This window comes from Malaclemys terrapin, chromosome 22 (genome assembly GCF_027887155.1).
Source record: "Malaclemys terrapin pileata isolate rMalTer1 chromosome 22, rMalTer1.hap1, whole genome shotgun sequence".
Lineage (NCBI taxonomy): Eukaryota > Metazoa > Chordata > Testudines > Emydidae > Malaclemys > Malaclemys terrapin.
Genome location: NC_071526.1, coordinates 18,765,241 through 18,835,417, shown reverse-complemented (window position 1 = coordinate 18,835,417; position 70,177 = coordinate 18,765,241). Strand labels below are relative to the sequence as shown.

Genomic DNA, 70,177 nt, shown 5'->3' with positions numbered 1-70,177 from the left:
GCAGGTCCCGATACATGTCAGTCCCTGGCCTGCTGGTACAGAGAGGGTCACCAATCCACATGGCTTAAGAGGGGATGAAAGCCTTTCGGCAAAGCATTTAAACACATGGTTATGTCTGTCTCTATTCAGCAAAGCTTTCAAGCACATACACGCTTTGCTGAATAGGGATCGATTGCTGAGTCAGGATCTTTATCTTACAAAAGTGCAGCGCGAGAGGGCAGAGGCAAAGCCCGGGCCCAGCGTGCTCCTAGTAGGATTGCTACATGGCTGCTTGCTGGCACGGCATTTGCCACATTGGGAAGACGGTATTTTTGTGTCGTTGCCCCTATAGGATTAGGATTTCCTGGTAATTTTTTTCATCAGCTCAGCACATACTCGATCTGATGAATAGGGCAACATAAAGAAAAGACTTCGTCTTCCCAGGGAGTGACAGAGCAGGCAAGAGTGCTGATACAGCGAGCTGCGTGATGTAAGTCACTGGCAATGGGGTATTTGGCTGCTCTCCTCTTGCACCAGAGGAAAATGTTCAATTTTTTTCACCGGGGGCTATAGCTGGGATAGAAAATAAAAGAGTTTTGGTGCAGGTGACCAGGTGGCAGGTGGGAGGGAGGCTCACTTCTAAAAGAGGGTTTCCTGAGACCCTAAAGTCCAGAAGGACAAACATGAAGGAGCCAGTAGGAACAATCGCTGTTAGTTTATCGACACGTAAGGCTCATCTCACTGCAACAGAGCCCGGGCATTCCAATCCAAACCCCCTGATGAAATTAAGGAGATGGGGCAATTCACCCAAAGCCCAAGCGCCATTCGGCCCAAAGAAATGTGAGCTTTGTCTGGCATCCAAAGGCACAAAATGTTTAATTAAATCTGTTCTCTGGCAATTTTGAGTGCCTCTGTTTTTAGGAGCCCGTCTTGAGACACCCGAGCAGGGGGGCTCAGCATTTCCTGAAATTTTGGCCCTTTTTAAAGTGTCTCAAAATTGCCAGTTGCTTTTGGAAATGTAAGTGATGGTGGCACTATTCCCTTCCAGATGCAGGAGGTAGGGACACCAGGTGTCTTTGCTAATTGCTGCAAGGAGCAACAGTTTAGCCTGGAAACCTTCTAGGCCAGAAATATACATTCTGCAGTCTCAACAAGACTTTAATGGGGATTGTGTAGCGGGTAGGCTGTAGATGCACAGGGGCGTTCGACAAAATGGTCCAGTGTGTTTCTCTGGCCCCACTTTCCACAACAGCAGTTCAGACTAAATAATAGAGACTGCATCCAGTGGCTGGGTGTGTTGGCTGAGTATCATGCACGGTACAGCCACCAATCCCATCAGGATTTATTTGAAACAACGTCAGCAGGAGCGAAGCAGATCTGGAAATCACCCTGCACATGAGACACACTGGCTAGGTGTTGTGTTTCTTTCCAAGAAAAAGATCTCAAAGCCTCAGGAACTGTCTAGTGTCTGCTAACAATAAGTGGACCGGATTAATTCAACAGCTATTTATGCCAATCAAAAAATGCCAGTAATATGAACGGTGCCATCCCATGACTCATTTTTCCCTCGTAAAAATGACTGGACACTTTTATTTGTTTCACAAATTACAAGACCTCTTGTTTCCAAGTACACTTCCCACACGCCTTGCATAAGCCTGGCTCTAGTACAGACCTATCTGTGGTGACAGAATGGCAAGAAGGGGAGCAATAAAAGGGATTGAAAGAGGTGAGGACAGCCCCCAGGCAGAACTGGAACTCGGGGACAAGTGGACACAGCTCTTCAGACACAAGGTACAGTGATTTTGGAGAAGCCCGGGGCAGGCAGGGGAATGGGCACTAGGCACCATGCCCAGAGATTCTGGGCCCCTCTCTCAGCACGGAGCCGTGGCTTGGGTCAGGTTCTGAGCATGAATCCAGCCAGCAGGAAATGTGCCCTAAAGAGACATTGGGCTTGTCTACCACGCGACAGCCTTGTCGCTAAACGCTCTTTGTCAGCACTTTTGCCGACAAAATACTTCCAGCCCCGTGAGCGGCGTTAGTTTTGTCGGCAGGACAAAGCCGCGTTCACACTGCCACTTGTGTTGGCAAAACTTTTGTCGTTTGCTGGGGGTGGGGTGTTTAAGTACCCGTGAAAGACAAAAGTTTTGCTGACAACTTCGCAGTATAGACATAAGAGATCCTAAGAGAGTCAATAGGAGAAATCAAGGATTGATGAAGTGGGCTTTTAAGTTAAGAATGAGAAGCATGCGCCCCACCTTTCAGCAGCCCAGAATGCAACTATCTCCCCTCCCCCCATCACTCCCTAGGCGAGTGGGATCCTGATGGGGGAAATGGAGACCACACATTTTCTTCTCTCACTCTATATTTTAAGCTGCCGTTCTCTCCAGTTAACCCCGGGAACTGCCTTATCCATCTTGGTTTTATCTCAACTTGCAGACAGCAAATATTTAGGGGCTTTCTGCAAGGTTCTGACCTCCAAGAATGTTCTTTCATTTTGCCTTTCATAAACAAGATAACAAGCTGGAGCGCAGGCCAGCCAGCTGGGGAGGGATATCTGAACCTCGCTGGGTAAAGCTGGCAGCGTTGCCGGGCAAGCTCCCAGAGCGGGCAGGCCCCTCTGTCCGAGGAGGGATCCAGGAGCTGTAGGTCTCCAGAGGTGTCAGGCTGCAGAAAAGGCATATTTCTGAATGTACAGAGCAGTTCGCAGATTCTAAATCAGGGTTATTTTTCAGCAGCAAGATTGTGAATGTTTCTTTTTACTGCTGCATTATTAATAGGTGAATAGAATAAACGGAATGGAAGCGTTTTCCAGGGTAGCCTCGTGTGTCCAGTGCATGGGCTGCAAGCCCGAATACGTTACAATGCTTGTGAGAGACAGACTGAAAGTGCAATGTTACCGCCTCAGAGGGGCAGTGGTGAAAGCAGCTCAGAAACACGCAAACGGGGAAGGAGTTGGGAAAGCCCAGAGGAGATAGCGAGGCTTGAGAGGCGGGCTAGGGAGATGGTCAGCTTTAGGCCACAAGTCTGGACGCGGCTCCGCTCAGTAGCGACCTGTATCTGCCAGCTGAGCAGGGACTGCGTGAAATAAGTTGGTGGTTTCCACTGATCTCCTAGTGGACACAGGTTCACCTCCAGTACCAGGTTTACAATGGTTCCATGGCGCTCGGCCCACACTCAGAAGGGACCCCGGCTCCCCTGCCCCTCCCGCTTCACCTGTGCTCCCCCCTGAGGCCTCGCTCACCACTCGCTCCTCTCTGCCCCCTTCCCTCCATGTGAGCGGCAGGCAGGCAGGACCTCAGGGTGGAGCAGGATGCAAGGCCACAGTCCAGGCACCAGGCCCCACAAAAGGTTAATCCAGCCCTGCCACATCACAAGACCCTCCATCACACTGCTGGCAATGCCAGCAGAAGCCCAGGCACCTGCGTTACACACGTACTGGTCTCTGAGGGCTGGTTGTCTCTAAAGAGATGTGCTGGAGGGCACCCATAAGCCTGCCTAGTGCTGATCTAAGGCCACCACCCCTGGCAGAAGGATGTGCTGTGCATCAGTAAAAGGGAGCCCATCTTGGGCAAAGAACATGGAGGGTCAGAACATCTTTGGACTATCTGATGCTGAGGCCTGGGGCTAGAACTATCCCACAAGCATCTGTGGGAAGATGCTAACCCTATTGCATGGGCAACAAGGGATGGATCACTTGACAATTACCTGTTCTGTTCATTGCCTCTGGGGCACCTGGCACTGGCCACTGTCGGAAGACAGGACACTGGGCTAGATGGACCTCTGGTCGGACCCAGTATGGTCATTCTTATGTTCTTATATGTCCAAAGAGTTCCGGAGGCTTTTTTAAACCTCATTTGGGAGCTGCCTGGGGCCTGTCCTGGAGAATTTGCTGCAGTTTCAGATTGACACTTGTCTCTGTTTTAATCCTGGGAAAGCAACGGGGCTCACAATGTTTATCCTTTGAGGTAAAACATCAACCTCCTGGAAATTTTGATTAAAAAACAATATGGGACTAGAGCATCTTGTGTTTTCTCCCTGATTCGTTTCACAATATGCCAGACAGCATGGCTTGAGTTAGGGCTTTGGCAGCGGCTTTTATCATGATGGATATAGTGGAGGATGGAAAAGAAATTTGGTTATCAAAGGATGCCAGGACTCAACTTCCTACACATACACTTAATAATGGAAAATTTCTCCTTTAAAGGGCTCCTTAGAGAAAGCCCTGGTCATCACAGAATACACAAGCTAAATTAGATTACCTTTTAATAGTGGAGCACTCAGTCCCCACCCTAGTGCAACAGTGAAAGCATGTTTTCTGTTAGACAAAAGCAGCCCCATTTCCAACCAGAGTTCTCAGTGCTGCAATGCAGAAGGTAAATTAAAACTAAACAATTCTGCAGCTCGGCAGACAGAGGCACTGAAAAATGCTTTCATGCTTGTGGTAGCTTTCTAGCTGCTATTATAGTCACTGGAATATTCTCCCTCCACATCATAAACCAAAAGGCAACCCCGAGGAATCAAATATCTGTGTATTCCCTGGGAATAAAATTTGGACGTAGCTTGCAATGCAATAAATGAAGTTTGTTCAGCATAATCAGGCCCTTCCACAGGGAGAAAAGCTACAAAGCAACAATCGGCTACACTGAGAACACAATCTGCCCTGTCCACGCACTCCTCACACGTTTCCGAACTCCAACGGCACATGCATGGAAACAACAGGCAACGAGTTTTTTAAATTACCGGCGGTGGGTGTGGGTTCAGTGGCACAAAGGGGAGTTAGAGACACAGCTCCTAACTGTGTTTTGTTCCTTCAAATTCCACTCCCCTCCTCGGGAATATTATCCCTGTTTGTCACACGTGTTGTGTAGCAACATGCAGTATAGACAATGCTTGGCACACAGTGCTCACACTCAAGCTCTGCCTTCCGGGTTGGAAGTTTTTACCAGTTTACCCATTACGGCCCAGATCCTTAGCTGACATAAGCTGGGGCTGCTCTGTGCCGAATTACACCAACCGAGGAACGGGACCCAGATGGGTCGGTCATTTCTCTCAAGGTGGTAAAAGCCTTCAAGATGGCTGAGATATTATAAAAGCCATATAAGCAAGCCTGTGGTGTGTGGACACCATTTTAAGTCTGAGCACTGTGCACTGTATTTTATATAAAAGATATTATGTAGGGTTACCATACGTCCGGATTTTCCCGGACATGTCCGGCTTTTGGGGGTTCAAATCCCCGTCCGGGGGGAAATCCCCAAAAGCCGGGCATGTCCGGGAAAATCGGGAGGGAGGGATGGAGGGCTCGGCCGGGGCCGGTGCGGGGCCGGGGGCATGGTGCCGGGCGCGGTGCCGGGCCGGGGTAGCGGGGGGTGCGCCGGACTGCGGGGCCGGGCGGGGAGCCGGTCCGGGGTAGCGGGGGGGGGGGGTGCGCCGGGCTGCGGGGCCGGGCGGGGAGCCGGTCCGGGGTAGCGGGGGGTGCGCCGGGGAGCCGGTCCGGGGTAGCAGGGGGGGGTGCGCGGGGCCGCGGGGCCGGGCGGGGAGCCGGGGGTGCGCGGGGCCGCGGGCCGGTCCGGGGTAGCGGGGGGGGGGGTGCGCGGGGCCGGGCGGGGAGCCGGTCCGGGGTAGCGGGGGGGGGGGTGCGCGGGGCCGCGGGGCCGGGCGGGGAGCCGGGGGTGCGCGGGGCCGCGGGCCGGTCCGGGGTAGCGGGGGGGGTGCGCGGGGCCGTGGGGCCGGGCGGGGAGCCGGTCCGGGGTAGCGGGGGGGGGGGTGCGCCGGGGAGCCGGTCCGGGGTAGCGGGGGGGGGGTGCGCGGGGCCGGGCGGGGCCGGGCGGGGAGCCGGGGGTGCGCGGGGCTGCGGGCCGGTCCGGGGTAGCGGGGGGGTGCACGGGGCCGCGGGGCCGGGCGGGGAGCCGGTCCGGGGTAGCGGGGGGGTGCGCCGGGCCGCGGGGCCGGGCGGGGAGCCGGGGGTGCGCGGGGCCGCGGGCCGGTCCGGGGTAGCGGGGGGGTGCGCGGGGTCGCGGAGCCGGGAGCCGGTCCGGGGTTGTGGGTCCGGGCTGCCGGGGGGGTGCGCTGGGCCGCGGGGCCGGGAGCCAGTCCGGGATAGCTGAGGGGGTGCGCTGGGCCGCAGGGCCCGAGCCGACCCAGGCTGGAGCCGCCGGGGGGGCCAGCCTGGGCCGCGCCTCCTCCCCCCACACACACACCCCCCTTACCTGCTTCAGGCTTCCCGCGAATCAAATGTTCGCGGGAAGCAGGGGAGGGGGCGGAGACTTTGGGGAGTGGGCGGGGCTGGGGGCGGGGCCGGGGCCCGTGGAGTGTCCTCCATTTGGAGGCACAAAATATGGTAACCCTATATTATGTCCCCCCCACCCCATCCTGCCAGTCCTAATGTCGGGCATTCCCCGTGGGATTTTCCAGAGCATCTAATGGCACTAGAAACACAGACCCCATTGAAAGTCAGCAAGATTTGGGCTCCTTATTCCCTTCCATTGCTTGGAAATCCCGCCCTGGAATTCATGTAGGGGGTGCCCCGACATCTTGTGATGTAGCCAATTCATAACAGCACGAATGAGCGCACGGCATGCTGGGAAGAGGAGCTGCGCGGGGCTGGCATCACGGGTAGACCCTGGTGAGGCGGGAGGGGGGAAGGGGATCTGGTTCTGTGATGTATTTCTCAGAGAGCAGGATGCAGAACGAATGCCTTCATTCTTCCAGCCACAACCCCTGTGCTCCACAGGCCTCAACAGTGCCTCTTCCCCGCTGGGGCCTGGCCTGACCTAGCACTGACTCGCTGCAGAGACTGTGTCTCAGCCGGCTCCTTCTGGCCCCGGTGCCACTGCCCAGTTGTTCTTACTGGCTGAGATTTAGTCAAAGCAGTTCCTTTCGTAGCTTCTGGTCATTGCGCCTAAGGCCGGGAATAACCCCATTCCCCTGCTCACACTGTTCTCCTGCAGGCATTTTACCCGGGTATAAATACTTCACACAGTGACACATCTATTTTAAGTAGACCGCGGGTGATAAATGTCACCTCGTGAGACGTGAGGTAGAGGTCCCCCCGCAGTGGTGCTGCCTGGGTTAGCGCCGCCTCTGCCCAGACAGCAGAGCCCAGCATGCCCCGAGCTAACCGGCTGCAGGGCAGGGGCTGCGGACCCCCGTCCACACCAGAGTGCAGCCCCCTCTCTCTTTACCGCCCGAGTCAGGCCTCCTGAGACTGAGGTCACAGACAGGGTCGTTCGCACTAAAGGATGGGATCCCACAGCTGTTTACACTTCCGGCGGAACCGTCATTTGGGGTCTTCGTTATCCATGGTTCCCCACATCTGGGACGTGTTGGGTTGGGAGCACTAATTCCATTCCACTACCCCCAGCCGCTTCAGGGGCTAGAGCTAGTGTGTTTTTTTAATGTTGAAAGAAGTTTCTTTCTTTAATTATTATTACTGTGGTGGCTATTCTCACTGCCCTGGGAAATGACAGCCAGAAATAGTAACGTTGCCGAGAGTGACTGAGAAGAGAATGGGTAAGAATGGAGGCCGTCATGCTACTCGAGTAATGGTTACCAATCCTGCTATGGGACAATACCAGTGCACTCACCAGGGTCTCTCTGGGATCGCAGCCGAATGGGCTGCGTTACTTCGCTTTCCATGGGACAAACTGCTCAGTCTGCTGCATGCCCCCGAGCTTCAGTGGGGTTGCGGAGGAATAAGCAGGAGCAGGATAAGCCTTTGAGGGACCATGAGAGCAGCTCTGATGTTGGCTTCTCTTTCCCCTTCTGATGTTTCATGTGTCTGGAGCAGGGCAGGCTGGGAGGGAGAAAGGAGTTTGTGCCCCCTTTACCGCAATGCCATTGGCACCTTCTGCTTCTGGCTCCGGACAAAGCCAAGAGCACGCTGGCGGTGCAAGCTAACTTTCACAGCAATTCAGACTCATCCGTGTTCTCCACACTCTGCAATGGATGAGCACAGAGCCAGGTTTATATTAACATGGTGTCAGAGTTTCCTTGGTCCTTGGATTGAGCTCTCTGCCCTCCCTTCATGCCACACCCTCACCCTGCAGACAAACCCGTTTGTTTCTGTCAGGAGGATCAGGCCTTGACTCTGGTCCAACCTCCGAGAGGTTTTGGAAATGGTTCAATACTCTACAAGGGATTTGGGGGCATTTTTTCCTGACAGTAATTTATTCTGTGCCTTCCGAGAAGCCAACACGTCTCAGAGAATCGGTGAGGAACCAATGAAAAGAAACGCTTTGAAGGTACCAGCTGGGACATTACAGAGAGGAGAAAGAAGGCAAAACACTTCTGTTAAAAGGCAGAAAAGAGGAGACTAAACGAGGAGGAAGGTGCTCCAGAGGGTTAATTTGCAGAGTCCTTGTCTCTGGGGTTAAATGTGGTCTAAAGTACAGGCTTCATGGTCTCCCCAGCCTAAAATCTGCAGGCCATTTGGCATGCTTGGTAGAACTCCACATAGGCCAGCAGTGGACGAGCCGGGGGGCAGCAGGCTGAAGGTCAGGAGGGAGGCGTGTGAGCAGAGTTGTGTGCGTGGCAGCCGGTGAGGCTGCTGTGGATGGTGCAGGTCAGCACCGAGACGCTGCAGTGAGAGCACTCTTCCAGCGGCACTGTCTGCAGGAAGCTTTATTGGAGGATCACGTTCATGAGTCAAAACCCCGCCCCGAACAGCGATGAAAATAAACTACAAAGGGGGAAAACCCCCACTCGAATGTGCTGAGACGTCAAGAAACCGGAGCCCCGTCGAGGGACGTTTCAGCTCTCCCTTCCAACCAGTTCTTTCATGGTGGGGACCCGCCAAGGACAATGGACTCGTTACGTTTGTTGATCACGGTCCTAACAACGGAAGGGGGTGAAAGAAAAACGCTTCTCTCAGAGGCAGAACGAACAGGAACCGCAAGCCATTTTTAAAAACACTGTAAGTAAGTGCTGGGACCTGAGTGCAGGGGTACAGGAGAAGCAGAGAGATGGAGGGAGACACCTCATGGTCCCCCCCTCCAGACCCTCCCCTTCGGGTTGCTATTTATAAATAGGCCGTTTCAGGGATATCCTAGGAATGGAATTAGCTGCAAGAGGGGCTGCATCAAAACTCATGGCACTAGCAATGCTGCTCCTTCTGCTTCCCCTGTGCATGGAGCTGGTGCCTGGCTCCTCACTGGCAAATGCTTTGTCACTCCATTGGCCTGATTACGAGGACTGCTAACACCCTGATTCTTGCGCCAGCTTCCCTTGCCTGGCCCTTAGCCGGGATGGAAACATGGCATCAGTCCAGCGTTATGTGCCAATAACCCCCATTAACTCGCTGCCTCTCCTGCAAATGGAGCGGCAATGGTAACAAGACTTAACCCTCCAATAGCACTTTATAAACAACCCACTTCCCACTCCTCTGCGGCCAGGGGAATCTATGACCCCACCCTTCACAGATGGCAAAGGAATGTTAAGTGTCTTGCCCAGGGTCACTCTGTGTCAGTGGCACGTGTGTCTGTGACTGAACGGTGCATTGCACAGTAATTAATAACAACGACAACACCACACACACCCCTTCGTACCTAAGAGGATATTGGGTTTCCTTTGCCCAGGAATAACCACAGGCAATTAACAGACTTAAAATCTCCAGCCCCAGTAGCTGGTGCATCAGAGGAAGGAAGAGTTAACAGGTAGCATCACTGTCAGATGTATTGTTCCTCCTCTCTGGTGTCAGGACAGAGAAGGGTTTTGGTCCCAAATCAACTGGCTTGGCGGTCCCCCAAGCTGTCACCATCTGGCCCTCCCTGAGAGAGCATGCTCTCTGGGGAGTGGAGCTGGGGAGGTCCCCAGAGCCAAAGTACTGGTTTGCTTCAAGGAATCTGCAATATCCATCCTGCCGCAATTGGTAACAATATTGGGATTAAATTAGCTTTCCTGAGCTGCAGAGAGGTCAGTGCGCAAGGCCGCAGTTAATCCAGCAGGCCAAAGAGAACAGAAGCCTCTTTGCATTGGGAAAGGAAAACAAAGGGTCTGTTTGCAATACGCAGGGCTAATTCAAACAGTATTCCTCAAACACTGGGAGACAGGCCTTCCGAGCAAATGAAAAACCAGAGTTTCCAAATGCAACCTCAGCCATACAAGAGTCAGCAAGGCCCCGGGCCACATGCAGCACTGAGCCAAGTAGCCAAATGCCTCACAGAGCTGGATGTACCCCAGTGTATGTGCCCCCACAAAAGACACTGCATGTCCTACCCACTACATTGCATCTGAGGTGTAAAGAGCAACATCAGCTTTCCCAGTGCCCACAGACTTGAGCTGCTCCCCTCAGCACTGATTTGCAGCTCTACATCAATACATGGGCATAGAACCTTTCTCAGTGGAAACAAGCCATGCTGTTCTACACAAGGAAAGAGGTATCGCCTCCCCAAATCCAGGTCAGAGCGTCCTCAGGGAGCAGGGGACACACAGACACCAACGGCTTTCTGAAGAGTGGGGGCATTTTAAAATCAATGTGTAACGTCGATGGAGCTACACCAATTTGCACCCGCTGAGGATCTGGCCCTTTGTTTTGCAAAAAAGTCTTTTGTCTGGGGGCAGTTTTTACTAGTCCAAAATCCCACTGTTACTAACAGCTTAGCCCAATAGTCTCAGCAAAAAAAACAGCATATTCCCCATTGACATAGTAGTGCAATGCTCCAAGGCAAAATCCACTTTGAAATTGCAGGCAAGATACATTTCACAGCAAAACCCAATGGGCAACATTCTGCTGCAAAAAAACATATTTGTAGTAACCTGTTTCAGATGCTTAAGGAGCTGGAAAAATAGAAAACTGCCTCTGTGGTTCTGTGGCAGAGATACGAATCTCCTGTCTTCTTTTTCACAGATATTCATGTCTAAAACATCAGCCTGTTTGCCCCCCGTGCATGAGCCTCCACCGCAGCTTGCGCAGGTTGTGTTAAGAATGTGATAGTTATTTCTGCAACTGGAGCCGTTGTTTATGTAATAAGTCAGGCATTCAGGATAACTATATTACTGGGGACCGTGGACCGCAGGTGTTCAGATATATTAAAAACAAATGCCCAGCCTGTCAATCATTCGACATGAGATAATCATTTTGAAAAGGAAACCTTTGTGTTATAAGGCGTGCAAGAAATGCCAGATCCAAGAGTCTAGGTTTCCAACTGAGTCAGCCGTTTTCAAGCGCATCCTTTCAGACCATATTCTTCCTTCCCTTCTGGTCTCCTTTTCTACGGTTATTTTGGCTTATATTTTGAGAGATATTATCAAAGGCGGATGTGGAGCCGGGGATGGGTAATACACCTTTTCTGCCAGTAACGGAGTGCCAGTCAGAGACCTGCAAGCACTACTGCATGCCTGTATGCAACGGGTTGAAATCAAACTACGATATGCTTTATTGGGTGTAGTGTGCAGATGCTGGTGGACCTGTGATAGACCAGATGATCTGGTGGGCCTTTGCCAGCCCTAGCTCTATGACTCTAGTGCAATCAGAAGTTTATTAGGTTCAAGGCAGGAAACTGTGGGTGGAATTCTACAGCCTGTGCTGTGCAGGAGGTCAGACGAGACAGTCCCTTCTGGCCTTGAATTACAGTGAAAGACTTAGGAAGCTCAGTCGAAGAGAAGATGAGGCGCTGATTTGATGACAGTCTATAAGCACCTTCATGGGAGAAGCTTTCTGATAGCACAGGGCTATTCAGAACGATAACCAGTGGCTGGGGGCTGAAGCTAGATAAGGTGCAATTTTTTAACAGGGTGGGGAATTAATCCCTGGGGCAGCTGACTTGGTGACGTGGCGTATTCGCTGTTTGGAGCCTTTAAATCATGATCGGGCACCTCTTTCTAAACAACATGCCCCAGGCTCAACCAGAAGCTACAAGTTTGATGCAGAAATCAGGAGGTGAGATTCTCTGGCCTGTGACGATCATAATGGCCTTAGAATCTATAAATATACGACCAAACAGATAAACTACCTGAGCGACTCATTAACAGCAAGGCCAGGTTTGTGACCGAGGCGATACTTAGCTCCGGCATTCCTAGGGTAAGTCTTCTTTTGGTGTCACTGGAGTGTATCATCGGGAGGAACTCTGCTGAAGCCAACAGAATTACTCCAGGACAGAGCTGATGTAAGGGAGATCAGGATGGGCCCTAAACCCTTCAGTTCAGCACAAAAAAGGGGCGAGCTGATGGGAAACACAGAAAAAACATCTGGACATTTTTATGCTATTTTCTGTTGTCAAAATTTTGTCAAAATTTCAAAATTCAAAGAATTGGGAGCAGCTCCATCAATGGTCAGAACCCAAAAGCCTTTTAATGAGCATTTAGCCCGCAGGGGCAGCTGTTGTTAGTCTGGTGGGTTTTGCTGGCAGGAGTGCCTATTAGTCTGGGGCTTTTTGTCAGTTTTTTGTTTGTCTTGTCAAAATTAAAAACTTTGTCACAATATCGAATTTTGTAATCTGGTGCCCAGCTCCAAAACTGGCTCTGTGTCTTCTCCACTCACACAGTTGAAGGAAAACAAAGCAGCAAATTAGCCGCCTATCAGAGAGAGGAGAAATGTGGGATTTAATTCTAGATTTATAGCGGCCAGAGCTAAGACAGCATTTAGTGCGATGTACTGTCGTGTGCAAGGATATGTCCCATAGCAAGGGGTCTAGGGAGCACCTCTCTGACCTGGCTGGATCTGTTCCACTGCTAATTCCTGGTGTGTCCAGTAGCCCTGTTCCTAGGGCTGGATTGTCAGAGTTTCCATTATCAAGCTCTATCTTCAGGGGTTTATTGCTCAGCCGTAAACATTTGCTCCAGGCTGAAACTTGATCTATAGTTGTCGGCTGGGAACGGCAGTGTTTTCAGAAAAAAAGAAAAGAAAAGAAAGATTTGGCTCTTCTGTGCAAGTGTAAAAAGATTAAACCTTTAAAACAAACAACACCCAAGACATTTTCATGCAACGTAGTGAGTAAGACTTTTAAACATTTCCCATCCCATGGACTAAGTCCTTTGGTCCCAGAGGGGGATTTATGGACATTTAAGAATTTCATATAATAAAATGTTAAATAGGTGAAGAAATAGACAAACGGTCTAACACAGAAAACGATAACAATGAGCATGTGGCATCTTTGCAGTTGTCTTCACGTTACCAAACCCGCCTGTGGGGTAGCTGTTATTACCCTCTTTTACAGCTAAGGAAAGTGAGGCCTAGAGAGGGTAGGTGATGGACTCAAACTCAGGATGAATTTCACCCCTCTGCAGAGGGCCAGCAAAAGGACTTGGATCGGTACCTTTGCGCAGGGGTGATTTTCACCTACAGCCTGTCTACTGCTCAGCCACTCCATTGGATGAGGCTGCCTCTGGAAAAGTGGTTTTGATGTATATCCAAGTGACTATAATGCAAAGGAAAAGCCACACAGAAGTTGACCCTTCTCCCCAAATTCCTCTTGATCAGTCTCCTTGTCTTCATGTCTAAACCCACATGAGCACGGTGGAGAGAGATATTTCAAGACTTTTGTGGGTTTGGATTGACACTTTGATAGGCAGGGTCTGCAAAGGGGCTTTGGAGGTTTCTTCTCCAGCCCTTCCAGGAGCCGGTATTTTAAAGAAAAGATTTTTAGACAGTAGAAAACAACTTTGGAATCAGTAAGCACCCCGCTCTGGTTATTTCTAGTGGCTTGGCTTCAGCCAGCCAGTGGCACACAGTTCAACAACTAGGGGAAGAACTGGGCAGGCAGAAACTCCTCTAATGAAACCCGAAGGCTCCGGGCTTGGGTCCTTGGGCCAGCTTTGCCGCAGCTCACACATTTTTGGCAAACGAAGGCCGTGTTTTGTTGGCTGGGCTTTGGGCGACCTTGGAACCAAGTCCCTCAGCACAAAACTGAGTTTGGGGTGAGTTTTGGCAGCATTTGAGGTGAGCCTGAGGCCAGTTCAGGGTGTCAGTTGTACATAAAAGTTGGCCACCTTGAGCGGAGGTTTGCTCTGGATTGGGGCAGCAGAGGGGTGGGGGGGATTCACGGGAGTCCACAGGTTCCTAAGTTACTGAGCTTCATGAAGGTCTGGCTAGACATCTAGCCCTAGCCCATCCCATGGAGCCTCGCTCTTATAAACCATGTCCTGCAAATCCCTGGTGCTCGCCGGGGAGCAATGCAATGAGCAGAGCGGCTAGGGGACCTTGCACCCCTGGTTCAGAATTTCCCAGCTTGTCCGAGTTTTATCAGGATGGTCGTGTTGGAAAGACATTCCCATTTCACTCCCAGACACTTAGCCCGTCGGTGCCTGTGCATGGGTCAGTTCTCCTCTGGGCCACACCAGAGAGCCATCCCCACTTCTCCCCCACCTCCAGCAGATGATGCACCCACAGGCTCTCACCCTGGAAGCTGTGAGCAGGCCTGAGGGCTGCCCTGCCCATAGACACACATGGGGGTAATGTTGTTTCTTATTTTCCAGCCTCTTTCTCTGAGCGCTCTGTGGTGAGTCACCCTGTTTGGCTCTGATAATATGTCACCGACGCCTGCACCATCCCTAGGAGATGGAGCATTGCTCATTAAAGAAGAATTATGGCCTCTGCTTAAGTGGATCTTATACCTAAAATAAATACTCAAATGTGTCCAAACAGCTTAAAATGTCAACTCGCTTCCCTGGGAAGAGCAGAGCCATCTGGAGTCAACCGTTATTACAGCTAATGGAATGGAGAAGGGGGTCTAATCACCGCCCAGCACCAAAAGGGAAGGGATGCTAACAGTGCATGTGAAAACGCCTCCAACCCACGTGAGTAGCACAGGAGAAAACCCTGGCCAGGCTGGAGGGGATGGGCTGGGAAGTCTACCACGCACTGTCTGACTGACCTCTCGACAAGGGCGACTCTTCTGCTTCAAATTAACCTTGTCCCACAAAAGCAATCTCATCTCCCTACCGCTGTCACTGGGGACCATTTTCCTGAGAACAAGCTGTGCCAGTCCTGAGAGATTCCTTGCCCCCGGTACATGCTTTGGGACCATGACATTTCACCCTGTCCCTGCTGCATCCTGCAAAGGGTCAAAGCCTGGAGCCAGGGTGCTGCACTGCTGCTGCTCTGTGCTTCTCCAACATCTACTGGGTAGCGAAGGGGACTGCATGGAGCAGGGAAGCCCTTTTCCTGCTGCTGAGGCGTGAACACCCATGGCAGGGGGCCAGGGACGGCCCACAACATTTTGGCACCTGAGGCAGGGAGCTCAAATGACACCCTCATGACCCCTCGCTTGGGCTAAAACTTTGAAAGGTCTCAATTCTGCCTTCTTCCTGTTCTACTCCTCTCATGGTACTGCTCTGCTACCTACCCCTAATGGAGAACTAACAACTTAAAATGCCTTGTTCAAAAATTTTAAGTAACACTTAACTTTCAAACGCCTGAACAGCAAATGTAACTTTTCTTGTCTGCATAGTAAACACTGGCATTTTTATCTCTTTGAATAATCAAAGTGGTGCTTTTCGTGCCTTCTTGGTTGCAAAGATTTGAACTGCTTCCTGAAGGTCCACAGTCTGGGCCAGCTCATGCTCTACTGAGATGGTTGCAAGGCCGACTAGCCTCTCCTGTGTCATTGTGGAGCGTAAATGTGTTTTTATTAACTTCAGCTTGGAGAAGCTGCATTCTCCAGTGGCAACCGTTACAGGAGGTGTTAAAAGTATGCGCAGAGCAACAAAAGCATTTGGAAAGAGGGTGGTCATCTTATTTGTGCACATATATTCCAGGACAGCCTTTGGAGTTGATCCTGCTGAAATGTATCTTGAAAGGGCTTTCAGTTCATCACCTAAATCACTTGCATCAATATCGCGCATGTCATCATGTGTCAACACTGCCTCTAGTGCCCTGCATTGCTGGTGTAGGTCTTCTTCAGGTAGAGTGAGGAGTTTTGGAATATCATATAATATCCCACATATACTGCTGTGTCCCTTGAGCTGCATGAAACGTTCTTCAACTGACTGTATTGGACAATCTAGCACCTGGTTAAATAATTCAACTTTGAATTGTTGTTTGGGGTCTTTTATGGGATTATCCCGTGCCTCGTAATCAAAATGTCTTCTTCTTCGGTGACTCTTGTATTCTTGAATGGGTGGGAAAATAGCGTCAGTGTGAAGTTCCTCTGCCAACTTTTGTGCACTCTTCAGAATGTTTTGAAATCCCTCATCTGACCGGTAAGACTGTAGGTATGACTTTGCTTTGTCCAGTTGTTCCATTGCTCCAGATATATCAAGGTCAACACCTTGAAGTCTCTTGCTTACAACATTTATTTCAAATAGTATGTCATGCCACAACACTAAGCCACACAGGAATCTGAAGTTATGTATGTTCCTGGTGATTCCATTTCCCTCTGCCACTGTTCTCCCATGAACAGTTCCTGTCATAGCATTATCCTCCATAATGGCATCATCTATCTTCCCAATTTGGTGTTTGATAGGTTTAATCGCCTCCACTCAACTTTCCCATCATGTGGCACTCAGTGGTTTCAGTGTCAGAGAGGATGTTCCCAGATGTTGCTTCAAAATTTGCCATCGATGAGTTGATGCAGAAAAAAATAATAGATGCTTTGAATTACATTAAAAAATTCAGCAGCCTCACTAGAAGCTGATGCTGCATCACTGACCAAGTTCAATGAATGAGAACTGCATGGGACAAGAAAAGCTCGAAGGTTTAACTGTGTGTCTGCACTCCTCTGTTCTTTCTTCACATGTTGGCACCATTATCGTAGCCCTGACCTCTCGTGTCAGCTATCGCAAGTCCCGTATCTTCCAGCTTTTTAAGAAGCACATTTGTCATACCAGCTCCTGTAGTATCATCAGTGTCAATAAATTCTAGAAAATGCTCTCTGACAGTCACCATTGCAGGGACATTTTCATTAGGTTCTGTTGTTGTTACAAAATGCACCATTAAGGTTATTTGTTCCGTATGGCTGATGTCAGGTGTACAGTCCAGAATAACAGAGTAATATCTTGCTGACTTCAGATCTGCCACAATCTTCTGTTTGACTTTTGTTTCCAGTAACTGTATGATCTCATTTTGAATTGTTTTTTCCAAGGTAGTGGTGTGTGTACATTTCTTGGGTGGTGACTCTTCTTAGATGCTCCTGGAATACAGCATCAAACTCAGCCATCAGCTCCACAATTTTAAGGAAGTTTCCATTATTTGGAACATACAGCTGATCTGAAGTGTCACGCAGTGCTAGGTTTTGGGTAGCAAGCATTCTCACAATGGCAATAAGCCTTTTCAGAACATTTTGCCAGTAAAGAGACTCTGATGCAATCTTCTCTTGATGCTGATCATCTATGGTGGCCTTTAACCGTAGTCTCATCTCAAGCTGTTTCCACCTATGGAATGCTCTCTGGTGATTTGCTGCCTTCTCATGGCATGCCAGATTTCTAGCCAGATTTTTCCAGTCCTTTGTTCCTGTAGAACCCAATGTAGCTGGAACATTAGACTGGAAAAGTTTGCAACAAAAACAGTATGCAGCATTCTGGATTTTTGAGTACATAAGCCATGGCCTCTCCACTTTGCCACCATTGGGGATTTCACTCCAGTAATGTGTTGGATGGAAACTTCTATTTTCATTGTCTTTGGGGAACATGAAGTTTTTCACTTGCTGTGGCCCATGCAGTACAAGGAAGTCCCTCAGGCTACTGCTCAAGTGGGTCCACAGTCCTGGATCATCTAGACTTAAGGAACTAAACCGAGCAGCAGCTGTTTCTTTCGCCTCCACCACACTCTTCTCTGATTACACTTTTCTTCAGGAATGTGCCTGGTTACACCCATTTGAGATGGAGATATGGATGCTGCAGTAGCTGCCAGGTCACCTGCACTCTGACTAACTGGAAGATCAGGCATCTCCTCACCACTCACATCCTCACTGGGGACGGAAGGTTCACCGTGAACATTTGTGTCTATGTATCTCAGGAGAGCTCCTTCCTGCTTAGATAGAAAAGCTTCCATTGCTTGCTTTCTTTTTCTGAATGCTGCCCCAGAGGGGCATTTTCTTTTTTCACTCAGGACTGCTGTTCTGTGCCAGCTAGAGTGGCTCTCAACACTCAATTGAAGGGGACAAATAAGCAGGCTGGTAGCAGGGCCTGAGTGAGGGAAGATACCAGCATCTTAAGGGCCTAACTGGCTCCTCCTACTTCAGTTGACTCCCTGTTCTCCTCAAGTGGGTTCAGGGAAGCAGCAGGAAACAGGAACCTCCCTGAGAAGCTGGTGTGAATCAGCAGCTCCTGCTGCTTTCTGTTATTCCCTCTCACCTTTTCTCCTGCCTGCCTGTGATGTCTCTTGTGCCCTCCTTCCTCCAGCACAGCACTCCACCATCTCTGTGCGTCTCGAGCAGAGAGAATACATATGCACCCGCAGCAGACACAATTTTCAACACTCTGGGTCCTAGTGGCGCCCCCCCCCCCCCCACACACACACAGTCTGGCCCCTGAGGCGGCCCCTCTGTTCGCCTCAGGGTAAGGCCAGCCCTGCGGGGGGTTTCCCCTTCAATGACAAATGTGACTGAATGAATCTAAGACATGGAGGCACAAACTCCTGAGGAAGGGGGTGGATCCCCCATCTATTGGTACCCTCAGATCCAGGCTGGCTGTCTTCTTGGATGATGCTTTAGTCCAGGGGTGGGGAACCTTTTTTCTATCAGGGGCCACTGACCCACAGAAAAAATCAGTCAAGGGCCACACACAGCCCCGTGGGGTGGGGCACAGAGGCTCGGGGCTTCCCCTAGGCTCTGGGGTGGGGCCAGAAATGAGGGGTTCCGGGTGTGGGAGGAGGTGAAGGCTGGGGCTGGGGGTGTGGGCTCTGGTGCGGGGTCTGGGAGGGAGTTAGGGTGCGGGAGGAGGTTCCGACCTGAGGCAGGGGGTTCTGGGTGTGGGAGGAGGTGAAGGCTCGGGGTTGGGGTGGGGGTGGGGCATCTGGGAGGGAGTTAGGGTGTGTGGGGGGTTCCAACCTGGGGCAGGGCATTGGGGTGGGGGTGCGGGATCTGGGAGGGAGTTAGGGTGCGGGAGGGGGTTCCAACCTGGCACATGGAGTTCGGGGTGCGGGCTCCGGCAGGGCAGCGCTTACCTCAGGCGGGGCCTGGTCAGTGGCACAGCGGGGCTAAGGCAGGCTGTCTGCCTGCCAGGGCTCCGCACTGCTCTCAGAAGTGGCCGCCATGTCTGGCCCCTAGGTGTAGGGGCCAGGGAGCTCTGCGTGGGGCGTGCTGCCTGTGGCCACAGGCGCCACCCCCACAGTTCCCATTGGCTGCGGTTCCTGGCCAATGAGAGCTGCGGAGCTGGCGCTGCGGGCAGGGACAGCGCATGGAGTTTCCCACATCGCCCCTGCACCTAGGGGCCGGACATGCCGGTCACTGCCAGGAGCTGCCTGGAGCCGACCGGACTTCTGACAACCTGGCGAGCTGGCACTCATGGCTCCAGCCCCATGGGGAGGCGAGGGGGACACCGAGGCTCGGGGCTATCAGCCCGCAGCGTGGAGACTTGCTGCAGGATGGTTGAAATGAAGTAGCAGGCCGGATCCGGCCCACGGGCCATAGGTTCCCCTCCCTTGCTTTAGTCAGACACAAGTTATTGGGCTCAGTCCCGGGAGCATAGGCGAAGTGTTCTGGCCTGGGCTGTATAGGACTCAGACTGAAGGAACTAAAGGTCCCTTCTGGCTTTAAACTCTATGAATATGAATCTGTGACTCTGATGCTGCTGATACCCAGGGCTGAGGTGCTACCTCCAGGCAGTTCTAGGGAGGAAGTCAGTCACATGGACAAAGGCCTCTGGGAGGCGGCTCCTCCATGGATACCCCGCACTCAAGGCCTCCTTGCAGTCCCATTGGAGAGAACTGAAAAGGGAGCAGCAGATAAAAGGAGGATGGTACAGACACAGCATTAAGTGCCACTCACGTTTACAACAGTTTCTGGACCATTGCGCCTTGCAAGCACCTGTCTTGGAACAGCGATGGTCACAAACAGCATGCAGGGAATCCCTTCTGCCTGGAAACTCAGCTCAACACCAGTGCCTGGTTCCCAGATAGCTGCTCCACCTCAGGAATTGGCTCCAGTTAGAGATCAAGGTAGAACAAATTCTCTAGCTCCTTGCACTGCTCCGGCCTCTGAACTCACCCCCCTCTACACTGAACCAAAAATTAACAGCAACGCGACGTGTCTTCCCAAGTCTGAACATCTGCTCACATGCAAAGGAAAAGAACTTGGAAGAGCATGTGTAACAGCACCCTCTGGTGACCCATCCCTTGCCTTAGAATCTCTGGCTCGTATGGCTCCCATCGCCAGTGTCTTGTCCTCGCAGACCATGGTAGCTGTTATTTATTGCTATTTGTATTGCGGTCAGGGATTGGGGCCCTGCTGTGCTTGGCGCTGCACAAACACATTGAACAGCAGACCCTCCCTGCCCCGAAGAGTGGACAGTTTAATGTAAGGTGAGAAATAGCAGGTGGATACAAGCAAGCGACGGGGTGGGTGGGGCACAAGGTAGCAGTCGGACAGTTTCGCTCAGTGCCGTAAGCAGCGGCTGCAGGACACGCTCTGAGGCTGAAGTGGGACTAAAGTGGTGCCCAGGCCTTAGGCCCTCTGCAAAGGGACGATTCCCACACAAGAGCTTTGCTGTATTGTGTGTCCCTGGAGCGTCATACAGCAGGTGTGGGTCATTGGACGCTGCCCTCTGCTGGAGCAGACTTAGGGCTGCTTCCCCTGGGCCTTGCTCCCTTTTCATGCCATTGACTGCAATGGTGCAACGCAGGCAGAGCGCCCCAGCTCTGCAAAGCCAGGGGAACTGTCCTGCCGGAGGGGTCCCCAGCAGCACACAAAGCAGGCAAGGACGTTTGTGGCTGCGATGTGGGGGACTCTGTTCTCCCAGAGCAGCGCTTCTTGCAGCACTGCAGCTCCTGGAGGTATCGGACTCCACTCCGAATCACTCTCCCTGCCTCATGCTGCTGGCGGGCTCTGTGTGTGCGGGGCAGGGAAGGAAGAATGGAAATGCAGGGGGAGTCCCAGCTCCGCCGGCCATATCACCTCGCTGGTGCCAGGGGAACAAATGAGCACTGGTTCTCGTGTAGAACTTTGTGTAGTTTAGAAATAGCAGCACTGGGTCAGGCTGGGGGTTTTAACCAACTGCCACCAGGGCCAGAGGATCGGGGAGCTACTGCCAGGCTGCACTTCGTCAGCATGAAACAAAGAACCTGTCCAGCTTGTCAGCTCATCAGCTCATGTTAATCTGCTGGCTGGGGGTGGGAGGGGAGGGCTGGTGCTTTATGGCTGCTGGGTTTCTTTTAAAGACTGGGCGGGTCATTTAAGTCATTTTGTATAACACAGAGAGCATCCCCAAATAGGGGACATTGCGCTGGGATGTGACGTTGACATGTCACCGTGACAGTGTGGCGTCAGGACAGCAGTGATGGCAGTAAGAATATCTCTGATCCCAAAGGGTCCTAAAGTGTTCGACAGACATTTTCTAGACAGATGGATCACTTCCCCACTGCTGAAACGCAGCCACTTGTTGGGTGGGAACCCAGCGTCTGTCACAGCGCAGCACCGCAGTGTCGCAGAGGGACCGGAGAAGAATTCTGTATCGAAGGGAAAGGGCACGGAGACGTTAGGGATGCAGAATGCAGTTGCCCGATTTGAAAGTTGGCCTGGGCCCAGGAGATAACATCGAACATGAGAATTTTAATGAGCACAGATTACCAGGGCTTCCAGTGTGTGTGTTCTTGGAGAGCTCCCATTCCTGGGCCAGACAGGCCCAGCCCTGTGGATCTGACGGGCTCACGCAGCCTAGCAGGGTGTGACTGCCAGTCATGCTGTGACACATCATTACTCCATGGCACAACCTTAGGCATGACCTGCTGCCATCAAAGCCAAGGGGACATTTACCATGGGCTACGCTGGGAGCAGACCCATGCGCAATGCAGAAACAGAGGATGGGAAAGCTGATTGTCTGTGATCTCGGGGGGTTCCTCTATCACTTGTGCTTCCTGCGTTTCCTAACAGGTTTGAATTAATTTCTGATGCAAAGTAGAGGTTAGCCATTGACCTTCTCTACATGTCCAAGTTCATGAATGGAAAGGAAAGGGATAAAGCAACTGGGCAGGACTGGAGGAAAGGCAGCGACTGGTGCAGATTAGGATTCAGGGACAGCAGGTATCAGAGCACAGCTCCCAACCATAGCAGGTTGTTTTCCTATGAAAATCTTTATTTAACTTCCGAAGCGTGAATATTTCCTCCTGCAGCACAGTTACAGACTGAAAAATAACTAGGCTTTAACGCTAGTCTGCTTAGTCTCGTCTCCCCTCAAGAGGGTAACAAGCTGCTTTTAATATTTGTTGTGTTTATTAACAGATGCGGTAGTGACTGCTAAAGACTTCATATGCCAGTTACCACTGAAATGTAAGTAATGAATCAGAATTAACGGTCATAAATCAAACAGACTACAAAGAACCCTATGTTATGTCACCCTGCAGGGACTTACTGAGACCCTGTTGGCTCTGGATGTTACATTGGATGGTCCTTCGGTGAGCTCCAGTCCGGGTTTTGCAACAGTCACAATATTTTGGCTGGATATTGTCTTAGGAGGTGGTACTAGTAGGGTGGAATTCCCTCATGCTGGAGTTTGCACTGGATGCTTTTACAAAGCTGGATACTCTGGTAATGATAATAATTTAAAAAAAAACAACAACCCACAACCATATTCCTTGAATGGGGATGGAGTCTGCGGCCTTGCGAGCAGGCGTTATTAATGTGCCAATTGCTCTGATATGATCACATACACAGGGAGCAGTGTGGGCTGATGGAGTAAAAACTAGCCTGGGCAATCTTTACGAGCTGAAATCCTGCACATCCCAGAAGGGTTTGTTTCTCTCCGCAGCGTTTGTGAGGCTATTCGAAATCTGCCTCAAAACCAACCAGCCAAAGAACCCCCAGAAGCCCTGTTGCACCAGACTTCCCCGTGAGCTGGCAGGGATGGTTTTTTGTTTGTTTGTTTTTTTGACAGAAACTTGCGTGTAACTTTCCCTGGAGGAACAGACGATTTTTGTGATTGTTCTTGCGGTATTTTAAAACTGAGAAACTAGTAGAGTCTCTTCAGCCGTCATGAGTGACTGACAACTCGGAGGTAAGGATTTCACAATGCATGTTTGTTTAGATTAAGCTTTCGCAATGCAGGCTGTTAGCTAGGAGTGTGAGCCTTGTCGGCTTCTGACTTGTGGGTTTGCCTCGTGCAATATGGCTAATGAATTAGGACAATGGGAAGCTGTGAAGAATTACAGCAAACTCAGTGGGGATTTCCTCAGTGCCCCAACCACCAAACTGGGAGAAGTGTTACGGGGAAGGTGGGTTATTTCTGTTCTCTGCTTGTATGTTACCTGCCAGATCTTAGTGTAGGACACAAGGAGAGTTACTCAGAAATATGTATTAGGACAGGGGTTCTCAGATTTTTGTATGGGTGACCCCTTTCACACAGCAAGCCTCTGAGTGCCACCCCCCCTTATACACTAAAAACACTTTTTAATATATTTAACACCATTATAAATGCTGGAGGCAAAGTGGAATTTGGGGTGGAGGGTGACAGCTCGCGACCACCCCATGTAATAACCTCGCGACCCCCTGAGGGGTCCCGACCCCCAGTTTGAGAACCCCTGTATTAGGATATTAAAATGAGCTGTTGCTACTGTACCAGCCACAAAACCCCACCAGCTGCAGCGCAGGAGTCTAGTACTTCGTAACTGGCCGTACCACCACTACCAGTTCCACCCTGACTTTCAAAGACAGGAGCAAGCGCTGCGGTTACCTGAACAATCAGGAGGATAGCTAACTAAGTAGGAAACTATTTGCATATTTAAATTGCCAATGATAATTCAGCCTCCTTGCAAACGAAGGGGCCATCTGTGCATAGCAGGTACCTGCACGGCACCCGGTAAGTGTGTTGACTGGCTGTTTCTCACAGGGGTAGCAGTGTGGAAACGATTACAAGTGATGCTGGTAGTAATTAGACATCCGAGTTAACACCCCTTGCTGATGTGCAGGGGGAGTTCACCCGTTGGGAAGTGCTGCTGTCTCCCTGTTTGGCTGTCAAACCGGTGGGATAATGAGGCACTGGGCTCTGCACTAGGGGGTGTTCCCACAACCAAAGGGGCTGGCCGCTGATGTTTGGGTTTGCTTTGTTTAATGAAAGGTCGGAATGTGGAGAAAAAAGCCTGCTCTGTGGGGAGCACCTCAGGGCACAAAGGGTTCTCGGTGCCATCTGCCTAGAGCTGGGAGAGCGCAGAACGCTGGGAGTTTGGGGACTTTCTGTCCCGCAGATTCCTGTTGTCTCCTGCAAAGTCAGGGCTATGGGGTCCTTTGCACTTCCCTCATGATGGAGAGCAGTGCCCTAGGGAGACGCATCACTTGGGAGAGGTAGGCATGTAAAGTACTGTCCTGCCAGCAGAGGAAGGCTCTGCGGGCACTGGGCGTTCTCTCTCTGCCCAGCACTGTTGGGCACAGAGCTGAGCAACGCTAGAAACCTTTGTCTCCTGCCTAGGGATCCATGCACTTAGCGGGACAACTCCCAGGAGTACGTACTGCTCAGGGGTGCCACAACAGGTGCCTCGGGTGGGACTGTTCACAGCTGAGACCCCTGGGAGACAGCCAGCTTGCACTGAGAGATGAAGGTTCCTGGGGGGTTCCGGTTATTTCGGTGAGTCTCAGGTATTTATCTGGGACCTGGCACCATAGCATCTGAGCACGTCGGAATATTTACCGGGTCTATCCTCAGCACCCCGGTGAGGCAGCGCAGGGGAAACGGAGCCACAGAGAGACAGGGATTTGCCCAAAGTCACATCGGATGTCTGCAGCAGAGCAGGGAACTGAACCTGCCTCTTCTCCAGCCTAGGCTAACACCTGAGCATAGGACCATCCTGCCTCCGTGTCAAATACCAGTGCATGTAAAAGGCTGCACAGATTTCCACTCAGACAGACCTCAGCTCCCCCTCCTTCCCCCCTTCCCCCCTACGGGAATGTAAAAGGAACACCAGACAGGGAGAAAGCAGGGATGGGGCAAAGAAAGAGGAAAACCAAACAACAGGGAGCAAAATATGCTCTTGAGAAGGGCAAGGTTCTCCCATGCCAAGTCTGCTCCCAGCTCGACTCCCTGCCCTCAGCCAGGGATCTGGAGATAGCCCTGACCCGGAGAGATGCCCTCCTTTGGGGTATGGTTAAGGCGAATCCTGTAGTAGAAACAGACAGGTTTTGCCAAGTATCCCTGGTTCAGACAGTCCCAGCTGACAGCTCCTGGGGATGACACCTTCTGATTTTAGCTTCCCCAAGTTGCTTTTACACGCTGGACTTGGCCTGTGTCTGCTGGAGAAAGCCTCGCATTACAGACCAACCCGGGCAGGTTGTGTGAGCAGCTGAGCAGTGCCAGGTTTTGGGGGCAGCCCGGCGGCACACCCCAGGCTTGTGCTGCTGGAGTCCTCCCTGCATCTCTCCTGTCCCTGACCCAGCCGCAGCCCAGTCCCCTGGGTCCCTCTGTTCAAGTGGCAGCAGTAGAATTCCCCCAAGAAGACAGACTGCAAATTAGTTCACAGCTAAACTTGCTGGAACGCCTTGATCAGGGAGAGCACAAGACCTCCACCCCCCAACCTCCTTGTCCTGTCCCAAACAAAGCTGGGGTCTCTCTTGATTTTTCCAAGTCTTGTTTTTCCATCTGCTTCGGGGGGGGAGTGCAGGACTCTGGGGCTCTGCAGGGTTCAGATTTTGAAGCCAGTGTGACATTTAGACAGGGCGGCAAGAGTGCTGGGAATCCTTTTAGGAATCTTGTGTTTAGCAGATGCTTCCTTTGCATGGGGCTTCCTCCTCTGCACAGACAGCGCTGCATGCTGCCCTGGGACTCTGAGCCCGTGTTTCTGTTCTGCACAGAGCGATTCGCACATCAGCTTTTCACTCACGCTGGCTTCTCTCAGGGCAGATCTATACTGCAAACTTTTGCCAGCCCTGGCAGCTCTGTTGGTCAGAGGCATGAGGAGATGTGAGTTTTAACCAGCACAGCTGTGCTACCAAAAGGCCCTAATGCAGACACAGCTCTAGCAGCAAAGATGCGCTTTTCGTCTATTTTGCCCGGGGGGTGGAAAAAGCTATACCAGCAAAGGGGTATAAGCGGTGTTCACACTAGGAGCACTCTGCCAGCGTAGCATACGGATGTTGCTCTACTGGCAAAATGCTCCGAATGGACGCCTGGCCTAAGCCATGGAGGCTTGGTGTGAATGTAAAGCGATTTAATTAAACGGATGCAAACTGCTGTGTGGATGCTCTTAAACCGAAAGAACAGGGGCTTGCAGCGGCTTAACCAAAGAGGCGCTCGTTCGTGTGTCGACCAGCCTGCAGCCTTCGGCAGTTTGCTCAGAATTATTTAGGGCTTTGCACTAGTTCTCTGAGGGTCACAGAGGAAGAGTGAGGGGTTCTGTCCTCATGCAGCGTGGGCAGGTGCCTCTTCTCTTGTCTCTCTGTCTTTAACTCAGTTAAGTATTTGTGAGGGAGGAAATCCTGACTTTCAGTGACTGAGGTTAGCAGAAATATTCAGAGGGTGCTTCTAAGGGAACAGCCGCACATTTAGCCCCACCTTGGTTTGCTCTGAAAACGCAGCTGGAAACACCTCATCTGAGTCTTCTCTTCCTCATCTGGACCTCTGCTTTTCATCTTTAGTTTGCATTTTGTAAGTACATTACTGAACCCAGGGACAATGCAATGTAAAGTTCTACCTTGCAAAAAAGCCCTGGGGGAAATTAAGGAATGTTTGCATTGGACCTGTCCCAAACAAAATCCCCAGACACACTCCTAATCTGCTCCCAATCCCATTTCATGTAGCAGTGCCTGACATGATGCCTCCTGTGCATTTATAATGATGCCAGAAGGCACACTAAGGTGCAGAAGGAACGCAGGTGTTGTGTCTCTCCCTCACTCACACAAGCACCTGACCTCGTCACCACGCCCAGAACTTCAGGGCTCCCTTTTGGATTCCCATGAGGGTTAACACCTGTTGCACTTGCTGGGTTTGCTCTTGGAGGTGGCCTCTTTCGCTATAGAGTGTCTTTCATAGAAGCAAATTGAGAAGATGATGAGAGTCTTCTATGGGTAGGAAGTTTCCTACCTTAGGTGTCGGTTTATAATGTGTTGCACCACAGGCGATCCTGGAGCATTGGTACGTGTAATAATGACTCTGATTAATATTTTAGTAGTACCTAGAGGCATACTGTGTACTAGGGGCTGTATAGACACCTAGTGAGAGACAGTCTCTGCTCTCAAGAGCTTACAGTCTAAATAGACCAGGCAGACTGAGGGTGAAAGAAATAGAGTATTATCACCCCATTTTCACAGCTAAGAATAAGTGACTTCCCTAGGTCACATGGTGACTCTGTGGCAGAACCAAGGACTGAATCCAGGTGTACTGAGGCCCAGTCTAACACCTTTACCGCAAGGGCATTCTTCCTCGTCAGTCTAACCAGCGCAATGGTATCTCCACCCAGTGCGGATAGGTGGTGACAACATGAGCTGCAGGATACAGCCTTGAGAGAGAATATGGGGCCCAGCTCAGAATGATGGGTGGATGTGAAAGTGACGTGGTAATGTAGCCAAGCAAGGCGGTGGCAAGGGGCAGGTGGGACCTCTGGCAGGCAGGAGTCTGTTCTAGACACAGTCCCTGTTGCTAGGCTCCCAGCAGAGCTGATGTGAGTGCTTTGCAGAAGCCGGCGGAAGGACTCAAACCTCAACAATGCTGTGGAGAATTCTGCTGCCAGGTTTTTTATTTTTTTCAGTGCTTAGCTTGATGGTTTATGGTTTTGGCAGAACTTTGGCTCTGAAATATAATATCAAATAAAGGCCTTCTGGTTAGGACATTTGACTTAACGCCGCTGATTTTTATTGCCTAAGGGATTAAGCAGAACAAAGTGGCTTTGAGTGTGTATGTGGATGGATGCTTGCTGGCCGGAGGCATGCCAGGCACGCTCTGGTGGTTAAGTGATCCAACGATGAACATACGTGGCACTCTTCACTGGAGCATCTCAAAGCACTTCCCTTGCGCGAGTGTTAGCGCTCACCTGGTTCTCCAGATGGGGAAACTGAGGCTCAGAGAGGAAAAGTGACTTGTCCCGGGGGGAACTAGCAATTCAGTGGCAGCTTCAGAGCTAGAAGCCAGATCACCTGCCTCACCCCACCCCTCCAAGCAAACCTTCTAACAGCTACCCCTCACTGTCTCCAAGTAACGTCATTGCACATTTTTAATGGGAGGGAAAGGCAAAGCAAAACGGAGCTGGTGTTATATAAACATAGGCTGAATCACTGCCTGCAAGGCTGGCGTTTTACTTTGTTTAACTTGTGAAGATTTATTTTAATCTGTATTTATGAAGTAGGTTTATTTAACGATGCTGAGGACTAGGCACCGTTGGCAGAAAAAGATTCTCCTGTCCACACCAAATCTCTTCAATGATTAGTTGACCTTCCCGACGAGATTTGTAAGTGTGTAATAGCTGGGCTTTGCTGCTCCTGGTAACTAGCTGGGAGCATCACACAAGCAGCTCCAAGTATGGGTGGGAAGGCCGCCCTGGCTGTGAGATGGAGCAGAAGCGGGAGATGCAGGAGGCCTGACTTCTAGCTCCAGCTCTGCCACCAACTTGCTGGGTGGCCGTCGGTATGTCTCTGTTTCTCCATCCATAAAATGGGGATAATGGAAGCTACCCAGCTTTGTAAAGCACATCAGGGCCTGGGAATGCAATGGGCTACATTTGTGCTAGGCATAGAGTTTAAGGCCAGACGGGACCAGATCAGCTACTCGCACCTCCTGTATGTGTCAGCCTGCACCTGCACACTAAAGCCAACTACTGAAATGAGCCCAAAGTATCACAGCCCTCAGGAGACTGGACTGTTCTGTGCCATGAGGAGAGATGAGGAGGGACCGAAGTGCACCAGGGCGCGAGGCCCCCTCAATGGCAGGGAGACAATTAAGTGAGAGACACCCAGATAATCCTGGCAAGTGACCTGCACCCCAGCTGCAGAGGAAGACAACAACAACAAAATCCACAATATCACCCCAGGTCACTGCCTACGTGACCTGGGGGGAAATTCCTTCCCAGCCCCACATGTGGCAGTGAGTGAGACCCTGAGCATGTGAGCAAGAACCAGTCAGGCAAGCACGGGAGAGGGAGAATGCTCAGTGCCAGCTCTAGCCATGGCCACCCCAATGCATCAGAAAAAGGAGTTAAAAGAAAAACCCAGAATACACTGGGGGAGGGGAGGGGTGGGATATCTCTTCCTGACCCCTGCAGCTGGCTACCTGAAACCCTGAAGCATAAGCTTTTAGAAACATAAGATGTAAACTGTGAGCCCCAGGACCTCTGAGTCCTGGTCCCCACCGTCACAAGCAACCTGTCATACAATCACACACAGACATTTGTCCAGCTCTCTCTTAAAACTAATTGTTGTTTGCCCCCATAACTCCTGCTCGGAGGCTGTTCCAGAACCTCCACCACTCTGGTGGTTAGAAACCTTCTAATTTCCAGCCTGAATTTGTTCATGGCCAGTTTATTCCCATTCGTTCTGTGCCAGCATTGTCCTGTAGCTTCAATAGCTCTTCGCCCTCCCTGGTATTTATCCCCGATGTATTTATAGCAGTCAGATCCCCTCTCAGCCTTCTTTATGTTAGACTAAACAAGCTGAGCTCTTCCAGTCTCCTCTCAAAGACAGGCTCTTCATTCTCCTGATCAGCTTCATAGCCCGTCTCTGCACCAGTTCCAGTCTGAATTCATCTTTCTTGAACCTGCACACAGGACTCCAGCTGAGGTCTCACCAGGGCCTTGTCCAATACATTCTAGGGTCACCTTTGCCTTTGCCACAGACACCTCATTTTAGTGTCTCCCACTCATCCTGTGCTTCACCCACACCCCCAGGTCTCCCTCCTCCTCTGTCGCTTCCAACTGATGAGCTCCCAGCTCGTAGCAGAAATTCTTACTGGGAGACCCTAAGTGCATGACCTCGCCCTTTGAATGTTATCCCATGATTGAAACATTCGAACGAGCGCCACAGTTCAGACCCTTTCCTCGTGGCCCCATGCACAGCACATCTCATCACACTGGGTCTCCTCAGCGGAGCTGCTGCAGACAGATGCAGAATGGACATTTGATGGCGTAATCCCCATACAACATACGAACATGTCAACATTTGAATTGCACCTCGCTCCTTCTCTCCTCTCCTGTGTAGTTGGAGCAGCCCTGTAGGATGAGTTGGGAAAGGCCCATGGGACAATCTGTGGCTCTCGTGTACTGAGGGCTGTCTGCATAACGTTCTCTGGATCTTCCTGCTTGGATGAGCAGCGAAGCAGCCAGCGACGTTAACATTTACACCGTTGTCTTTAGGTTTCTGAACCGAGTGGGACAGGTCCCACTCCTCTGAGCTAGTAAAGCAGGGTCTATGCAGGGTCAAGTGGCCCCGTGTCAGTAAGCCGTCAGGCTCACGTGCCGTCAGTTACTGGAACCTGACAAACACGTGGGTGGGAGCAGAGGAAAATTTCCTAGCAAGCTGAAAGTAGGAGGAGGCACTTTTGAAGATGGGCCAGTTTACACTAATGGAGAATTTGGCCCAGTGTTTCAGGCAGTCTGCAGACTCAGGCAGACACCACCACCTCCTTTGACACTTGGTCCGTGTTTGGAAAGTGTTCTTCACAACCAGGTGCACGGTTCTGTAGCAAGGGGTGGGTGCCAGGGATGGCAGAAGGCCCGGGGCCTCTGAGACAGACAGGCCCTGAGTGGCAGATGCTGCACATCCAGCAGTTAGTTCTCTGTAACCTACTGCAACTACTTTTGCTTCCAAATGAATTCATACCATCTGGAGTGGAGGTCATAAAAAGTCTGGCCCCAGAACAGACGCTAACAGAGCTGTGAAGTTCCCAGAGATGCAGTGTTCTTGTATCATTTCTGGGTTACTGAGATGTCACTTCTAATGCCTGCAGAAGGTGACTGACAGTGGCTGCATCGCAGAGGGTTTGGCGTGCGACATGCAAAGAGGGGCAAGCTCTAGTCTCTGAGCAGAACTGTCAGTGCCTGGGCCACGAGGTGCTGGCTCCGAGGGCCCCGTTCTCCTCTCTTCTACCCCGGCTTCACAGCAGCATTACTCAGTTCCCTGACCACGGGGCTGGGCTAACTGGCTGGAGTTCACTCTATTGCTTGGCTTCTAGGTGGCTGGAAAATCGTGTCGGATAGAACAGGGCTGCTGCTGTAGGTTTGTAGCAGGGGACAGGTGGAGCCAACGTTAGACAACAAGCATCATAAAAAGAAGAACGACAAGCTCTGCTTTCTTGAGTAGGAATGGCTGCGGAGGCAACGCCGCTCTCCCGGTATCCACCCGCACAGCTGGTAGGGGTGCAGGACTCCGCGCAGGCACAGTGTTGCGCTAATCTAGCCCTGAGCTGCAGACCCATCCGCTTCCCAAGTGTTTATATTCTTGATTCTATTATGTGCCAAAAGCTTGTGCAGGACGTTGGCTGGCTGTGGGCAGGGACCAGTGGCTGTTCTGTACCAGGGAGAGCTGCCAGCCTGTCCAAAGATGGCGTGGCTTCATCAGCAAATCCCATGCTACTTCTCGCTTTCCGTGCAGGGTTTGCAGCGCGGGTCTGGATCATGGGATGGGAGCCACGTGTCCCATAATACCCAGGTCTGTCTCATGGGAAAGTGTGTTGTTCTTTGCATTGCAGGTGTGAGGGACTGTCCTTGTGTTGCAATAGCGTAGGACCACCTGCCTCATTATTATTATGTGTATCTGACAGTAGCACGTCCAGGCCCTACTCACAGTTCAGGACCCCATTGTAAAAGTGGCTGTAAAAAGAAACAGAAAATCCAGGGGGCTCACAGTCTGCAGCCTGTCGGGCTAATAGCATGGTCTGAGGCATCCAATCTAAATACTTCACAAGTGGAGACACAGACACTTGTGCTATAGAGGATGGAGGCAAATTTAGGGTGAAAATGATGGGCCAGGCTGTCCCCTGCCTAGCGGCTTGTGTGTCATTCACAGCTGTGCCCAGTGAGTGAGGTACCCCACTGCCAAACCAGGACGACAGCACAAATCCTGCCTGCGCCTGTGCACAAGGCTGGAGCACAGGGCCCTGGGGGTTTGTCCTCTGGGACACTTGTGAGACATGCTGCAGCCTTTTGCCAAGGCTCTGAACTGGGGATTTAACCCAGAATGATGCAGAAAGCTCCATCAGTGTCCGTCTTCGACCTACCTGTCTGGCTGCCCATCGGAACTCATTCCCCCCTGCAGCCCTGATCGAGGTGTGTCAGGCAACGAGCGACAGCTCGTCTGAACATGCTGAAGTGGGTTTGGTCTACTCCAATAGGCTGACCAGCTGTCAGGACCAAGGGGCAGCAATGCAAGCAGGCGTGAGAAGAGTGCAAAGTAAACAGGACCGAGACCGCAAAGTGGAGAGTCCTGTCAGACACATGGCAAAGCAAACACCTCCCAAGGCATTAGCCTGCTACAGCCTGGCCCCAAACAGCAAAGGTCTCAGCTGGTTACTTTGGTGCAAGTTTACGTGTAGAGGAGGTCTTAGGAACATAGGATTCACCATGCAGGCCTCTCTAGTCTGGTGCCTGCCTCTAGCCTTCGCCAATGCAGTGCCTATTGCTTCAGAGGAAGAGCAGAAAAGCCCATCACGCACCTGGCAAACTGTGCAGTGCTAGGGAGGTGGGGAGTAGCGATGGCCAAAGCACATTTGTTTAAAAACAAAAATCAAATGAATACTTGGAGAGGCACCGGCCCTGGGCCCACGCCCCACTTCAAACCCCAAAGCCTGGGGTGCTGTAGAGAGTGAGCAAAGGGGCACTCAGCAGGCTGGTGCCCTAGGTTGGTGTCGGCTCTGTCGTGTGTCCGACATGCGTCGTGCTGGCCCCTCTCTGCATGGGATGAATTTCACACATTGTTTCTAGCAAATAGTCATTTGATTTTCCTGGACTGTGTTCCCTTTCTATAAATATCCCGGCCAGCCGGTGAGCTGTACAGGCAAGAATTTTCACCGGAACAGTGAATTTTAAATCAATGTTGCAAAATATTAGTGGAAAACAAATTCTGAATGTGTAATGGTGAGTATTTACGCTGCAAACCTGACCGTAAGCATTACAGCGGTGCAGACGGGAAAGAGCCATACTGTGTCACCTACACACCCAGTCAAAACAGCTCAGCGTTTGAATTCCTGCAGCAAAGCGGCAGTGAAACCATTTGGGAAATAACTCGGAAGAATGAATAAATTCCAGAAATCTGCCCTTTGTGCAAAGAGCTAACGCGGTGAAATTCATCAGATAAATTGTGCATTACAAATGACAGATTATTCACCCAGCTCCAAGCCCTGATGCCAGCTTCCCCTCCCCCAAACATTCTTATCATGTAGCCAGCAGGCAGGGTTTGTGCTTGCGAGCGGGCAGGACTTCACAGGGGGTCGTACGCCGCTGCCATTGGAATATTATCTCCTTTGTCCTGTCTCCAGTCCTCACACAAGCATCTGGTCCTTCTCTCCCCGACTCAGTAAACCTTCAGGAGATCCCGTTTACATTACGGATAGCTGGATATGTTTAGCAAGGAGCAATATATCAGCAATTTGGTTATTATGGGTTATTTCTGCAATCTTCCAGGCAGATCATGTTGGTCTATCTCACCTCATGTGGAGGAGGCTAATGGTGAATTATCCAGATGGTTTACATTTTTTGGTTTGAATGGGGCTCCCAAGTACCAATTTATCCTGACAGAATTGCAAACAAGAAGGCTTGCTGTCATCTTGGATGCTAGGACAAGTCTCTCCACAAATGAACACAGAGCAATTCAGGTTACCCTAAATTCTCCCCGCCGAAGGGAAAACGGAATAAATCTCTTACCACCCTGCTAATATTTAGACTGGGAATAGTTTGCAGCAACCTGAGCTTGACTGATGTCTTCAATAGCTTGAAGAATCGTATTTCATGGCCCGAGATTGGGAGGAAGAGCTGGGAACAGGTCCTCCTGCCCCATCCATTCACTTTCCCCTTTCTCTGTGTGAAAGATGAAAGCACCTCAGGAGTCTAGGCTGGAGCCTTCGGGGAACACTGGAATCTGTTGTTTCTGATTTCTCCTGTGCATTTGAGATGTAGTTACACAGGAGGTCAGGCTAGCCCCCTTCTAGCTTTAAAATCTCGGGAGTGTCTGCAGAGAAGGCAAATTTTAGCTAAATATCTCAGCATGCCCCACCTCCAGCTAGGACACAAACTCACTTGCTCTGCTGGGCCAGCAGCCACCCCTGGCTTCTGAGGTTTTGTCTGGGGTAGAACATGGAACATGAAAGGAATTTGCTTCGAGTGTGTTGGCACCCTCCGAGGTTGCTTTCCATGTGAAACTCCAAGGCCTTTGCACGGCAGAAGCCCCAACTGGAGGGTTTAAGTGGGATGTAAGTGGTGCACAGACATGATGCTGGCCCAGCCCTCTGCGTGCGGGGAGTTTTCTCTGTGAAAGTTCTAGCAGCTGTGTTTACAGCTGGGAATGTTTGCCTAGACAGCGAATTCTGCAGAAGGACTGGAGACGGTTCTCAGAAGCCAATTTTGAATTCATAATCATGACTATTTGAACCAGAAACCTGCTGTAATCAGCAAAAGGAAAGCTACCATGTGACCAGTGTGTCCAATCAAAAGGAATGGTGCTGGAATTTCAAATACTGAACACATGCAATGAACCAGTGCTTTATTTGCAATGAAATAGGTGCCAGGGCTCAAGCAATTTTTTTACTGTCATAACTGACATGGCAAGCCCAGAGGCTGTGACCTGCCAGGCCCAGAGGTGCCGGGGCTGTGACCTGCCAGGCCCAGAGGTGCCGGGGCTCTGACCTGCCAGGCCCAGAGGTGCTGGGCTCTGACCTGGCACAAATTAACTAACCACTGCAATGAACGGCTTGTGGGCTGAGAATGGTCTGCAGAAATAGTTCGGTGACTGATTTTGCACCAGGAGTTCCTTTGGGAGAATCGGACCCCAACTGCAGGGGGAGAAGAAGGCAGGACATGCCAGATTCATTGTTTGTTGCAACTCCTCCACCCTGCTGTAGTCTGAGGGTGAGTTTTGGAAACTACATTTCACCTTTCTCCTGTATCTCAGAGTCTGTTGGAGCAGCAAGGGAAATGCATCCCAGGGTCCAGCCCTCTCCCCTCTCTGCGAATTCCCTGTCTCTGGCCTGCAGATGTTACCATGAACTCCTCAGCAGCGGAGTGCACGTGGGGAGATTGGTGGGCTTCACATTCAGGTCCCAAGCCACACAAGGCTTTCTAGATCAAAGGCAATGCACAGAATTGCAGCTGGAAGCCAGTGCAGATGTCGAGGAATTGGAGCAAAAATGCTCCCTGCAGTGAATGTCATCTAGCGTTAGTCACAAACACGGGGCGGTTGTAACCGTCAGGCAATATTGTGCTGCTCTTGCCCTATTCACAAGTCAGTGTTGTCTAGTCTGTAATAAGAGCCTGGCTGCCTGTTGCTCCAGTGCAAACCCTGCCGTGTGCGTCCAGAGAAGACTACGTCCCCGCCACCCCCCATAGCCATGCTCCTGGCCTCACTGTGTCGCGGGTGGAGGCTCCCCAGGAGCCGCCTATGGCCGATGGGATCCTGTCCTGGAGCCGCAGACACTTGTTTAGAGGAGAATATTTTTGCTGCCTTTGCTAGCTCTGCCTCCCTCCTACGGTGCCTCAGTGACTCCCTCTGGCGAGAGCAGAGCCCGGAGAGGTGGGGTACTAGGTGGGTCCAAATCCAGGCTAAACTCTGTCTCTCCGATGAGCTCTGTGAACTTGCCTGGGCCCGATGGAGTAAAATGAGAACACTCGGACCAGTCCAAAGCTTTGGGCCTGGGAAGCGCCTGGCTGCAGGTGTTGGGAGCGGCTGGCTGCTGTTCACCCCCAGGCAGCTGAGAAGGTGATTGCAGATGAGGACAAGTGTATAGGACGTGCACTTTGCTGCAGAAGGGCCCAAACTCAGCCACAACCCTCCTCTGCTCCAGAGCGGGATGTCCACGCTGCGCCACGTGACCGTGCACGCCCTCTCTTCGTGTGTGTGTCAGTCCGGGCCAGGGGGAAGGGGATCGCGCCGCCCCCGCACACAGCCCCACGTTGGGAAACACTCCTCGGCCTCACTGAAGCACTTGACAATGTTTATAAAGCAACCGGCAGCAAACAGCCTTCAAAGCACAGCACAAGTTGGTGTTTCCCCGAGTGACTAACTATTTCTTTGAACCCCCTCTGGGTGCTGCTGCAGGATCTAACGACAAGCACATGGGAAGCGCTGTGCTCCTGCCAGGGCAGCTTTCAGGGGGCCACAGCAGGGCCGTGGTGAAGCTCAAAGTCACGAGGCTAGGAGGAGGGCAATGACCCTTTGCCCGGCGTGTGAGAAATAGTTCCCAGGCCTCAGCATTGTGCGGCAACCTCAGCTTTCCATTTGAGCATGAACACCTCAATCGGAGATGTGCTGTCGCAACACATGGGCAAGATAGGGGTCATGTCCCCGTCTAGCGGCTGGTCCATTAGAGGATGATGGTCTATTACCGCCACCAGCTAACGGGACTTACTGCTTCAGCTCAAGTGGTAGAGGCCTGTAGTTTGGTGCTGGGTTCAAATCCTACTGCCAGCCAGTGCTCAGGGTTGTTACGCTGTTAGAGCAGGGGAGGGGCACACTTTCCTGAATCCATCTCCTCTGTTCAGTGCTGGCCCTGCCCTGGCCCTCTGCCAAGGGGGATCTCCCCCGTCCTGGGCATCGCCAGAGACCTCTTTCCTTCCTCTCATGCTGAGTGCCCAGAGCAGCTAGCCCAGAATTCCTCTTGGCCATGGGGCCTGTATTCAGCAGTGGAGTTGAATATTCCCCAGCGCTGGCCCTGAGGCACATTCTCACCCTCAGCTGCTGCTTAAGAGTGTATCTGTTCCTTCCAGCTGGAGGCAGGCTAAGCCACAGGGAGTGAGAGGCGGGTAAAGGACTTCAGCGGGCCCAGAACTGTTCTCAAAGGCCCGGAGGCACTTCCACTGACTGCACTGGGCTTTGGCTCAGGTCTCAAGATCGTGGACGAAAACTTCATTGCCTGGGCTGGGACATTGGACACTAGCTGGGACAAAAGACTAGGCAATGCACTGGGCTGGCCTAGAGGAACTAACAGGGCTGTGGATTCTCTGCCGGCCTGGGGTAACGGGAGCAGGATTGCACAAGAAGTGATACTTTAAAGTAGTGGGTTTAATGCCCAGAGGAGTGCAGTGGAGATACAGTTTCTCTAAGCTCTTGGCTACTGTGGTGATGGGCCGGGAGGCAGTGACAGGAATGACCATCAGAATCCTCTTCGTCAGCCAGTGTGTCTCCAAGCCAAGACAAGTTCCAGGAGAAGTCCCCGGGGTGGGGAACCAGAGCGATGACCCCCTCCTATAGGTAATGCCAGCACAGGTTTGCAAGATCTGCCCAGGCCTCTTCCCCTGGCTGGCTGTCGCTGGTTGGTACCTGCATGCTAGTGGGATTCGAGGCTGGGTTTGCAAGTGCTGGTCTGAAGCCAAAGTCTGAGCGCTGTAAACAGCCCGCTGGCTGCTCCCGGCTGACCCGCGGAGGGAGGGAGAGGCTGCCACGCTGAACTGTAGGAGGCACCGGCAGATTGCTGCATAGCTGAGATTAGCAGCATGGCACGTGGCTTGAACTGTTTGCAGACTCATTTTGGAGGCCTACGGCCAGATCCTCAGCTGGTGCAGATGTCCATGGCTCCACTGAAGGCAATGGAGCTGCTCCACTTTACGCCAACCAAGCACCTGGGCTCCTAGTGTATAAACTCTGCGGAAAGCCCCTTCCCTTCAGCGTGTGAGAGATCCTGGAACCATGGGGGGTGGGGACGCTCTCCGTGCCAAGCTCCTAGCGGTTTAGAATCAGCACATGTGGGGGTCTTACTGCAGCCCCCACTGAGTTCCAGACCCATTTAGGCTGGCCCTGGGAGCATCGGCGATGCAGAGTTATTTTAAAGGGATTAAAATCATTTTCTGTTTCATTTGACCTCACAGCATGAATGTTGTCCCTTTTATTCCCACACAATGGCTGCAGTTGGTGGGGTTTTGCATTGCTAGAAGAGCTGTGTCAGAGTTTTCTATTTAGCCGGGATGTCTCACTTCCTCCCAGACACACAATACACAGAAAACTCACCTCCTCGATCATTTCCAAAGCGAAGCAGCACGTTGTTCCCTTGGCTGCACTGTCTGGGCAGTGCGCTTATGTCTGGAGTCCAGGCCAACACTGCCAGTTCTGCGCGGTTGCTAGGTTTGTTTTCAAACGCTGTCGCTGTTGATCACACCTCAAATCCTGAAGCTTCCCCCTTTTATCCGTCCTTGCTCATTCTGGGAAGTGTCGTGCTAGAGCTGGAAGGAAACGGCTTTTATCATGAAAACATGTTGTTCTTTTTTAACATCTTTTGTTCAAGGTCATCCAGATCTTCAGTTAGACCTTGGAACTCGCTGCCACAGGATGCCACTGAGACTAGAAACGTAACAAGATTCAGTGCGCAATTAGGCATTTACCCGGAGGGCAGGAATGTCCAGAGTCATTATGGTTAGTGCTGAAAGAAGGGTATTGGAAGGGAGATAAAACTCCAGGCTTCAGGGCTTAAACCAATCCCTAACTATTAGGAGTTAGGGACCTTCATGAGGGCCAATTATCCCACACGTGCTACTGCAGGTTTCTTACCCCTTCCTCTGAAGCAGCTGGTGTTGGCCCCTGTCAGAGGCAGGACACAGGCCTAGATGGACCCTGAGTCTGATCCAGTCTGGCAATTCCCATGTTCCTGAGAGTGTTACAAATATGAATGAATTAATCTGCTCTAGGGCACGTCAGTATTACTGGAGTGGAAAAGTGTCTTGTGGTTAAGGCACTGGTCCAGGACCAAGGACATCAGGCATCATTGTCACAGACCCCTGTGTGACCTTGGTCAAGTCACTTAGTCGCTCCGTGCCTCAATTACCGAGCTGCAAAACAGGAATAATAATTCTGCCTTGTCTATTTAGGTTGTAAGGTCTTTGGGGTAGGGGCTGTCTCTTACAATGTGTGTGTGCAGCAGTAGCTCAAGGGGGGCCGGTACTTGGTTGAGCATCACTGTAATACAAGTCGTAATATATTAAGTCCATTTTACAGATAGAAGAAATGGGGCACAAAGAAGTAAGAGATTTGTTCAGAGGTTACACAGCAAATGAGTGGCGGAGGCAGATGAGAACCCAGGGGCCCTGACTTCCAATCCCCTATTACAGACATTGCTGGCACCCTTTTCTCCTATAGGGACATTGTCACACACACAGATAGGCTGACCAGACAGCAAATGTGAAAAATTGGGACGTGGGTGGGGGTAATAGGTACCTATATAAGAAAAAGACCCAAAAATCGGGACTGTCCCTATAAAATGGGGACATCTGGTCACCCTACACACAGACATTTTCTCTCATTTCTCTTTACCCCCCTAGAACAATGGCACAGAACAATTTGCTTTTTGTCGGAGTTGCTCTTGCCCTGATTTATCCATCCGCACATGCCACCATTGCTTCCCGACTGATACATCACTGTTCATTGCAGTGACGTCAGCACAGCTGTGCGAATAGTCTTTGTTAATTAACTTGGGCTTCCTCTGCTGGCTGGATCTACAGTAGCAGCAGAGCGAAGGCAGGAGACAGCCCTAAAATGACAACTCCTGCGCATGGTTTGGTGAATTTATCAAGTATTTCCGATTTGTAAAAGATGGATGATCTAGGACACTTTCCAGGTGATGACAATGTTTTAAGGCTGGGAAAACGTGGGGCCTGTGCCTTGTCCTGGGCAAAGCTGACTGACAGAAGAGTCATTTTGCTATTTCCAGGGGCTTTTTTAAATTTTGTTGTGCAGGACATTTTGGCTTGTGGTTCTGCCCTGGGAAATCGTATCTAGTCTGTACGAGGGAGGATGAGCAGCACTGTCCCTACGCACAGCATGAAATCTCAGTAGCTACAATCACATCAATAGCTACTTAAGTCACCAGACATTCAATGAGGCCACTCGACGGGAGACATCTCTGAAGCTGGCAGCCTACAAGAGCCACGCCTACAGCTGGTCGCCATCAGACGAGCAGTGATCGGGACTGGCAGCACTCTAAGTACATTCTAGCTAGAAATAGGCCAGCCCTTATTCAATGTAAAAACTACACTCAGTCAGGTTAACGTTCTCAAAGGAAATAGGTTGCTATTAGTTTTTAAGCAAACAGGAACTTCCAGATATGTCCGTGAAGTAATTTTACCTGTCAATCTCCTCCCTGCAGATCTGCTGCCTGACACCTCCCCCCCGCCCCTTTCTGCCCTTCCAGGGCTCTGTGATGTTGTTATTCCTCCCGGCCTGCTATTTCATCCTGCACTTGTATATTAATTCTCGCGGAGTCCCGCTGAGCAGTGTATGCACGAGATGTAAAATAACATTGATTATTCCATAAGGTTAATCTGTTCCTTTTCCCTTCCAGTTTGTGTGGGGGTGTTTGGAAGCTACAAGCAGCTAACGCTCACGGCGTGGGAGCCCCCAGATGGGACTAGATCCACGCTCCGGTGCTCCTTATGGGGTTGAAGGTAGACTCATGTTACCTACTACCTAAGTTTTCTGTGGCTGATATTATGGTGTGCGGATATGGTCCTGTACCAGGCATCGTGTACAGACTTTCAGTCCTGATCCAGCCCAAGACACACTAGCAGGAGCAAACCCAGACACCACGCTGTGGAACGGACTCTCGATCACCCTGCAGTCTAGGCACTGGGAAGTTACTATGCAGCTTGGACTGTTTCTGGTGGTGGTTTTTCTAAGCTTGATGGATCTGACAGGCAGCAGCAAGGTGGTGAAGGGCAAGAGGCAAAGACGAAGTATGTATGAAATGCTTTTCTTCTCTGACTCCCTCTCGCGATGCAGAATGTCACTGTCTGTGCGTAACATGCCCCTGTTGTTCGCAGGCACCCAAAGGGCCGGGGAGCAGCAGCTGTTTAGGGAGAAGCTGGCGCAGGGTAAGCAGTGCAGAAGGGGGGGTAGCGTGGGATTGTTACCACGCCCAAGGCATAAGGTAACGGTTTGACATGTGGCTCAGTCCCTGACTGTGTAAGCTCCTCAGGGCAGGGGCTGGGGCTGTTGTGTCTTTCCAGGTCAGTGCCTAACAAATCCCACAAGGAGCCTGGCTGGAAAGATACCCCACTTTCTCTTGCTGTCAGATAGGGAACATTTCTAAGTTTGCTTCCTCTGCACCCAGCTTTTCTCCTGGCTGGACTGATGGTTCCCCCGTCCCTTACTGAGCACGGAGCAGGAACTGGTTGCTCCGACTCCGCAGGAACACGGTGATCTTATGTTCCCCAAAGCTGGCCCCCAGCTCATAGCTCAAGGGAGACCGACTGGGCTCTGGGTTTGTAACAACCGGCAGCCCTGTTCCAGATTTCCATTAAGGAACCTGCAGCTTCTATGCCAGGGAGAAGGAGAGGCAGGTGTGGCCCGTGAGAGCCCGCGGTGGCTACAGAGTGTGTGGACGAGAACAGAGGCAGGTGCATGGAGTAGAATAGCAACAGGGGCTGCAAGTGAATCAGGAAAATTCACTGCGCTGAGGGCTGGCGAGTGCACCCAGGAAACTGAAAAAGAAAGTTTCCGCTCCAGGAATTATGAATGGGCCAAGCCCCGGCCCCCTCTTTAACAAAGCACACAGACTCGGAGCTAGTGACCAAGCTTTCCAAGGACGGGCTGTGCTGGTAACTCAAAGCAATAAGAGCATTTCAGCCTAAACTTCCTGCCTGAGATTGGCAGATCCCGGCGACTGTAGCTCACCCTCAGCCCCTCCTGCAAAAACCCTCTGCTTGTCTCAAGCCCAATGAGCCAGGCTGCACCCTCTTTAGAGCCTGGTGAAAGTCAATTGGGCCCACCTGCCAGCGTGACTCAGCAGTACTTATCCTGCCTCTCAAGGGGGGGTTAATAGCTGAGCCTGCATCTCACAGGGGCTGAGGCCGGCTCTGTACACAAACTTGCATGGAAATAACAAAGGGGGGTGACTTAAACCCCAGTTCGTTATTTTGGTGCAAGTCAGCGTGGCATGAAAGGGGCTGCTGTTTGATTTAGCTGGAGTTGGTTATTGCTTTACAGCCATCTCTCTGCACAGAGTTGCTCCGGTTTAACTAACAGTGCATTTTAAACTGATGTGTGTGGACACTCTCAGATCACTTCAGCAGGATCAGGAAGTGTGCAGGTGCAAGTCAACTGATATCTCCAGTTTTAAACTGATGTAAGAGCATCCACACAGGGGTTTGCACCAGTTTTACTACACTGGCTTTTTAACTGATTTACATTAAACTGGTCCAACTAGTGTGTGTCTGTGAGTCCTAAGGGAGGCCTGCAGCAGTCACTTGCTCCAGGGAAGATGTGCTCTCATGGTTAATGTTATAAATTATGAGTCCCAAATGGGTCTCAATTACAATCTTAGCTAGGGGGCCATCCATCAGCACCACAGCAGGCAATATCTGCCACGGTGTCGAGCTCGCGACTCCCGTGGGCCCTGGGGCAGAGTAAACCTATCGTCCCTGGCATTGCAGTGACACCCTTCCTGTGCCGCTGGAATGAGCCACGCAGTGTCTGCCAGTGGTGCTGGAACTAGGGGACTGGCGGGGGGACTGACACACCCCACCCCCGCCAAACACCAAATACATGGTTTCCATCAGCAGCACTCCCGCTGTAAAAATTGTCCCCCCCAACCCCCGGTGCCTGTACGTAATGCATGAAGCGTGGTGATGGGCAGTGCGTGTAGAGCTGAGGGGGGAAGCCATCTGGCCTGGAGGACTTTACCCCAGAATATATTAATCTCTGGTGCAACTTCAGGGGCATCAGTAGAGTTACAGCAAGGAGGAATTTGGCCCAATGCCCCCTCTTGTCTTCCTCTCTCCTCCCCACCTCCTTTCTCCCTGACTAGCACTCGCTGGCCCCTCCTGCCAATCCATAAAGCACTTGGGAAGCTGCACACCAAAGCTTGCCCTCCTGACCCCTTCCCGTCTGATGGTCGCTGCCAGCCCACCCTGCATCGGGGCAGTGTGTGGATCCTGTTCCTGCTGCGTGTGGACGCGATATGGCAAAAGGCGGTGCTTAGAGAGGTTGCTGCCCTGACGGGGCAGCACTGAGGAAACTGTGGGACACGCTGGAGCACTCCTGAGACGTTAAAGCTGCCAGGAGTGGGAAAGCCAGGGAGCCGTGCACTCCCCTTCTCCGAGAGCTCACCACAGCCCTTCCCATTCTGCCTTGTTAAATACAAACAGCCAGGTTGGGTCAGACCAATGGCCCATCTAACCCAGTGTCCGGTCTTCTGACAGTGGCTGATGGCAGGTGCTTCAGAGGGAATGAGCAGAACAAGCCATCTTATCGAGTGATCCATCCCCTGTCGTCCAGTCCTATCCTCCATGAACTTATGTAGTTCTTTTTTGAACCCAGTTATACTTTTGGCTTCACAACATAACCTTGGCAAGGAGTTCCACAGGTTGACTGTGTATTGCGTGAAGAAGTTTTGAACCAGCTGCCTATTAATTTCAATGGGTGACCCCAGGTTCTTGTATTACTGGAAGGGATAAACAGCACTTCCTTACTGACTTTCTCCACACCATTCCTGATCTATCATATCCCCTCTCCTCCGTAGCCGTCTCTTTTCTAAGCTGAACTGTGCCAGTCTTTTTAATCTTCCCCCATAAGAAAGCTGCTCCACGTCCTTAATCATTTCTGTTGCCCTTTTCCCAATCCCAATATATCCTTTTGGCGATAGGGCAACCAGAACTGCAAGCAGTGTTCAAGGTGTGGACGTACCATGGATTTATATAGAGGCAATATGATATTTTCTGTCTTATTATCGATCCCTTTCCTAATGGTTCCTAACATTCTTTTGGCATTTTTCATTGCTGCTACACATCGAGCAGATGTTTGCAGTGAATTATCCATGATGACTCAAAGATCTCTTTCCTGAGTGGTAACAGCTAATTTAGACCCCATCATTTTATATGTATAGTTGGAATTATGTTTTCCAGTGTTGCATTTATCAGCATTGAATTTTATCTATCATTTTGTTGCCCAGTCCCCCAGTTTTGTGAGATCCCTTTGTAACTCTTTGCAATCAGCTTTTTATTTAACTACCTTGAGTAATTTTGTATCATCTGCAATCTTTGCCACCCTTCTTCCAGATCATTTACAAATATGTTAAATAGCACTGGTCTCAGTACAGAGCCTTGGGGACACCGCTATTTACCTTTCTCCACTGTGAAAACTGACCATTTGTTCCTACCCCTTTGTTTCCTATCTTTAACCAGCTATTTATCCATGAGAGTACTTTCCCTCTTATCCCATGACTGCCTACCTTGTTTAAGCACCTTTGATGAGGGACCTTGTCAAACGCTTTCTGAAAGTCCAAGTAGACTATATCCACTGGTTCACCCTGGTCCATGTTTGTCTGACACCCTCAAAGATTTCTAACAGATCGATGAGGCATAATTTCCATTTGTATAAGCTGTGTTGACTCTTCCACAACATATCATGTTCATCTACATGTCTGATAATTTTGTTCTTTATTATAGTTTCAACCAATTTGTCTGGTACTGAAGTCAGGCTTACTGGCCTGTAATTGCCAGAATTGCTTCTGGACCCTTTTTTAAAAATTGGCGTTACATTAGCTGTCCGCCAGTCATCTGGTCCAGAGACTGATTTAAGTGACAGGTTACATACCACAGTTAGTAGTTCTGCAATTTCATATGTGAGTTCCTTCAGAACTCTTGGGTGAATACCATGTAGTCCTAGTGACTTACTACTGGATCACTTGATGATTATCTGTTCTGTTCATTCCCTCTGGGGCACCTGGCATTGACCACTGTCGGTAGACAGTGAGATAGATAGACTTTGGTCTGACCCAGTAGGGCCGTAATTTATCAATGTGTTCCAAAGCCTCCTCTATTGACACTTCAGTCTGGGACAGTTCCTCAGATCTGTCACCTAAAAAGAATGGATCAGATATGGAATTCTCCCACTCATCCTCTCCAGTGAAGACTGATGCTAAGAATTCATTTAGCTTCTCTGCAACTGCCTTGTTTTCCTTGATTGCTCCTTTAGCACCTCGATTGTTCAGTGGCCCCACTGATTGTCTGGCAGGCTTCCTGATTCTGATGTACTTAAAAATATTTTGCAACTAGTTTTTGTGTCTTTTGCTAGTTGCTCTTCAAATTCTTTCTTGGCCTGGCTAATTATACTTCTACACTTGACTTGCCAGAGTTTAAATTCCTTTTGGTTTTCCTCAGTAGGATCTGACTTCCAGTTTTTCAAAGATGTCTTTTTGTCTCTGACCACCCCTTTTAGGCCCCGTCTACACTTTGTGCTCAGTAAAGCAGCTTTGAGTGCTGTAACTCCCGTGGTTACACACTGCCAAGCCACTTAGCGCGCAGAAACTGCGCAGATGCAGCACTCTAAAAAAACCACCCTGACGAGAGGTGTAGAGCTTTCTGCGCTGGGGCTACAGCCCTGCAGTGCCAGTGCAGACATCATGGCGATTACAGAGCTGCGACTGGCCTCTGGGAGGTGTCCCACAATGCCTGTTCTCACCTCTCTGGCCATCGGTTTGAACTCTACTGCCCTGCCCTCAGGGGACCAAACGGCAGCCCCACCCCGTGCATTCCTTTGCAGATTTGAAAGTCCCCTTCCTGTTTGCTCCGTGACACATGCAGTGGTCTCAACACATCTTTCCAGGTGGCCATGCCTGCTCCACATGCCAGGCGATCTCCCGCTTGGAGCAATGCCGAGCTGCTGGATCTCATCAGCATTTGGGGAGAGGAGGCTGTGCAGTCCCAGCTGTGCTCCAGCCGTAGGAATGATGATACCTACGGACAGATGTTACGATGCATGAGAGAAAGGGGCCATGACCGGGACACACTGCAGTGCAGGGTCAAAGTGAAGGTGCTGCGGAACGCCTACCACAAGGCGTGGGAGGCAAACCGCCACTCTGGTGCTGCGCCCATGAGCTGCCGGTTCTACAAAGAGCTGGACGTGATACTCAGTGGTGACCCCACCTCCACTGCGAAGGTCCCTGTGGATGCTTCGGTGGCTTCGTTGTCAGTCGAGAGTGGACCGAGCCAGGAGGAGGCAATCTTGGATGAGGATGTGAAGCGGGAACCAGACGTAGAGGACATCTCGGCGGCCAGAGATGCATGCAGCCAGCAGCTCTTTTCTACCCCGGAGGAGGCTAGCCAGTCACAGCAGTCGGATCTTGGCAAAGTGCAAACAGGAGAGGAGGCCCCTGGTAAGTGAATCTGATTTTGGGAATCACTGAAGCGAGTTGTTGGGGGCAGGAGGGTTGCAGAAAGCAGGCTGGTCTCCCACCGCATGCCTAGTCTGAGCGGCGGAACAGGCTGTTGATTGACTCCCTCACTTCACGGGAATCTCCCTCAGAGATCTCTGGGAAACTCTCGTGGAGATACTGGGCAATCCGCTCCTGCGGGTTCCTTGGCAAAGCTGCTTTGTTTCTTGCCCCATTAATGGTAACTTTCCTGTGCCACTCTGCCGTCACGGGAGGGGCGGGGGGGACACCATAGCTGCACACAGGCGAGCCACATAGGGGCCAGGGCGGAAGCTGCAGGCTTGAAGAAGCCCCTCCCTTGATTCCCTGCTCACCCTCAGCAGCGAGAGATCTTCCATAATGATCCCCTCCTGTGGAAAGTGTGGGGACGGGATTGATTATCAGACCCACCCTACAGTGCTCCCCAAGTGCCCAAGAGCCACGTGCCCAGTATATAGTGATTTCCCCTGCCCCTGCAGCTACTCACCATTTTGGGGGTCTTGTGGCTCATGTGTGCTTGCCTGGGGTCAGCCAGTTAGTCTCAGGTGTGTGAGTACTCGCTGGGTTTTAAAGCACTGAAACAGTGTTGTCTGTGTTGCAAACAATACTGCTTCTGTAAAATGTTGCATTTAAACTTCACAGAGATGACCTTGGGAGGCCAGCCTCCCTTACTGGCAGCAGAACGGTTGTGAAGAATTAGAAAGCGTCCAAGAAGAACTAAGGAGGACTTTTTGCGTGAGGTTATGATGCACTCCGCTGCCGAGAAAAAGGAATTGAAGGCAGGACAGCGAGAAGAGGGAACGAAAGGAGAACGCGGCACACCAGAAAGAAGCCACAGAGCGGCTCTTAACAGTTATGGAACGACAAGTGGACACGCTCCAGGGGATACTAGCTCTTCAAACCAAGCAGCTCCGCGCCCGCCCTCCCCTGCAGCCGCTGTTACAAAACTCTTTCCCAGGCGCCGTCCTTCCCCCACCAACACACTCTTATCAACCTCCTGGCTCCAGTCTCTACCTGCAGCATTCCACTCCTCCCTCCTCCCAGTCCAGCAGTGTGGCCTCCCACTACCCACTGCACTCAACACCCAGCCCTCTGCAGTCTGGCCCTGCTGAAGTACAGCACCCGCTGCATCATACTCCAAAGGAGAAGGTTGGGTATGATCCCTGGACATACACAAATCTGTAGCCGTCCCGGGACCCCTCCTCCTCTTGAGACCTTCCATTCCCCCATCCCTCTCCCTGCTGATGAATTTTTTCATTTGACTCTCTCCTCTGATTGTTGTCTTTCAATAAAATAATTGTGTTTGCTTGAAAACAATCTTTATTCTATTAACTGAAAGCAAAAAGAGCCCTGCAAAGCAACATACAATTACGTTAAGGCCCCTTCTTGCATCATGTGCACCAATCACCTCCTAGCATTACAAGCACTGCAATCCTGAGCATAGCAACAAATATTAGTGGCTTTCAGCTTCAAATTGCTGCCTCAAGGCATCCCTGATCCTTATGGCCCCGCACTGCGCCCCTCTAATAGCCCTGGACTCCAGCTGTTCAAACTCCACCTCTGCGCGCTGAGCCTCTGCGGTCCAGCCCTGAGTGAAGCTTTCACCCTTCCCTTCCCAAATATTATGGAGCATACAGCACGCAGCTATAAGCACAGGAATATTGTCATCGGCCATGTCCAGCTTCCCATACAGGCATCGCCAGTGGGCTTTTAAATGGCCAAATGCACACTCCACAGTCATTCTGCACTTGCTCAGCCTGTTGTTGAACTGCTCCTTGCTGCTGTCAGGTTGCCCCATGTATGCCTTCATGAGCCATGACATTAAGGGGTAGGCGGGGTCTCCAAGGATCACAATAGGCATTTCGACTTCCCGTACGGTGATCTTCTAGTCCGGGAAGAAAGTCCCTGCTTGCAGCTTCTTGAACAGGCCAGTGTTCCGAAAGATGCGTGCATCATGCACCTTTCCGGACCAGCCTGCGTTAATGTCTGTGAAATGCCCACGGTGATCCACAAGCGCCTGGAGAACCATTGAGAAATAGCTCTTGCGATTAATGTACTCGGTGGCTAGGTGGTCTGGTGCCAGAATTGGAATATGCGTCCCATCTTTTGCCCCTCCGCAGTTAGGGAAACCCATTTGTGCAAAGCCATCCACAATCTCACACACGTTGCCCAAGTCACGGTCTTTCGGAGCAGGATGCGATTAATGGCCCTACACACTTGCATCAACATGAGTCCAATGGTCGACTTTCCCACTACAACCTGGTTAATGACTGATCGGTAGCAGTCTGGAGTAGCCAGCTTCCACAGTGCAATCACCACGCGCTTCTCCAATGGCAGGGCAGCTCTCATTCTCGTGTCCTTGTGCCGCAGGGCTGGGGCAAGCTCATCACATAGTCCCATGAATGTGGCTTTCCTCATGAGAAAGTTCTGCAGCCACTTCTCGTCATCCCAGACATGCATCATGATGTGATCCCACCACTCAGTGCTTGTTTCCCGAGCCCAAAAGGAGCCTTCCACTGTGGTCAGCACCTCCGTGAATGCCACAAGCATTCTCGTGTCATAGCTACTACGTGTGGAGAGATCAATGTCACACTCCTCTTGCCTTTAAGGAATAACTCCACTGCCTCTCGTGACGTGTTGGTCAGTGCGAACAGCATTCTTGTCAACAGCTCGGGATCCATTCCTGCAGCCCGAAGAGGCAGGGCAGGGCGCGCAGTACACAAACCGTTGAAAGATGGCGCCAAATGCGGACGGAAGCACAGGGATTGCTGGGATGCGAAGCAATGCATCACAGGGCATTGGGACAGGACCCAGGATGCCCTGTGACCCCTTCCGCCTTCCCACAAGTCTTAGTGGCAAAAGAGAAAGAGTGCTCTGTGGGATAGCTGGCCAGAGTGCACCACTCTGAATAGCGCCGCAAGTGCTGCAAGTGTGAACGCACTATTGCGCAGGCAGCTGTCAGTGTGAACTCACAACAGCGGTTTTCCTTCGGCGCTCTCTGAGCAGCGCTGTAACTTTGCCAGTGTAGACGTGCCTTCACTCTGTTGTTTAGTCATGGGGGCATTTTTGGGCCCTCTTACTGTTTTTTTTTTTTTATTTGGGGTATACATATAGTTTGAGCCTCTATGATATTGTTTTTTTAATAATTTCCATGCAGCTTGCAGGCATTTTACTCTTGTGATTGTTCCTTTCAATTTCCATTTAATTAGCCTCCTCCTTTTTGTCTAGTTCCCCTTTTTGAAGTTAAATGCTACGTGGTGGGTTTCTGAGTTATTTTCCCCCCCCAAGGGTGTTAAATTTAACTAAATTATGGTCACTATTACTGAGCGGTTCGACTATATTCACCTCTTGGACCAGATCCTGTGCACCACTTAGGACTAAATCAAGAATTGCCTCTCCCCTTGTGGGTTCCAGGACTAGCTGCTCCAAGAAGCAGACGTTAAAGGAGTCCAGAAATTTTATCTCTGCATTCTGTCCTGAGGTGACATGTATCCAGACGATATGGGGATAGCTGAAATCCCCCATTATTAATGGGTTTTTGTAGCCTCTCTAATCTCCCTGAGTGTTTCACAATCACCGTCACCATCCTGGTCAGGTGGTCGATAGTACATTTCTGTTGCTAGACTCTTATTATTCAAGCTTGGAATTACTATCCATAAAGATTCTATGGTAGAGTTTGATTCTTTTTTTTTTTTTTTTTTTACTACAGTTGACTCTATGCTTCCTTCACATATAATGCCGGGCCCCTCCAGCACGACCTACTCTGTCATTCCTGTGTCTTTTATACTTGGGTATTACCATGTCCCATTGATTAGCATCGTTCCACCAAGATTCTGTGATGCCTGTTATATCAACATCCTCATTTAATACCAGACACTCAAATTCACGCGTCTTAGTATTTAGACTTCTTGCATTTGTATCCAAGCAGTTATAAAACGTGTCAATATTTAGTTGTCTGCCTTCATGTGATGTGACTGAACAGGACTCTTTTTCTTTGACTCTTTCTCTTCAGTTCCTACCTGTACTTTATCATCTTCTATTTTCTCCTCTTTACTAGAATATAGAGCATCCCCTTTAATAAACTCTCCCCAAGGGATGTGTCTGTCCGAACCGTGTGCTTCTCCGCATCGGTCATGTTCTGACAGAAGTAGCATTTCCCCCTCCGAGAAGGGAAGGGGCAGGAAAGCGATCTCCCTGTTACAGAGAGCCTGGGACTCGGTATCCCATGGGAGCAGAGCCGGCCCAGGGCACTGCCCCTGGAGCTCCGTGTGCCAGTGCCTCTCTTGCATGAGTGAGATCTGGCTGAATGCAAGCTGTAATCTCTCAGGAAGGGCTCGGCAGGGTCACCATGCTGCCAGCTGATCTGGGAATTAGCTCCCCTTTCAGCCGCTAAGCCAGGCGGCACAGCTGGGGGAACAGACAGGTTGAGCTTCCTGAAGCACCCGCAGTTGGGCAGCGCAGAGGGCGATGCGGCCAGAGAACGGGTGTTGCCATTCAGCCTTCTGGGTCCTATCCTAGAGACTGACCCTCCAGCGCCTGCCCCCAGGGATTCCACCTGCTTCCTCAGGTTGTCCCACGCTCCTGCCTCCTTGGGAGCGCCTCTGAGGAACATGGTGCAGCAGCAGCACCGCTCTGTAGCCATGAAGGACAAGCAGCAAACGAGAGATTTTGCTGTCAGTGGTGTGTTCCCATTCCGTTCCTAACCCAGCACAGACAGAGGGATGGGCTATCCCGACTCATTCACCTCCTCCCTCCAGAAGCTTACCTGGGTCTCTAAGAAACAATTCCGTAAGGCAAGAATGATTCCTGGTTACCTGACAGTCTGACACCTGGTTACCTACAGGCTCCTTCAGCCTGATACCTGGTTACATACAGGCTCCTACAGTTGGATACCTGGTTACATACAGGTTCCTTCAGCCTGATACCTGGTTACATAGGCTCCTTCAGCCTGATACCTGGTTACATACAGTGTCCTACAGCCTGATACCTGGTTACAGAGGCCTTGGATGTATTGCATGTTATAGCAAGGTACTGAAACCCAATGACCAAAAGAGTTAGGGGAAATCACAGGTACAAACCACTCCCCTCTTGAACCCATGCTGAGTTGGGCACTACACCCAAAGCCTTGTCGGGGTGACAGTATACTCCAGAGATGGGAAATCAATTTTTTCCTGGTACACGGCTGCTGATAAGGTGATCCAATGGCTTTAACTGTTAGTGGTTGGTTATTCACTAGTGCAGGATGCACAACCCCTTGTGCAGAAGCCATGCTGGGGCCTGGGATGAGACTGTTTCCACCCTGATGTCATTGCATTTTCACAGTAAAATTCTGTGTTTGAAACCTGGGTGGGACGCTGCAAAACTTGTGGCTCGGAAGGGAGAGTCGGGGAAGGTAGCTCCGGGGATGGGGGCATGACCTTCCGCCCCAAGGTCACCCATTCCAGTCCAGGCCTCGGGCAGCAGCCGCCACCATCTAACCAGTATTTGGTGACCCCTGCAATGAGCTGAGCTCAGTCCTCTGCCTCGCGGGCACATACCATCCTGACAAGGCACGTGGCCAGGCTCAGCACAGAGACTGAGGGTTAAATGGACCTGCTGGGGAACTGGGCAAGTCGCTACCCCTCTGTGCCTCTTCTCCACCCCCGACTCTTTGCCTGTCTAGTCTCAGGGCAGCCTCTGACCGTCCGGGAGCAGCGGCCTAGCACAGCGGGGCCCCAACCTCGGCTCAGGTTTCTAGGTGCTATAATAATAAGTAGCAATAACGGACAAAGAAATGGGATCCCCCTCTTGGCCCCAGAGCTGGTCCCTGGTGGTGAGGTCTGAGGCCCAGTGGAAGTGGGCAGGTGGGCTGGGAAGCTTGCAGTGGTGCTTCCTGCATGGATATAGAAAAGATATCGAATTCTAGCACAACATACCCCAAGCCCTGATTCAAACAGCTCCATTCTCCAGCAGAGCCCCGTGGAACGCCCCCTGGGATGAGATGCCCCAGGCCGTAGCTCTGCATTGAAGCCGTCTGTGTGCGTGGCGTAGGGCTGGTTAATATAAACCATTGTACGATTTCCACTCAGGGAGTGGAGCTGGGTGTCTCTGCTCGGTGGTCATTGAGCAGTCGCTGTGTTCGGGTTGAAACTAGTGGGTGATTCACTGTTCGGGGCGCGAGGCGACTTGGTGACACGTACTGATAGTGAGCATGGCTCTGAGCAAACAAGACTTGGGGAGAAGGAGCCGTTAAAAACCTCATCATCCGGCTACTTCCAAGTGGGCTGAAAAATGAGCACTGCGTGCGGGGACTGGGGGGAGAGGCGCTCGTATGTGCCTGAGGCGGGGGCTGCAGGCTCTCTGGCCGCACTCCGGAGCAGGCTCAGAACATCAAGGCAGAGGGTGGGCTCGTTGCTAAAAGGGTCAAAATGAAGGTAGTTCTCTGCCCGAGTGGGCAATGCAGCTCCACTGCTCTGCTGAGAGGCAGGGAAGCAAGAGGGGAGGTGTCACCCGGCTTAAAGGGAGCCCCTATGCGTCAGCACAGCCACCCCTGTACGGATCAGCGGGGCTGCTCTAACCACAGGGAGAGAGTTTCACAAAACAGTGCAAAATTCCTGTCCTGCCTGAGCAGGAACAATGACAGAATGAGATCGGCTGCATCCCCTCTCTGCAGGTAGGGGCCAGATTCTGCCTCCATGCGCTCCCCCATGGCTCCCTCTCATGCAGTTCAGTGCGAGTCCCTGCACCAATCCAAGGGGGAACTTGTCTCTGAAACGGGGAGGGGCCAAGTCCCAGAGTTAGCAAGAATTCAGTCCTGACCAGTAATTAGAATTTGTTCTGTTGAATCAGGAATCTGCTCCGATTTCTGTTTCATTTTATGTGCTTGGAACAGCCTCCGTAGCCCAAACAAAACAAATGCCATCAGCAGCTGTGTGGTTCTGATAAGTTACTGAAGCGATTTACGGGGTTTGCAAATTGCTCTGGAAGCAAGAGCGAGGTTTTTCTTTTCCTTTGCGAATCCAAGTCCTTGCCGCTCAGTTACTAGCCTGGAATTTAAAGATTCCGTCGTTCCAGTGCTTGCTTTTGAGGTATAATAAATGCAGTATTTAAAATACAAAAAGATGTAGATGTTTTATAAACACAGACAATGCTTACATAATTAACTAATAAAAATAACCTGCATTCTAGCCTGCAAAAAATGTTATTAGTTTCAAAACAAACAGAGTTTTGTATGATAATTAGAAGCAGAAGATGTTCAAACATGAAAGTGGACATTTTTCTTGGCCTGAGGTTAGGGCCTCAGAACGGGTCTCAGTTTGGGGGGTAGTAAAATCTCCCTGTCACCTGATGTAACTGACATATATAGGAGGTTTGGGATCTGAACCAGCTCCAAGCAAAGTGGAGAGGTATTTGGAAGATTTCCCTTTTTCTGGACACATCAGGGTTTCCCCTTTTGGAGTCTGCAGACATGTGAGCCCAGCTTATCTAGGGCAGGACCCTGCTGACCACAGAGGATGGTCCTTGGCTGACCTGGCTACCTCCCTGTATGGTGTATGGCTGCAGGCGGATGAGGGCATGTGACTCTGGGCTGAGTGAGTTGTTCCAGGAGCCAGGCAGTAAGTGGAGCCAGGCCTGTGACCCTCCCCACTTCAGCCCGCTGCAGGCACATACTCCCAGACCAGTTCAGGAGCGTGACCAGGGATCTGCAGAGATGCATTCCCCTGCGGCTGCTCTAGGAGTGGTAGCCAAAGCCAGCCCTGGTGTTATTTCTGAGCGGGAGATGGAGTCGGTGGGCGGGGCTGGTGGAAGCGCTTTGGTGAGGGAGCCAGGGAGATTTTTATTCAGGGTTTATTACAGGTTTTGGACGCTGGGCTAAGTTGCTGTTGTTGTTTTCATGATATTTATCTCCATGCTCAGAGCAACCAAACCAACCAGACCAGGTGTGCGACAGCCCCGCTCCCTCCCCACCCAAGTAGATTTGGGCGCGTGATTCCATCCAGCTATGCATCAGTATGGTCCAAGACAGAGTGCGAGATACCATCTCTTCTGGGTATTAAGCAATCGCACTGGTCCCAGATATTGCTGCAGTTGCATCTGAAATGAGGCTGAGAATAGTGGCTGTGCAATGCCGGGCTGCAAGTTCAAATCACATGCTCCTTGGCCATCTCTTCTAGCCTGCTCAGCCTGGGGGAAGGGGGCAGGGAAGGAGAGAGCCCGTCTCTCTGAATATCTAATCCGGGCATTTATCGAGCACTCAGTAACGTGGTGTCTGGGTGCCTGTTCTGGAGCATCATGGGATAGGCTCTGCTGTGAGCTGTGCATGCAGCCCTCCTGGGTTGGAAGGATGGGCAAGAACGGGGAATCCTTGAGGTCTCTTTCCCTTGTGCTGCAAGTTGGACACAGAGGAGTTTTGCAAACGTTACCGTCTCAAGGCCAAATATGTTTTTCTCACAGTAGCACATATGAAGGCCAGCGCTGCCCAGGGCAGCGGGGCTCCCGAGAATGCTGGGCAGCATTAGCTCAAGGAGTTTGCTCCGTCTTGCTATGTGGACAGATGCTTGTGTCCCATTGAGGAAGATACAGGCCAGGCTTGGAAGGGGCCTCAGGAACAGATGTGCCTTGGCCACAAAGCACAACAGTGCTTGTAATGGCCACAGGAGCAATCAATTATTTATCTGGGTTTGACTCACTTTCTCAGGGCAGCGCTGAAGCTGGGCCATGAGCTCACTCCTTGCATCAAATATTAATGGCGGGTCTCCTGAGAGAGGGATTTTTTTCTATGATGGTGCTGATTGGCCAGCAAAGGATCCGTTCTTACCTAAGAGCCAGGCTAGGGAGCATTTCACCACCGCAATAAACCGTCTCAAAGCTGCAGGAACATTAGTGCCATCTCCCATGGGATGATGCATGAGCTATTAGGCCCAAAGACACAGGGCTGCTTGCTGGCAAGAAACACTCAGCTCTCGTCACAGGGGCTTTTGGAATCGGAGATGTCAAATGTTCTTCTGGAGCCAGCGCGAGCTGGGCCACCTTTCTGGCAGGAAGGATGTCTCGTGACTCTGAGAACGGTCCAGCACAGAACCCGGCAGAGTCAGTCCCAGTTAAAATGGGAGCCTTTGAGGCGAATTTCAAATGAGAAGCTACAACAGGGAGGAGAGCCTGTCCAAGCGTTCCCTGTCCGGCTCTGCTGGTGTACCTCCACCCTGAGCGGCAGCATGGTCTGTGTTCAAACCCATGTCCCCCGCCCCTCCGCCCCAGCTCTGCTCATGCACCAGCAGCCCGATCTGCAGCAGCTCCTGCTAAGCCGAGTCCTGGTTCTCCTCGTCAGTGGAAATGGCCAAATTAGCCAGTAGTTTTGTCCTACAGACACATGAATGTTGCAGCGAGGTGGACCCAGTTTATCTCCTGCTGGGATTTGAATCTGGGTTCTCCAGAGGCATGTACCTAAACCAGTATATCTCCGGGCATGTGTCAGTGCTCACACTCCACCCGATCCCTGACTCAGCAACAGTAACGTCTGCTTAGAAGGAACATCAGGATAGATGGGACAATAGGACTCTGCCTGATTCCCTCATCTCAGGGGGCTTCTCTTGCCTCCCAGAGTGTCCCATCCTCTATTATCCATTGGAAGTTTAGCATTGAATCCTGACCAAATTACTGATGGGCTTGCACTTTGCAGGTTACATTCTCACTGGTATGGGGTTGCATTTGGCCAGGGAGGTGCAGCTCTGGTGAAGGTTGGCTTGGGGTGTCGAAAGGTTGTGGCTTGACAGGCTGATACAAGGCAGGCTTCACCAAACAGAAGACAGATTGGGTTAGCTCAGTGACACGGATAGCGAAGGGTTTTCCTGTAATCTCTCCTTTCTGATAACTCCTGTGTTGGGCAGATTTGTGCCTGCTGACACCCACTGGAACATCCTCCTCTCCCGTCATTTAATCATAATTCTGCTACGTTTCCCCTGTTGTCCACATGTTGGTGCGGCCAAGGCTCCATCCATAGTGCGATGTCACACTTAGGCCTTGGCTACATTGGCGCTGTCCAGCGCTGCACTTGCTGCGCTCAGGGGTGTGAAAACGCCCCCCCCCCCCGAGCGCAGCGAGTGCAGCGCTGTAAAGCGTCAGTGTAATCAGAGCCTGCAGTGCTGCACGCTCGCTCGCAGCACTGCAAGCTATTCCCCTCGGAGAGGTGGAGCACTTGCAGCGCTGCGAGAGAGCTCTCACAGTGCTGGCAGCGCGACTACACTCGCGCTTCACAGCGCTGCCACGGCAGCGCTGGGAACTCCCAAGTGTAGCCATGGCCCTAGTCTGCCGTGTGCTTCACCACAGAGACTGGGCAGATCTCACGCTGGAGCTAGGGAACACTCCCGTTTGAAATGCTCATTCTGGAGCCACACCTGGCCTGCTGAACTGCAAAGAAAAGGGTGACGTGAGGGGGAAATAGGAGACAGAGACAAAGGGGGGCCCGGAAAAGGGGGCTGGGAGGTTAGGCTTTGAGCGACCAGCTTATCTCAGGCCTGAGCCATTTCGTCCATTTTGAAGCCTGATCATTTTTCTTGCAAAGAATTCCGAATCGTTTGTTTGAGAATCGGTTCATTATCAAACCCTGTGCCAGACCCACCCTGCAGGAATTCCACACCAGCCGGGCTGCCCTACTTGTCTTGGGAAGGGGCAGTTTCCCACATGTGCTGCCCCTTGCCAGCTGGAGAGAGGAGTGCTGACCTGGAGGAGGGCTCAGGCTTCTTGCCGATCCAGCCCAGGGACTCTCTGCTGAGGCCGACAAAGGGCCCAGATTCGGGCAGGGGTAGATTGTGTCTTGCAGACACTTGGCCATAAGGGCTGATTTCACTAACCCCGTGAACATGTTTTATAAACCTGAATAGCAGATCGCAGCCAGCGCGAGAGTGGGCCGTGTAACAAGCTGCTGTTGTTGCCACCAGTTCCCCTGGACAATCTTGCTGCTCTGCAATGTGTGTGTTAATCTGCGGGTATCTCTCTTGCCTTTTCAGTCAGTACCGAGGTGAGTCATGGCTGTGCGAAAGGCTGTGACCTGTGCTCTGAGTTCAACGGGTGCCTGAAATGTTCCCCCAAACTCTTCATACTGCTGGAGAGGAATGACATCCGACAGATCGGGATCTGCCTGCCATCCTGTCCGCTGGGGTACTTCGGTGTTCGCAATCCAGACATGAACAAGTGCATCAGTAAGTGCCAGGGCCTGGGAGAGGGAAAGATACAAAACAATGCTCTGCACTTATAGGTCCTCTCATCCAAGGCTTGCAGTGAGTTAACCCTTGCCTGCCCCCAGGAGGTGGATAGGTGGTAATATCCCCATTATATGGATGGGGGAACTAAGGCACAGAGAGCGAAAGTGACTTGCCCAGAGAATACCCACAGAAAGGGATCCCTTTGTGACTTGCTGCTTGCAGCCCTGAGTAAGGCATGAGAGCAGAAGAGAGATTGATCCTGTTTTGCACCTGAGATGGGAATGTCATTCTCTCCCCTGCAGAGGTGGCTGCGTTTCCACCCACAAAAGCAATGTCCCATCGGGGTAGATTTGAAACAGATTAAGAAGCAGCAGCTTGTGCCATAAGTTTCCCAACGCCACCTAATGACTCCTGCCACGCTAGGGTCAGTGGAAGTAGTGAAGTGAGTTTACCTAAGGCTGGAAAGAGCTCACACAGATTGTCCTGCAGAGAGAGAAATCAGTGGACATTGACCTAATGATGGCCTGAAAAGCCTGTCTGGCCTCCGTTAGCTTGGACATCAGCCCCTCCTCTCAACTTCTGACTTGCGTTTTGGCTTCTTTGTCTTTAGTCAGGGTCCCCAGGGACCTAGGTTAGGAGCTGACTGCAGTCATTCTTGTTAGGAACAGGAAAGTGTAGAAATTAGGTGGGAAGTGCAGAAATGTGGCTCGGAGCCACTGCAAGAGAGTGTAAATTGGTGCAACTCTGCTCAAGTCAATGGAGCTCCACCCAGTTACACCAACTGAGCGTTTGGCCCAACGTATGTTGGGAACCAAATGTGCTTAAACCACTGAGAGCCTCAGCCAGTGACAGACAAAATGTCCTCACGGGCCCATCAGCCAGGGTCAGGTTGCTATCATGGGTCTTTATAAGATGGGCATGGGGCAGGCTGGGCGGGGGGAGGTGAACTGTCAAACAGCAAGAATTAGAGACTTCTTGTTTTGTTGTGTGAATGGTCTGGCTTATCCACCGGGTCAAAGTGATGCTAACATACTGGTGCCATAGCTGTCCCCGCAAGGTAACCCAGGTATAGCTGCAGGCGTGGGTACCCACCTGGATTTGGGTGGTGGGCATGCTCTTACTTCCAGGATCTTGTGCGGTATCTGGGGAACCAGTGCCACAGATGCCACCTTTTCCTTCGTCTGCCCATCCATCATGAATTGGGTCTTTGGCCTGGGTCTGTCTGTCTTCTATTGCAAGGGGCTGGGCCAACTGAAAACCAGTGAGTGAGTTGGACCTACGGACAATCCTGGGCTCATTTCATTAGCAGCTTTGTAGAACCTGGCACCACTGCCAGCTTCTGTAGCCCACACCGCAGCTGCGTAAGGAGTGACCGAAACCGGACTCAACTCCTTGTGTTCTTCCATTTTGCCTGATTGTCAAACTGAACATGAGCCCAACCTGATTATGTGATAACTTCAGCAGAGCGGCTCTATCTTGCAAGAAGGGGCCATGGCAGAAGGAAACCAGTTTCCTTCTTGGTAGCACAGCCAGGCCTGGCAGAGTGCTCAGAGACATACACTGGCTGTCTGCAGATTCCAGGGGGCCAGGAGGGTTTTCTAGTGGGGTATCTAGACCTCCCCTTTGCACAGCTCCACTCTTCCTTTCCCCTCTCCAGCAGATGGTGCCCAGTCTCCGCCTTGAAATGTAACTTGACCGCAATACACACTTCCCACTTTCTGTACCTAAAGGCCACAGAAGCCTGCCGGGAGTTGCTTTTCAATCATATCCATGGGTCTGCTGATTTTGGCCCTGGGGGTAGAATTCAAACTCTGTGGCTGTTTTTTTCCTTTTTCCTCCCCAGAATGCAAAATTGAGAACTGTGAGGCCTGTTTCAGCCGAAACTTTTGCACAAAATGTAAGGAAGGTTTGTACTTGCACAAAGGGAGATGTTATTCCACCTGCCCAGAAGGCTACTCTGCTGCCAATGGCACTATGGAGTGCAGCAGTCCTGGTAAGTGGCATTAAAGCTGTTATAGCAATTGATTTGTCTGCCGGGTCTTGCAGCATTCTGCAGGCTCAGATTTGGGCTGCCTGTAGGGTGACCGATGTCCTGATTTTATAGGGACAGTCCCGATTTTTGGGTCTTTTTCTTATATAGGCTCCTATTACCCCCCACCTCCGTCCCGATTTTTCACATTTGCTGTCTGGTCACCCTCGCTGCCTGTCTGTATGCAACAGCATATTAACACTTGCCTGCTCTCACTGCTGCTCCTCCATCACACCTGCTGTATTTCAGTGACGTCCCAGGAACAGCAGTGACATGCTAGGGTGTCAGAGTGGGCAGCGCAGCAAGTATATACCTGAATGTGAATATAGCAATTAGCAGCTTAGCAGGTGCAGTCTAGATGACCTGGAGGTATCTGAAGGGTTCGGCAAGAGCCAAGAAATTCCAGCTGATGTAGTTGAAAAGCTTTTCTCTTTCCTATGAGAGCATCCCAGTAAATCTGGGGGCGCTATAGTCTTTCCTCCCAGGAAACCCAGAGTGTACATGTGACCTTTCCTGCCTGGAGACAGATTTTCCCTGTAAGACATGCACCTGAACTCCCCCACCCGCATCCCTGCTGTGCTGTGCAAAGCCAGGCAAACAAGAATCTGCCTCTTCATTTGTTCTTCAGTGGTTGCATATTTGCATCTGCAAAAAAACAAAAAACAACAACAAACAGTCAGGGGCTTAACTCTGCAGGAAGCTCTCCGCCCTTGGCAATTTAATATTTAGTTGCAAAATGCGTGATCGGTTTTCTGTGTCGGTTGCTTTAAAGCATAGTTGTGGTTTGGAAGATGTCAATAAACCCTGCAGGGGACAAGGCTAGCTACAGCAGCATTCTAATGAGTGAAAGTACAGCCAGATACTCAACCTTCTGGGATCCTACAGCACACTGTCCCGTTTCATTGTTTGTTCATTGCTTCTCCGAAAACACCTGCTGCTGAGACTCATGAGCTAAATGATGGACTCAAGGATATAACAGCCTCAGGAAGGGGCAGGGGGAGCACACCTCTGCCCTGCTAAAGGCCCAGATGTGGGGTGCAGTGGGTGACAAAGTCCCCAAATGAGCACACACAAAAATTATCTGTGCAGGAAACTTAAACTGCGGCAGGCTCCCCTCCCTTCGTGCAAATGGCTCCTCAGTCTCGCCAGTCTTTGTAAAGTAAATAATTTTCGGCAGTGAAAATGAGGGAGCACCGTGTTTGTGTGCAATGCAGGGACATTGGGGGCCAGGCGGGGTGGGGTCCCTCAAAACGAGGGACGTTCGGGAGGTGTGCGGGGTGCGGCAGAATGCAGGCCAGAGCCATGGGGTTATTTGGGTTAGGCAAACATCAAAACGTGCAGATGCGCCCGTTGTTGGCACCCAGCTTCATGTGGGTGAGGTCCGTAGTGACCCACATCCGGGGTTGCCAAAAGGGAAAGGCCACGAGAGTCTAGGAGACGAGCGAGTATAAAAACAGGAAGGGACCATGGTGACTTGTTCTAGGAGAGGCAGATGTGATGCGCTCCGAGAGTCCAGGCTCAGCATGTTCGAAGCGAGGCTTCCCATTCCCCTGCTGGGCTGGTGGAGCAGAGAACTGGCCTGGGGGAGCTGTCCCCTAGGGAGTGATGCACTGAGCCGTCTGGCTGAGACGAGGTGCAGGCAGAGCCTTCTCCTCAGGCACTGACTTGTTACGCAGTCCCTGCCCTTGATTGCCACAGCCCGTTGTGGTGCAGCCCGGAACTGGCGTTTGGACCCCAAGCGTCTCGCAACAGGCCCGGAAAATTCCCTTCACAATAGATTTTTCCCCATTGTTTAAGTGTCTAAATAATGCTGGAGGCTCTGCCCTAGAGCTCTGGCTGGGCTGGGGTGTGTGGGAGTATTGCACCTCGCCGGAGGCAGCTCTGGGGGAGACAGACATCTCTCTGGGATGCTGGGTGGCACGGGGGAGGGGAAGGACTCCAGGGACGTGTTGGGGGCTGAGGAAAGTAGTTTTCTCCTGACTCTCTTGCTGTCTGGCAGCACAATGTGAACTGAGCGAGTGGGGCCCCTGGGGCCCGTGCGCCAAGAAAAGGAAGCTGTGTGGCTTCAAGAAAGGCAACGAAGAGCGATCGCGGAAGGTTCTGCAGGCTCCCTCTGGAGATGTGTCCGTGTGTCCTGCCACGACAGAGCTCCGGAGATGCACCGTGCAGAAGAACCAGTGCCCTGAAGGTGAGCTGATGCCAGGGCATTTCACCCTCTCCCTTTGGGGACACGTTCTGTTTGCTTGGCATTCACATTTCATTTCACTGCAGGGTGTAACAAACAAGGCCCTGTCAGGAACCTGACAAGGGCAGTCGAGACCCAGGGTCAGAGCAGGGGAAAACCTGGGGCTGGGAGTAGCAGAAGAGTTTGTAGTCAGGTTCCAGGCTGGGGTTGATACCAAGGGTCAGAATCCGGTTTCAGGCTCCGAGTCCGAAGGCGAAGTCCAAATCAAACTGAGGGCAAGGCCAGGCACTCAGGAGCCAGGGGCAGCAATGGTGCTGGCAGGAATGGTGCTGTTGCCTGGACTTCCTGGAATGCTCCTTGGGTTTATATAGAGCGGGGAGCCAATCAGGAACCATCAGGCTGCCCCATGTCAGACCCCTTGAGGAGGGACTTCCCCCGGTCTGTATCCTCAGCAGGTCATGGGCAGTGGAGCGCAGACTGGGTGGCATTCTGGAGATGCCCCACTGCCTGGCAGCTCTGTAGGTCCGGGGTTGAGACCGGCTGGGCCTTCCAGCCCCCAAATAGGCCCTGCTTTGTGCTGCACCTCCACAGGACAGACACGTCTGTGCTGCCTGATCCGCCTTGCCACAGCCCGAACCGACAGATGTGAGCAGCTGTGATGTGTCTCATGCAATGTCATGAGGCACTGAGCATCTAGCCTTGCTCTTTACAGCGTGTGTCCAGTTTGCCTTTCATAGGAACGCAGCCCTGCCAAAAGCTTTTTGGGGCCGGAGTGCAACACGACAACTAGAAAGGACACCTGGCTGTAAAAACAGAATGAGCCACTGAGCGGTTAGTTCTAATAGGATCAAGCTTAAAAAGTCATTCCTGGACACAGCTTGCCGTGTCTGCTGTATGTTGGCATTCTTATTCCATTCGCTTCTTCACTGGAAATAGAGAACACGCCAAGACAGACCAGCAAAGGGCTGGAGCTCGTAGCCAACTTACAATGTGATGGTTGGGGTATTCTTCCTCTCTAGTCCCCTTTGCAGATTGTTGTGTTTTCTTTGCTGTTCCCAGTGGAGTCCCTTTCTCTGAACACGAGGCTATTTCCTTCCCATCAATGAAAAATACTGTCCACAGTCACTGGACTTGTGAACTCATGGAGGCTGGTGGCTTGTTCATTCCCCTCCTGATTGCATTAGGACTGCACTTGTGCTGGCTGCTTTGGGGAGCCCAGTTCTGGATAGTGCCTAACCGTGCAGGCAGAAGACAGTAAGGAGCAGAGGGGAAAAGGCAGGCGTTGAGTTTAGTGGCTCTCAAATGCACAAAGTGAATTTTCCAGTCATGCTAAGGAATCTGGCCTGTAACACCAGGAAATGCCGGCTCTGAATGCCTTGCCAGGGATGGAAAATTACAAAACCAAATTCAAATTTCAGTCATCTCACCCCTTCTGTGAACACAAATAATACCGAGCTCATGGGAGGGCACTTCAACCACCCTAATTCCTCAGAGAGCAGGAGAAACACAGGCCTGCAGCATGCCAGCTGGTCACGAGGCAATGTCAGCACTCACTAGCCATTGGGGCCAGCGTGCCAGCCAATGACTAGACAATGGCAGCACTCACTAGCCATTGGGGCCAGCGTGCCAGCCAATGACTAGTCAATGGCAGCATTCACTAGCCATTGGGGCCAGCGTGCCAGCCAATCACTAGTCAATGGCAGCACTCACTAGCCATTGGGGCCAGCGTGCCAGCCAATCACTAGTCAATGGCAGCACTCACTAGCCATTGGGGCCAGCGTGCCAGCCAATCACTAGTCAATGGCAGCACTCACTAGCCATTGGGGCCAGCGTGCCAGCCAATCACTAGTCAATGGCAGCACTCACTAGCCATTGGGGCCAGCATGCCAGCAAATCACTAGTCAATGGCAGCACTCACTAGCCATTGGGGCCAGCGTGCCAGCCAATCACTAGTCAATGGCAGCACTCACTAGCCATTGGGGCCAGTGTGATCAGCCAGCATTCCATTCAATAGTCTCATTTTGCTCCTTTGCTTGGTTTCAGGAAAAAGGAAGAGAAAGGAAGAGCAAGAAAAGCGAGATAACACGAATGGAAACAGAAACCAGAAAGACACCAAAGATGCCAAATCTGGCACCAAGAAAAGGAAAGGCCAGCAGAGAGGGACTGTGGTCCCCATGACTCCTGCTAGCCCTGCTCAATAGCTGCCCCTTTACAGTCACATGATGGCAAGAGTTCATTGCTGCTATGTATATGAAAGCTTTATCGAACCGGAGCACTGCTACACAACGTACACAATCAGAAAGATAGACGGACAGACACAGAAACTACATATACACATAAAGACTGACAGAGATCACACACATACGCAACACAGACTGCAAAGCGCAAACTTCTAAGAAGAGGAGTAAGAAAATATAAGAGATGAAGCTTAAATGCCAAGGACTTTACAATGGGAAGCTGGGGAGAAAGTGTGACCAGAGTGGAGGGCAGTGATGCAGATATTCCTGATTAAATGTCTCAAATAGAAGTCAGCCATGTAAACCCCAGCATAACGCAGCTTCAGCCAGAGACTAGAACTGATTTGCTACTATTCCAAATCAAAGGATCTGGAATCGCGCAAAGGCAGTGGCCTGTTTCTATTCCCCCTTCCTTTATTCTGTGTTTTAAGCTGTAAGAGAATATATGTTAAACCTTTGTGAGAAGAGGTCAGAGATGTCTGCCCTGAAATGGCTTCAAAAATTTATTTCAAATTAAAAAAAAAATCCAACAAAATGACAACCAAATTTCCGAGCGTGTGGTTTATGGCTCAGCCCCCGCAGAGGCTGGTGGCCCGTGGGGCAGGGCCTCGCTTGCAGAAGGAAAACTCATAAGAGTTTTAAGAAAATCTCAGAAAATGTTGCCAGCTGCATCCTAGCCACAAATCAGTTGTCCTTCACTTTCACAATCCCTGTCTGTGCTCAGTAAGCCCTGTCGGGAATTTCCCATCATGCAGCAAGTTGAGAAAATGAGAGGTTACAGCCAACCACAGGTTGTTTGACGCTGCGATTCTGACGACAGTCGCAGCTGAAAGGATTCTGTGCTGAACTGAGGAAGGTGCTGGTCCCTTTGTCCAGACTCCTCCCAAACCTCATGGAGAAAAGCCGTGCACTTCAGTCTCTGCAGGTGGAAAAGGGTGCAGAACCTTTACATCCATTAGAAAACCATTCATCTGCATGTCACCAGTTGGACTGGCTTAGAATTAGCACCAGCACTCTCTAGGTCTCCCCACTTCTTAGCAAAGATTTAATCCCCGGGGTGAAATTCACCACTGTGCAGCACAGGGCTTCCCAGAGACTGAAGCAGCCACACTCTGTGCAGCCGCTGTGTCCAGGGTGGATTTTACCCAAAGCACTGTAATGAGGCTTCATAGTACTCAGTCTTATCCAGCGGTGCAAGTAGGGAGGTCCGGTCCGGTACGCCGTACCAGTAAGCTATTTATAGCCGGTCCGCCGTACTGGAAGGACACAGGAGGAGCAGAACGGCGGCCCCACACCGGCAGCTCCTCCAGCGCGGCTGTACTGCCCCTAGCCCTTCCACACAGCTGCGTCTAGCGTCTCCTGTCTGGGGTCTGTAGGCAGCCCCGCCGGAGGACAGGGCTGGGGGCGGTACAGCCACGCTGGAGGAGCTGCCGGTGTGGGGCCGCCTCACGTTCTGCACCTTTCAGCCCTGCGGTTCCGGAGAGCCCTGCAGTTCAGAAGTCTCCGGTGCAGCGGGAGGAGGACAGAGCGCCCCCCAGGTAACGTGGGATGAAGCATGTGGAGGGGAAAGGGAGAGCGCGGGGCCCCAGGCTGGGGGCAGGGGGTGGTGGTCATGTGAGGAGTCACGTGGGGGGTCACATGGGGAGGTCACATGCCCCCCTTTAGCTGGTGCAGCATACCAGTAAGAAATGAATTCTACTTGCCCCACAGGTCTTATCTTTCAAAGTGTGCATCCCTTGGTGTAGATATTTGCAGACCCTTCTTCATCCCTTTAAGATCCAGCCCAAATCACTGCTCCCGGGGGTTGGGCCCAGGCGAGCTGCCCTGCCCCACAGGGCAGTATCCTGGGAAAACTGCCCACCCTCCCGGGGGTGTCAGGGGCAAGCTGTCCTGCCCCCAAGGGGCATCAGGGTGAGCTGACCTGCCCCCCTCCCCCCCGCTGATCCCTAGCACTCAGCAGGTTTTTGGTTATTACCATTAATATTACACCTCTTTTGTTCCTGCTCTGCTTCCTGGCTGTGGCAGAGTGCGAAAGCAAACTGTGCTTCTCAGGGGTACATGTACTTGGGGAGAACTGCCCCCGACACGTAATATGCTGACGCCTTCCGAGGTCCCACATGGCCACCTGATGCAACTGGCTGCATCTCCTCACACGCTCGTCCTGCCGGCTAGCTGGGAAGAGTGCTCGTTGTATTTCGGAAACACAAGTCCATGCAGTTACAATTCTAGGAAACGCTACTGGAATTCTCTTTTTGGCCCACCTGCTCTAGTGCCGTTTTGGCAGGGTTCAGAATGTGGGAGCTGTATAATTGTCCCAGTTCCAGAACTGCACCAAGCTCTCTGTGCCTGCCGTGCTAACAGCAGGGCCTTTGGGCCCATCATCCACTTTGTATTAAGTAAACAAGCAGCCGTTAGATCTTTTCGAGGGGATTCCATTTCAGCACAATGATAAATGAGCAGCATACCAGGCAGAGAGCGCGAGAGGTTCTCAAAACTCGTCTTTTCAACTGTTTATAGATCATGTTTAGATGAATCCTGGAGGAGACCTCCCCAGTTGAAAGACTGGATCTCGCTTTATTTTCTGTTGTCAGCAAGCTGTGAGATAAGTAGCCTGTCTGTATTGCGGCTTTGTACCTAACATGGACCTTTTTCCCTCCAGCTGCTCATCAGCAATATCCAGTAACCCTTTCGGGAGTCTCACTTTGCTAATTTCCACCCCCATCCCCAGGGCCCCAATCCACTCGTCAGCAAAGACTGAAGAGCAGAGAGAGGGCATTAACGATTAATGATCATTATATTCCTGACGGTTACCATTCAGGATTCCCTACAGTACAGAATATCCAATATTAGCCTCCATATTTAAAAACTCAGCTGCACATCAAGATAAATCAACCAGGCACATGTGGTGCTGCGGCGTCTTTGATTTGCTGTTGTTGTCATGTTTGTTTGTCAGTTACGTGTTATTTCAGAGGAGGAGTGCACAGTCTAGGCAACACTTCAGTTCCACCTCAGCCCTGTTTTGACATCTTAAGTGTGCATGGCCCTTGTGCGAAATCTGTGCCAGGGAGGATTTTCACTCCAAATGTGTTAACTTGCAGTGGGGCCCTCAGTCATTAGCGAGGGCTGTTGGCAAAGGTTTCCAGTCCTCTCTGCTGGGTTGGGTTGGAAACGGCGGCTTTTCCTGTCAAAGCAATACTTCAATAGAGGTGTCTGACCCTCAAAACTTTCGACACAAATGTCACGCGGATCTGTCTGCTCCATAGCTAGTGCAGGGAGGGCGGGGGGGTCACCATTAGTGCCAGGTGCGTCTAGGCAACGTCGCCACCTGAGGTTTGGTTTGGATCCACTTAGAGCTTGTCGAAATTCTTCAATGGCTTTTTTTTTAAACTGAAAATGTTGCAAAAGAAGTTCATTTTGGGTTTTTTTTAGCTTTTTTCCTCTCTCTCTCCCTGTTTCAGCAGCAAAATGGAAAAACACAAAACACAAACATTTAGTTTTGAAATTTTTCAGTAAAAAAAAATGTGTTTTTTTTAAATCCATTCTTTTAGAAAACTTTGACAGGAAATTTTTTTCTACAAGTTTTGAAAATGTTCATGACTTCCCCCCATGTGTTTTGCATGTTCATTGACACCCCCAGAGAGCTGGTTTGTGTTTGGGGATTTAAAAGCATTTTGCCTTTAGCCAACATGTTTCCAAGAAGAGGTGCCTGGGCTCAAACACCTGGGGAATGCTGGGGGGTGCGACTGGTCCCAATTTGGGAATTTTTTAGGAGGGCTTCATTCATCTCAGTTCAGTTGCACGTTAATGCTCTCTCAGTGGTGCTGGAACCATTTGTAGAGTGGGGGGCTAGAGCCATTGAACCAAACTGCAAACCCTGGATATGCTGGAAACCACTTCAAGTCAGGGGGTGCTGCAGCACCCCCAGCTCCCCTAGGTCTGCCACCTATGTGCTTTCTTTCCCTTTGCAATACAAAATCTGCTGTGGTGTTCTCTACATGGCATCTCCATAAAACATGCTTCTTAGCAGGCTGTGGGGCTGGTAATTTTTGTTCACATATCGTTCACAAAAATCAGGGTGTGTCTCAAACAAGTGGTTCAAAAATATTTACAGAAAGGACAAAACATCTCTTATGAAGCAGTTCATTCTCCACAATTCCAGGCAGATTAATGCTTCAGGTATCTGTATGGCTACCTGTAAGGCAACACTATTACCTCTGGATTCTACAGCTGCGTGAATTCATGTCCCACACCTCCACCCAATCTTTTATGGAATTGGAGGAGGGTTCTGTGCTATAGACAGATAGATTAGATTGATTCATGGACGTTGTTGAAAGCTCCTTTGGACAGAGATGTCTTGGTTTAAATTAGTGAGACAAAAACACTTTTACTCACGTCAAGTCAATGGTAGTTTTCTTTTCAAAATCTGCATGCATAGCTTCCAGATATTTTGCTTAGCATTTGGGTAATTTTTCCCAGTTCTGATGGAACTAGAGCAACGGAGAAGGAACAAAATATCACCACTCTACAACCCTCAGTTTTGAAATTGTTTAATTTCTAGCTCATTTGCTGAGATTTAGGCGCCGAGACAGACTCATCTCACCAAACACAGACTGGTTGTAAGTATTATGCTTTCACCCTTCATGTTTAATATAAATCCAGATTTTCACCTGCCACAGTTAGGTTTAAAATGTGCACACACAGAATCCTCAAATAATAATTTACTAACCTTCTACTCCCATAGAAATGGAGGGAATGTATACATGTTTTAGTTCATGTTTACATTAAAATGATTTTTCACTCAGAAGAGGTCCTGGCTTTGATTAAAGGAAGGATATTCGGATGGTGGCCTAGGTGCTCTTTGAGGCTATTATTTGGGTTACGTTGTTGAAGGAGAGCTGAGAGGAGATTTGGCTGATATTGACAGATTTTATTAAATCAATGGACCTCACAGAAAGGGAAGGTAAAACTGAACTCTTTTTTTTTCTAAATCTCCATTTAAATGACAGAAATCCCAACTTTATACAACCAGTCATCCCAAATAAATCATTCTGATGGTATTTATATACAGGATAATACACTGTACCCAGCTGAATACCACACTACAGTTCAGGCCTTACAGCCTGCCAGCACCCCACTGGTATCTGAAGAGCAGCAGAGCCCTGCTGAGAACAAATAGTCGTCTGGGGGTTGTAGGCAGATTATATAGTATTATTTACAACCAGTGCAAAGCAGCTTGGCTAGATTCTTGTGTGTCATCCATCTTGCACATGGACAAATTGTATGCAAAATCACCGGACACAGACTGCTAGAAGCTAAAATGCAGCACATGATATGCACCGCTTTCTGGAGAATAAATCACATTTTATGCCTAATAAATTCAGATCTCAAAATCTCCCTGTCTTACTTTATTTTCAGAGAGAATATTTATGTGTAAATGCTTTATATTCCAGATTCCTAATAAATACTTTATACATATGATAGAGATCATTGGCCTGATTCACAACGCTGCCATAACTCCATGGCCTTCAACGGAATGACGCAGTGGTCAGTCAGGCCCTATCAATCTAAGAGAACTGCAGGGGGTTGAGTCAGACAAGCACCCTGCTCTCAGAGGACTCAATCCTGCAGGTATTGAGCACCCACGGGTGCCATTAAAGTCAATCACTGCTCATTCTCTTCCTTCTCCCTGTTTTCTTACCATCACCTCCTTTTTCCCTCTCTTCTTCCTCCTGCTCTCTTTTCTTTGTTGATTTGAGTTGCAGCTGTGGGAAGGATAAATCAACGGCAGTGAGATCTGGGGTCTTTCTTATTCCTCTGTTAAGGAATCACCAAACCCTGGGCCATGTGCCAAGAAAGTCCTATCTCCCTGTCTCTCTCCACAAGCTTCACCCTAGAGGATGACAACTTCATCAGGGGGACAGTGTCATCAGGAGAGGTTGTGGTGAAGTATCTGAGATCTCTTGTGCCACCTTGGAGGACCTTGAAGACTAATACTGAAACGTAAATCTGCCCTGGTATTCTGTGGGGATCAGTGCAGTGAATGGAGTCTCCGGGCTGGTGTTGCCCTTATCCTAGCAGCATTAAACTAACAACAAATACAGTAGCTCCACACCACTCTGAAAAAGTGCTCTGAATAGAGTCAAGTCTCAGAAAGAGACTTCCTCCTTGATTTGCTCCTTGATCATTGAAAACTTGAAGAAAGATGGAGGTGATCTATTGCAGACGATGCTTGCCAAAAAGAATGACAACTCCAGTT

At 51.0% G+C, this 70,177-nt stretch overlaps 2 protein-coding genes across 6 annotated transcripts; both read left to right on the top strand.

The window, feature by feature from the left end:
* The first annotated feature begins 21,763 nt into the window (after positions 1-21,763).
* On the top strand, positions 21,764-64,475 carry RSPO1 (R-spondin 1). 5 transcript variants are annotated; one of them, XM_054012065.1, is made up of 8 exons: positions 21,764-21,938; positions 22,287-22,334; positions 22,939-23,058; positions 40,444-40,546; positions 57,276-57,467; positions 59,314-59,463; positions 61,499-61,687; positions 63,728-64,473. In XM_054012065.1, the coding sequence occupies exons 4-8, from the start codon at positions 40,504-40,506 to the stop codon at positions 63,883-63,885; spliced, it is 732 nt and encodes a 243-aa protein (XP_053868040.1). In that variant the 5' UTR covers positions 21,764-21,938; positions 22,287-22,334; positions 22,939-23,058; positions 40,444-40,503; the 3' UTR covers positions 63,886-64,473. The 5 variants fall into 5 exon arrangements, with proteins under 5 accessions (XP_053868040.1, XP_053868042.1, XP_053868041.1 ...); XM_054012067.1 differs by lacking the exons at positions 21,764-21,938; positions 22,287-22,334; positions 22,939-23,058 and adding an exon at positions 22,370-22,592 and having other exon boundaries at positions 63,728-64,474; XM_054012066.1 differs by lacking the exons at positions 21,764-21,938; positions 22,287-22,334; positions 22,939-23,058 and adding an exon at positions 23,688-23,859 and having other exon boundaries at positions 63,728-64,474.
* LOC128827873 (zinc finger and SCAN domain-containing protein 29-like) lies at positions 44,135-47,601 on the top strand. The gene is made up of 2 exons (XM_054012070.1): positions 44,135-46,254; positions 46,933-47,601. The coding sequence occupies exons 1-2, from the start codon at positions 45,711-45,713 to the stop codon at positions 46,980-46,982; spliced, it is 594 nt and encodes a 197-aa protein (XP_053868045.1). The 5' UTR covers positions 44,135-45,710; the 3' UTR covers positions 46,983-47,601.
* Positions 64,476-70,177: the final 5,702 nt, after the last annotated feature.

Excerpts from the sequence above, each read along its gene's own strand:
- RSPO1 (XM_054012069.1), top strand. The coding sequence starts at position 40,741 with ATGCAGCTTGGACTGTTTCTGGTGGTGGTTTTTCTAAGCTTGATGGAT. Across the intron at positions 40,973-57,275 it reads TAGGGAGAAGCTGGCGCAGG|TCAGTACCGAGGTGAGTCAT; the intron begins GTAAGCAGTGCA and ends TTGCCTTTTCAG. Across the intron at positions 57,468-59,313 it reads AGACATGAACAAGTGCATCA|AATGCAAAATTGAGAACTGT; the intron begins GTAAGTGCCAGG and ends TTTCCTCCCCAG.
- LOC128827873 (XM_054012070.1), top strand. The coding sequence starts at position 45,711 with ATGCCTGCTCCACATGCCAGGCGATCTCCCGCTTGGAGCAATGCCGAG. Across the intron at positions 46,255-46,932 it reads AACAGGAGAGGAGGCCCCTG|AGATGACCTTGGGAGGCCAG; the intron begins GTAAGTGAATCT and ends TAAACTTCACAG.